This window comes from Lotus japonicus, chromosome 3 (genome assembly GCF_012489685.1).
Source record: "Lotus japonicus ecotype B-129 chromosome 3, LjGifu_v1.2".
Lineage (NCBI taxonomy): Eukaryota > Viridiplantae > Streptophyta > Magnoliopsida > Fabales > Fabaceae > Lotus > Lotus japonicus.
Genome location: NC_080043.1, coordinates 91403841 through 91475060, shown reverse-complemented (window position 1 = coordinate 91475060; position 71220 = coordinate 91403841). Strand labels below are relative to the sequence as shown.

Below are 71220 nucleotides of genomic sequence, written 5' to 3'. Positions count from 1 at the left end.
AGGCCATATCTTTTTTTTTCAAAGGATTTTGATTTCATTATATCTAAATATAGAATATGGGTGTCGTCTATGGTGTCTCCCATAAAAGAGGGTGCACCGGTGTCCCCAATAAAAAAACTTTCATAAAAGTGGGGACATTGTATGTATACAAATTTTAGACCATAGATATATTAATTAAATATTTAAACGGTTTAGATTAAAGCGGTAGATTTACTAAATTGCCCTGCCACTTATGAAAAAAAAACCATCTTCTAATCTTCTTCCTGGTTTTGAGGCCTCATCCAACAACGCTTTCCACCTGTAGCGCCGGCCACCCAACTTCTCCACCACAACACCAATCGAACATCTCCGTCTCAACATAAATTTTATTCACGGTGAGCGGAATTCGAAGCGGAAGAAGCGGCGGATGGAGGTGTTTCACCAGATAACGACGACTTTTGTGGCTCCTGGGGAAGCCACGCGGGAGAAGCCATTGAAATTGATATGCGTTCAAAACAACGAGTTAGAATTAGCGTGAAATTGCATAAAAGGAATTGAGGTTTTTGAATGCGAGGTGCGAAATTGGAAGAGGTGGTGAAATTGAAATTGGAGAGAGGGTGAGAAAGGATCTTTACCAGATAGGGGAGAAGGAAGATGGTGAAATTTGAGTTTGAGAGAGAAGAAAAGAGTGTGAGTTGCAAAGTGAAGCGACGGAAATGGAAAGATGGAGTGAGCACAGAGCAGATTTCGTTTCACCCAAATCCCAGCGCACATGAAGTGCCTCCTTCGCAGTCGGCGCTCCACTCAGACGCCATTCACCACCGACTAAAGATCCTCGACGGCCGCTGTGGTGTCCCTCAAGCGTTCCTCACTGACAGCTACTTCCACAAAGCCACTGCGTTCTGCTCCGAACTGGAATCGTCGGTGTACTACATGCACGGAGCACCGATTCTTTCCTTCCTCTTGCTCAACAATTATTCGGATCTGTTTTCTCTATGGTTAGATTTTATTTAAGTTGATTTTCATTGTTTAATGATGTCTGGTTCTAGTTCCGGGTTCTATTTTTGTCAAAACCAGGAATAAGATTAGAAGAGGGATGTGTTTTACTGACTGGATTTTATTTTCGTTGATGTTCATTGTTCAATGATGTCTGTGTTTTAGTTCAATGGCTGGATTCTTGTTCAACTCTTCTGTGTAGTTCTGTTAAATGACATTGTTGGATTTAATTTTTCACACACCGTAGGTTAGAAACCACCATAAATGGTATATGGATAAATTGGTAATCTGACTTATAAATTACGGGGGACACTAGTGCATCCCTTTTAAGGGTGACACCATATATTTCACCAATATATTAGATTTAATTTTTTTTTTAAATAAAGTGAATCTTCATGGGTTTAACCAGTATGCGTTATTTCAAAAAAAAAAAAAATCCAGTATGCGTTGATAGTGTAATTTTTTTTACGGTTATTTAATTAGAATTCATAAATTTATCATATCATACTTAAATTTTAATTTTAAAATAATAAAAATTAAAAAATGTTATTATATGCATGTGTAAAATTTTTTACATTAGTTTTTGACAGCAAAAATTCTTTACATTATTAGCATATATATATATGGGTTTGTTAACTTACTCCCACTAGATTTTATGAAGGAGTAAGTTAACAAGCAACACCTTTTAATTTGGAAAAAAAAAAACCAGACATTCTCTTCTTAAAAATAGTTTGAGTGATGAGTATTTATGTAATTTTAATTTTATGAATTTTTAAAATTTAAGTTTTTCTCTCTCCTCATTTAGAATTAATCAATGCAACCACCATAAACGAATGAATTGAAAAGGAATAAATGGATCCTTGCACAATAGCTATTGATTCATGGTGTTCTGCCGATTCAAAACAAAAAATGTTAATTTGTCCAGTAAAAACCATGGGCAATTGCACATCAAGCAAAAAGTATTCATTTGTCTAAGCAGAATGTAATAGTTACAAAGCAGCGAGTGGAGAAGAAGGGGTAGTACATACGGGAGAGGATGCAGTTTTTGAAATTCAAAAAAGAAATTTAAACCTAAATTACAATTATAACCAGAAACTTATATTATTTTTAAATTGAGTGATTTGGTTTTTTAGTCAATAAAAAAAGGTGTTGTTTGTTAACTTACTTCCTTCACAAAATCAAGTGAGTGTAAGTTAACAACCTCCATATATATTTCAAATTAAAATTAAGATATACACGACTAACATTTTTATGTGAACTACATTGTACATACAATCCACAGAATTTTGTTGTAAAAATCATGTTTGTGAGAGCATTTCACTTCTCAATATTGTGTGAAAAATAAAGAAAATTATTATTTATATTTTTAAATCAAATATATGATAGATAATGTGATAGAAAAATAAAAAAAATATACGAAATGAAAGTGGGTGAAAATGTGACTAAAACTAATTTACAATATTTACCAATGTCTGCAATTTAATTTTACAATATCTACACATATTCTTTCCATATTATTTAATCACAATAAATCAAATTAAATTGACAGACATTGGTAAATATTGTAAAATTAATAACTTTGGGGTGACCCTGAACTTTTAGTCTTTAGTTATGTAGTTCATCAATCAAAGTCACCCCAAAGTTATATGTGATATATTATTAAAACTAATATTCATCTAATAGGTTAAACCTGCCCTTGTCCTATTTCCAAGACTAAAATATACCGATTATATCTAGTAGTGAAACAATTGCATTTGTGTGTCTTTGCCCTTTAGTTAGACGATGGCTTCGGTGGATCAGTTTAAAACTGATTCACCGTGCTACACTAGAAATTTGGATTGTAGTGACAATAATATCCTTAATTTATTTATTCCTTGGACAATAATATCCTCATCTTCTTCATCGGCTCATCTTCTCCAGCTCTGAATTCTTCCCCTTCGCTGATTCAATATCCAATTTCAACGCACCAACTTGTCAATAAAAAATTCAGCATTCAATATTAACAAGACCCATGAAAGAAAACAACAAAATTAATGCAAGAAAAAGTGATGGGAACCTTGTGATTGGGGATCGGAGGGGTGGAGGAGGTGAAGAAGCCATGGGGTAAGAAGAAGGCGAAGATGCAACTGAGGAGAATGCCGATGAATACAGCGGCGGCGATCCGAGATTCGACGACGGATTGGGATTTGTCTCTGGTTAGCAACGCGTCTCGACGACCCACCATGGTGAATATCAGCACTGGATCGAATTTGAAACCCTAAACTCGGAACTCTTTGTTTATCCTTTGCCCAGATTTCTTTGTTTTCCACTTCGTCCAGTTCTTTTTCGCCTCTCTCCTTCTCTCTTCCCCAGATCTTCAAAAGAATACTAGACGGCACCGTGGTGGAGAGAAGAGCCTTGTTGCGACGTATCCGTTTCGATCTGAGTGAGGAGATATCTGATCCATGTTACCTTTTTCTTCTAGAACCGAATTTCGCAACCCCTCCGTACACAACTTGTTTGTGTTTGTGAGTTGCTTTCAACGAGTCTTGAAATTAAATGGAAATAGGTTGATTTTTGTTTCTCTTGTTTTAAATTTGGAACCAAATTGTATTGTTTTTTTACCAACAATGACAAATGTGTAGATTGTGGAACAATGTTTTCCCTTGAAATTTTGGAGAATAACCAGAGATAGTGGTTGCTGGTGCAGCCATAGAATTGCAGGTGGAAGGTGAAGGTGAAAAAGAAAAGGGTATTGATGTAAATACAACTTTAACAATATTTGAATCTACACCGTTCATTTTTTTATTAATTTATCTAATGGTATTAATTAAACTGGACCATGGTGGTTCAGTTTTTGACTGAACCACCGAAGCCAACACCCTTTAGTTAGTTGATTTGCATCCCTGTGCCTTTTTCTTTGTTGGTCGCTGTTGCTGTTCCTCAAGCATAGTATTAGCTTCTTCTTTTTGGTGAATGGTAGCAATTTCATTAGAAAATGGCTTGAGGCCCAGCCCTAAAGAGGCTTGTATCCAGCCAATAAGTTAAATGGCCCAGTATAAGGAGAATGTGCACTTGTGCAGCATGCATCTTCATTTATCAAATTCTATTTACCAACTCAGTAGTATCTGTTCAAGCAAGATCAATATTTCTGTTTTATTCTCTTTTCTTCTTTGGCATTCGCATGAAAATGACTGAATTTCTTATGAGGAAGATGACCGGAGAGAGCTCCTACAGTGCTGGACGATGGTGTTTCACGGTGGCTGCACCATATTGCTTGAATCAGTTCAGCCTGTCGAGCCACTGGTTTTTACCGGTTCCACCAGTTTTGATGAGTTTTGGTTATTTATAAGGACCAAACCGGCATATACACCAATTCTTGGTCAAACCGATCAAATCAATCGGTTCGGTTATGCAAACAATGTTTTTTTTATAAACATTTAAATGGTTAAGAAGTCGCACATAGACTAGTAATGTGATTTAATAAATATTTATAAAACGTAGAGTATAAGGTTTTGCCCAATTTTTCACGACACCAACAAGCTACTAGATTGGGATTGGAGGGTGGATATGATTAGTTTCTCCAAGGATTGCAATAGTGCGGCTGATTGAAACTAAAATATAATGTAAGTGAATTAAATTTAATATTTGAAACTATAACTAATTATTAGCGACAATGTTTTTCGTCACTAAACTCTGTATGGGGTGAAGTGTATATTTTGGATAAAGCGGGGTGTATTGTCCTTTTACCAAACTTTAAGATAATAGATAGATATTAGTTTTAGTTTCCATCTTATTAGTGAATTAACAGCTTGCAAAATGAAAAAAATAAAAATCCCCAAGAAGTACCACACTGACACCACAACCGACCAAAATCCTCTCACGTGCGTGCACCTCGGGTTCGTGTCTTAAAAATCAGTAAACCAACACACACAGACACACAAGTTGCTGTATATTAACTTTTGCAAGGTTAGCTTATATTTAGTGACACAAAAAAAGTCTCAATGTTAGCTTATAATTAGAGACGGAGGGAGTATTTTTAATTTCCAGTGTAGTTTTCCACAGATCTCATACTCTCACCTCATAATGATAATAAATAAAAGTACCTAACTTCCAAATAAATCACATTACCTATAACATTTTGGTTTCCCATATATAGTGTTGCTTTTTGCATCTTGACTCCTGAGGTAGCAAGAAACCCACAGTCAAATTCAAACCCCCATTTCAAGGTTTATTACTCATTTTTTATTTTTACATATTTGGTTTGAGTTGTTGGACAAACCCTGTTTCAGTGAGTGCTATGTCATTGTGGTAGTTGAAGCTGGTGAATCAACATTTATTTGCTTTGTTTGAACTTGCTGTTTACTTGTGTTTCTGGTTTTTGTTGATCTCCTTTGTATGTGTTAGATCTCATCTATGGTACTATAATGCATGCTCAAACTCAAAAATCTCTATGTAAAACAGTTTGCACCATAGGGCATAGAACATTTGATTTGTGTTTCTTCTCTCTGCCATTGGTGTAGTATGCAGATAAAATGTTTGTTTCTATGCAGCTGAGAATCAGTGTACAATAGTAACACAGGTTTTGAATATTGTTGCTCTTCAGCTCAGGAGGTGATCTTGCATTTGCACAAGTATTTTTCCTGGCCTGGTTTCCCTGCCCAGTAAGAGCCTTTGATCTTTCTTCCTTTCTTTCTCTGCCATTTTAGTAATATTTACCTTCAGAGTTGCTTAGCGAGTGTTTGCATTAGCATTGGCATAATTGATTTTCGATAGAATTGATTAGGGTAAAAGTGAGTTGAAAGTGAAGTAATTTATGTTTGTTTAAGTTTACGAAAAAAATGATTTCTATTGGGCAATGTTGTTAAATCCAGTCATGAAATCAATTCTAGATGTCGATTGTCAAACATTTTTATAGCCACCTAAAAGTGATTATGGTCAATGAGAATTGATTTTAACGCTCCAAACGTGGAACCAAACACACACACACACACTTATTCACCTTAAGAAATATATGATCATTGAAGAAAGAATGAGTGATTTGTTCATGATTTGCATGTTTCCTTCATGCAAAGTGATTTACTGTTTGAAAATCCAAATTGATGCAGGTTAGTTGTTTGTTAAATCGTTTAAGAGAAGAAAATGCAGAAGCCACCAAATTCCCATGAGTTTGCCTTGAAGGAGACCTCGCCCAACATTGGGGCTGGGGCAGTCACAGGGGACAAGCTATCATGCACCTATGACCTGGTTGAACAGATGCAGTATCTATATGTTCGTGTCGTCAAAGCCAAGGACTTGCCTGCAAAAGATGTCACGGGTAGTCTTGATCCTTATGTTGAAGTGAAGCTTGGAAACTACAAGGGACTCACCAAGCACTTTGAGAAGAAGTCTAATCCTGAGTGGAATCAAATCTTTGCCTTCTCCAAAGATCGGATTCAAGCTTCAGTTTTGGAGGTGGTTGTGAAGGATAAAGATGTTATTGTAGATGACTTTGTTGGGAGGGTGTGGTTTGATATGAATGAGATCCCGAAACGTGTTCCCCCAGATAGTCCTTTGGCTTCACAGTGGTATAGGCTTGAAGATCGCAAGGGCCAAAAGGTTAAAGGAGAGCTAATGCTGGCAGTTTGGATGGGAACTCAAGCAGATGAGGCATTTCCTGATTCTTGGCATTCTGATGCAGCATTGGTTGGCCCTGAAGCAGTTGCTAACATAAGATCAAAAGTTTACCTCTCCCCAAAGCTTTGGTATCTTCGAGTCAATGTAATTGAAGCTCAGGACTTGGTACCGGGTGATAAAACCCGATATCCTGAAGTTTTTGCGAAGGTTCATTTAGGGAATCAGGTTCTAAGAACTAGAACATCTCAAAGCAAGACCATAAACCCAATTTGGAATGAGGACTTGATGTTTGTTGCAGCTGAGCCGTTTGAGGAGCCTTTAGTTCTGACTGTGGAAGACAGGGTTGGACAAAACAAAGATGAAATCCTCGGAAGGTGCATGATTCCATTACAGATGCTGCAAAGGAGGTTAGACCACAAGCCTGTGAACAGCAGGTGGTTTAATCTTGAGAAGCATTTGGTTGTTGAAGGGGAAAAGAAGGACATAAAATTTGCAAGCAGGATACACTTGAGGGCATGCTTGGATGGTGGATACCATGTGTTAGATGAATCAACTCATCACAGTAGTGATCTTAGACCAACCGCGAAGCAGCTATGGAAGCCAAGCATTGGGATTCTGGAAGTGGGAATTATAAGTGCTCATGGGTTGGTGCCGATGAAGACAAGAGATGGTAGAGGAACCACTGATGCTTATTGCGTAGCAAAGTATGGACAGAAATGGATCCGCACTAGAACAATCGTAGATAGCTTTAGTCCAAAGTGGAATGAGCAGTACACATGGGAAGTGTTTGACCCAGCCACTGTTATCACATTTGGTGTCTTTGATAATGCTCATATACAAGGAGGAGATGGATCCAAAGATTCTAGGATCGGGAAGGTGAGAATTAGGCTCTCTACTCTGGAAAGTGGTAGGATTTACACACATTCATATCCTCTTATAGTGCTGCATACATCAGGTGTGAAGAAAACAGGGGAAGTGCAATTGGCTGTCAGGTTTACATGCGTATCTTTCATCAACATGTTGTGTATGTATTCACAGCCATTGTTGCCAAAGATGCACTACATCCATCCTCTGTCTGTGATGCAGTTAGACAGTTTAAGGCATCACGGCACACAGATTGTATCAATGAGGTTGAGCCGGGCTGAGCCGCCGCTGAGGAAAGAGGTTGTGGAATACATGCTTGATGTGGATTCACACATGTGGAGCATGAGAAGAAGCAAAGCTAATTTCTTCAGAATAATGAAAGTTTTAAGCAGTTTGATAGCATTTGGGAGGTGGTTTGATCAGATTTGCAATTGGAAAAACCCCATCACATCGATACTAATTCACATCCTTTTCATAATATTGGTTCTTTACCCTGAGCTGATACTCCCCACAATTTTCTTGTACCTGTTCTTGATTGGGATTTGGAACTTCAGGTGGAGGCCAAGGCACCCTCCCCACATGGACACTAGGCTCTCTCATGCTGATGCTGCTTATCCTGATGAGTTAGATGAAGAGTTTGATTCATTCCCGACTTCGCGGCCAGCGGATATTGTTCGGATGAGATATGACCGTTTGAGAAGCATTGGCGGGAGGGTGCAGTCTGTTGTAGGTGACTTGGCTACTCAAGGAGAAAGGTTCCAGAGTTTGATAAGTTGGAGAGATCCAAGAGCTACCACTCTCTTTGTGACATTCTGTTTAATTGCTGCTATAGTTCTTTATGTTACTCCCTTTCAGGTTGTGTGTCTTCTCTTTGGCTTCTACGTGCTGAGGCACCCGAGATTCCGCCAGAAACTTCCATCAGTGCCGCTCAACTTCTTTAGGAGGCTACCTGCTAGATCAGATAGCATGTTGTGATCATGGATTCTGTTCAACTTGCTACTTTCTCATCCAGATTGTTTAGATAGTATGTAAATTGTCAAAACAGTGGGAATATTCATGTTGTTGCAGTTATGTTAATTTGAGTTCTGTCATCCAGATTGAATCTTACAGATTTTTCTTTACAAGAAAAATAGGTTCGCTTTTGCTTATCTAGGTGCATAGATTATGCAATAACATGCCAGAAAAATGCTCTGTCTGACAAACTCCATGCCAAGTGCCAACTATCTATTTTCTATGTCTAAAATTATTATTTTCAGGATAATTTGACTTCACCTGCATTACTAGAATTTCTTTTGCTCATAGAATTAATTGTCCAGAATAGATCTCCAGATTATGAGATAACGGAGAAAAGGTGGCTAAAAATGAGGCAGATGCAAAATCTAGCTTTTAGTTGAAAGATACTACTAGCATGTAGTGCTTTTTGAAATTCAAGCATTTTTTTATCAAGTAGTATTTGAGCTTCTAGTTTATTTTAATTAAATTTCTCTAATACTTCTTTTGGTTACAAAATACAGTAATGTTTATATATAAATCCAAAAATTGATTTGAAATATGACTTTTTCATTCATTTTAAAGAAATATAAGTTCATTCAGTTAAATTATTATCTAGTATCTACATTAATTTATATTATTTCATCTAATAAAAAAATATAAAATCATGATAAAATTGAAAAATTAATGCAGTAATTTTCATTATGATAAATTATTTGAAATAAAATAAAATATTAAAATAAATATTTTGAAATAAAATAATATATATATAGATAATTTGCTTTATGCTTGTTTCAAACCCAGAATCTATATTGATGTTTAGAAATTTTCCAAACCAACAAACCATATGGAAATCTGGCAAAAAAATATATGGACCAGATAGGATATTTACGATGTCGAAAACTTAAGTGCGTGTGGTATGTATAATTTTCCAAACCAACATACCTATAATGCTCATTCTTATTTTTGCGGCACACATGTATGTAAATTTATAATAAATGTAAAATTACCACAATTGAGAATCATGTATGTGTTGGAGAGAGGAAAATTCATAGGTCAAGAAAATAAGATCGATACCAAGAGAACCCCGTGTTACATCTTCACCTAAAGTTCAAATTTCTTGGTGGTCTTTGGTGTGACCCATTGATGTGTGCTCTCATGCTTTGGGCTCTCACTATCGGCTCTCAACAAGTCGTATTAGAGTCGATGGTAGGTGTGGCCATGATGACGACTCCTTATATTGAAATTTTTTCTAATCATACAACATGTCCTGTTAATGCAGTGAAGCAAACGACGACGCAAGTGTGGTAGTTTTCGCTAAGGGGGATATTAGAATTTGGGGGACTTAACTCAACGGCAAAAGTTAGCTCAAGAGTGAGGGTTACTTTATCATTTATTAATGTTATATTTATCATATATTAGTCAATGTGAGACTTCTAACACACCTTCTCATATCTAGGGTTGGACATCTGAACCATGAAATTTATGAAAGTAGATGTCAGGGTGATCACTTTGTTTTTGCCCTTACATTTTTCAACTTGCTCAGTATTCAGTATTCAATCAACTTTTTAAACAATATTCATCTTTCCACCATATCAACTATTGAAATTATTTTTTCAAAGCGATCACTATATGATTCTAAAAGCATGCTCTGATCCATATAGAGTTGTGATTGGAGTTGAACTCATCTAAATAAAAAAAACATTTTTATGAGTAATGACTCAACACTCGTTTGATGTATTAAAAATGTCCGCCGCATAATTTTTCAAGGAATTAAACTTTTTAACATTAGTTTAACCGATGAATCTAAGCTTATTTATCACTTAATTAATTACTTGTTATAAAGGGAAAATGTGACGTTAAAAAAAAAGAGAAAATGTGATCACATTTCTATGTAGCTGAAAAACATATTGCTAAACATACAAATTTGACAATGGTGACATTAGGCCTCCATGCATTTTCTCTACACCGGCGGCCAAAGTATAAGAGAAAAGGCCACCGCCACAATTTTATCGAAAATTCCGCCATGAACCAGTTGTGCTCCAGAAACAATTAGCAAATTAAATATGGGCTTAAATATGTTGGAGGTCCCCCTAAAATAGGGGTCCTTTGGTTAAGGCCCCTACAAATTTTTTTGGGTGGAATAAGCCCCTAATTTGAATATAGTGATAAGTCCTTGCCGTGAGATTCTGTTTAATTTCTGATGATTCTGAAAACGGCGTTGATGTGGATTATATTTTGTGAAAATTACTCAATTAAAGAGGGTGCCACGTAAGTAAATTAAGGTTAAAAAAATAAAAAAATAAAAACCCAAAGCAAAAAACCCAAGTAAAATCCCCAAATGTACTTGGGTTTTTTACTTTGGGTTTTTATTTTATTTTTATTTTTTTCAACCCTCATTTACTTACGTGACACCCTTTTTAATTGAATAATTTTCACAAAATATAATCGTTTGCAGAATCATCAGAAATTTAACAGAACCTCACGACAGAGGCTTATCACTATATATTATTTTCACATTAGGGGCTTATTCCACCCAAAAAAATTTGTAGGGGCCTTAATCAAAGGGCCCCTATTTTAGAGGGACCACCAACATATTTAAGCCTTAAATATGCGGTGATTCGTATCTTGAAAAAGCATAATTCCCTTTTAACAACTGTTTTGTGTTTGTTTCATGTGTCAAGTGAAATGGTTGCACAATGTAATTGTCTTTGTGTCTGTTTGTGAACCCATCGTTATTACATGCTGGAGACTTAAATTTCATGGACATTTAAGTAAGCTCAAGGTGTCACCATGCAGACGGATTCTTCAAGCATGTTACTTTTATAGTATGAGAATCAATCAAGAATCTAAAGGAGAATATCTTCTACATTATCTTAGATAGAAGGTTCTGATATTGTGGTAGTCATCGAAGCCAAAGGGGAAATATCAAATATATGGGCTTGTCTCTATCCTTTGGATCATGAAAACTTGAACAATAGGATACACATACAAATCTTGTGTGGCTGTGTCCTAAATTGACTTTATGATGTCTCAATGACGTACTAATAAAATTGTGTATGTTAATTAGAAAACATAAGCTTACCCAAAAAATATTAGAAAACATTATATAGGTATAACAAATACAAACTTACATATGATTCTTATTTTAGATGAAATAATTTCATTAATAGAACAAATAAATGAGATATCATTTGAGGTAGTGACGGACCCAGGTTGGGAATTAAGGAGGTGATCGTCTCAATATAAGAGAATTATTTTTCTCAAAAAAATAGTACATAAATGTTATTTGCATCTCCTTAATTTTTTTTATAACTTTTTTCAACCGATGATTGTTAACTTTGTTTAATGTGTTAAATCTTCACCACTCCCCTTACCCATTTTTTCTAGTTCAGCCTTTGATTTGAGGACAAATGAGATATCATTTGGTGACGTAACATCTTGATCCAATGTACATTAACACAGATCAAAATGTGGTGTCATCTCTTAATTTCATGACCTATCAGTGAAATTTTATTATGTAAATTGAAAAAAAAAATGAGTGGAGCAATTATAAATTTGCATAGCAATTTTTAATTGACATTTCACTATCTTGGTTACTATCTTTGGTTAGTAAGATAAAAAAAGGACACACATTTTAGTGCAGAATATTTCAATCCATTAACACTTAACACATCATATATAATCATAGCAATGGGCTTCGAATTCAGTGTGTTGAATTGAGGCCACGTTCTCATCTTTCTCTCACACTTTTACACTTTTCTCACTCGTCATTTGGCATCCACTTGGAACAACCAAATGTTTTGCATGTTCACTCAGGTATCTTACTTGACTACCTCTTTATCTTTTCGGCTTGATTTTGTCAGCAAGTTTGACCTTTGCAATTTATACAGAAAGTTAAGTGAAATGGTTTGCGGTGGACTAGAGTGTGCTTCTGATGTTTTTGCACCCTTACATGTAGTTGTGTGCATTATTGGATTCAGTTTCATTCATGCTTTGTGTAAGTTTGTGAGTTTATGCTGACAATGGAATTGTTGCAATTTCAGCAAGTGCTACGTGCAATGTGCCAAGCCTATTGATAAGTGCTCAGCATTCTGCATACTTGTCACCTCTAAGGTATGTTAACTATACTCCTCTTTAGATATCAAACAACATCCCATTATAAAGAGCATTTTGTGTGTTTGTAAGATTTCTTACATTCTCCAGAAAACTTGGTAGTTTATCTTTGAGGCTCAGTTGAATGTTTCATCAGACAGAAGTACACAAAAATGCTCAAACTTCTCAATGCTGACTGAAAAACTATTATGTTTTGTTTTGTGACATGTATTCCGGGGATGATTAATCTTGACAACATTTTTATCTTATTCTTATCCATAATATATATCATGGTAGCCCACACTTCATGTTAAATCATTTTGAACTATTTGTTGTGTGCCAAGTTATTATATAACTACACATTTGTGTATTGGGCAAGAAAACTTATAGGCATTGATTTGAGTTATGAAATTTATCTGTGTAATTGTTGGGAGCATTTAGACTGAGTTTGTCAGTTGGTGCCAACAGGTTAATTCCAGGATTGGTGGTTTGTAAATCAGAAAAGATGGACCCAGAAAGATCAATGGAGGACCAATTCTCCAAGCTACATCCTTCCTTGCCAGAAAACACCAGAATTGGAATAGTGGGAGCTGGCCCAAGTGGCTTATCAGCTGCTTATGCACTAGCTAGACTTGGTTATAAGGATATCACAGTTTTGGAGAAACATCATACTGTAGGAGGAATGTGTGAATCAGTGGATATTGAAGGTATATCACACTCTACCTTTTTTTAACTACATATATCCACCACAGTAGAAAATCCTGTTTAAGTCGGTAGCATACACATCCTTGTGCGGCTAGATCTCCAAGCGAGAGAGTTTTTTCATACGTAAGACTATAACTCCAAACCTTATTTATGAGGAATCGAACTTGTATCACTTGAATCGACCACTCATTTGTATTTGTTGAAAAGTCTCACATTGATTAGCGATGTGGCCAAATAAGCCTTTATATAGGGGTAGTGCCAAAAAAACTAAGTTAACCTGAATACTAAGAGTATTGCACACTGTACCGGATTCTAGTGGCAATGGATTTTGACAATACTTATACTTCCATGCAGGAAAAATTTATGATCTGGGTGGGCAAGTTCTTGCTGCAAGCAGTGCTCCAGTGATCTTTCACTTGGCAAAAGAGACAGGCTCTGCACTAGAAGAATTGGACTCTCACAAGCTTGCTGTTATTGATCCTTCCTCTGGAAAATATCAAGATATTAAAGTTGCTGATGATTATGTATCTGTTATGTCACTTACATTGGAAATCCAAGTTAGTCTTTAATCTCTACTATTATTAATCTTTTATAGACACATAAAGATTACTTCATAATTCTATGACTTGAAATCTAAATGCTGTTAATTCTCATTGTGATACTGATAGGAAAAAGTGAAGAATTGTGGTCGTATAGGAGTCCATGCTGTCAGTGAAATTGCTTCAGATTTAACTCCAGAGTATCTTGAACATCATGGACTCAAATCCATTCCTAAGTCTGTGGCTTATGGCTACACTGCTTCAGGATATGGGTTTGTTCAAGACATGTCTTATGCCTACATTCATGAATTTACTAGAACATCCATGGCTGGGAAAATTCGGAGATTTAAAGGTGGATATACAAGTCTCTGGCAGAAGATTGCTGAATCACTTCCGTTAAAACTTCGGTATAACACTGAAGTATTGGCAATCAGGAGGGACTCTGATGGTGTCACCGTTAATGTCAAGAGCTCAAATGAAGTTGAAACAATGGAATTTGATAAGATTATAGTTTCTGGTTCATTTCCATTGAACTATGGAAGAATTTACAGATCGCCTTCAACTAGCATTGGTATGTAGACTTCTCACTGCACTATATGTATGTAAGGTTTTTTGTTTTTTCCTCTGGCTCAATACCTTATTAAACAAGTCTTGTGGCAGAATGCGAAAATGAAGTAATGGATACAAGTGATCTTGAAAAGGACCTGTTCAGCAAAGTTGAGACCAATGACTACTACACCACGGCCTTAAAGATCAAAGGGCTAGAACATTTGCCTGTTGGATTTTATTATTTTAATGAATATATGGAAGATCCTAGCACAATTGGAAATCCAGTTGCAATGCAGAAATTTTATGCTAACACTGATATATTCTTGTTCTGGTCCTATGGGAATGCTGTTGATATTAAGGGACCAACTGTCACAGAGCTCGCAATCAAGGCAGTAAAGTCCATGGGGGGAGATGTTGAGAATGTCATTCTTCAACGCTGCTTTAAGTATTTTCCTCATGTTGGCAGCCAAGGTATTGCATCTTTCGTAGTTCCACTTTTCGTTGCCAAGTAGGAAAACACTAATGTCTGAAGCTTTAATGCAGATATGAAAAATGGATTCTATGAGAAGTTGGAATCAAAGCTTCAAGGTTCAAAGAATACTTATTATGTAGGCGGGCTTATGGCGTTTGAGCTTACAGAGAGAAATTCATCTTATGCCATGGCTCTGATTTGCAAAAACTTTGCAAATAGCAATGATTTGCCAATATTTCCTTACACTAAGGTAATTTGTCATTTATATATGTTTTGACAAATCAAATATTAGAAATTTTGGATTTTAGATATCTATGTTTTTCAAGTAGACCTGCACTTAATAGAAGCATGTCTTGTGCAGAATTTGTTTCCCTTGCAAACTGAGTTCCAAAAGAAGATTCCTAGAGAGTTAGGTGAATTGCCAGAAGTGCAATTTCCTAATTTTCCTATTTTAAATAGCTACTTAAAGCACTGGGGAACTCATCCAATTACTCAAAACAGGACTCTTTATACTTGGATTAATGAAGAAGGGACCTCGGTATGCCGCAGGACCTATGCAGAACAACATCTTAATGCTTCTTGCATTGCTCATAAGCTCTTAACAAGCCAAAAGCCAGTTATCAAGCCTGGTGACAGGGTTCTCCTTGTCTATGTCCCCGGTTTGGATTTCGTTGATGCCTTCTTTGGATGCCTAAGAGCTAAAGTCTTACCAGTCCCCATCATTCCACCAGATCCTATGCAAAGAGGTGGACAAGCACTTATGAAAATTGAAAATATTGCCAATTCATGTGGCATAGTGGCTATTCTATCAACAGTAGCTTATCACTCAGCTGTCCGTGCCGGTTCATTGAAAAATTTGATATCATTAACTGGAAAAAAGGGGAAATCATCAGCTAGGTGGCCGAATCTTCCATGGCTGCACACTGATACTTGGGTCAAGAACTCCAAAACTATGGCTTTGGAACACCTTGATAATCAATGTGAACCAAAGCCTAGTGATGTATGTTTCTTGCAATTCACCTCAGGTTCCACTGGTGATGCTAAAGGAGTCATGATCTCTCATGGTGGGCTTATTCACAATGTGAAGTTGATGAGAAGTCGATATAAGAGCACCTCAAGGACAGTGTTAGTAAGTTGGCTTCCTCAGTATCACGACATGGGGCTGATCGGGGGACTTTTTACAGCTCTTGTTAGTGGTGGATCTGCAGTTTTATTTTCACCAATGACATTCATCAAGAAACCACTCTTGTGGCTTGAAACTATCAACAAGTTCAAAGCAACTCATAGTGCTGGCCCTAACTTTGCGTTCGAGTTATTGATTCGAAGATTGGAATCTGACAAGGATAGGCTTCAGAACTTGGACCTCTCATCCTTGGTTTTTCTTATGGTTGCTGCTGAACCAGTGAGACACAATACCCTGAAAAGATTCATTGAGCTAACCTCTCCTCTTGGCTTAAATCAAAAGGTGATGGCTCCTGGATACGGCTTAGCTGAAAATTGTGTGTTTGTCAGCTGTGCATTTGGACAAGATAAGCCTGTCATTGTTGATTGGCAGGGAAGAGTTTGTTGTGGGTATGTTCCACACCAGGATGCAGATGTTGACATTAGAATAGTTGATCCTGAGACTTGTGAAGAGCTTCAAGAAGATGGAAAGGAGGGAGAAATCTGGATTAGTAGTCCAAGTGCAGGAGTAGGATACTGGGGAAGAGAAGAGCTGAGTCAGAAAACTTTCAGGAATGAACTTCAGAATCAACCTGGGCTCAACTACACAAGAACCGGAGACTTGGGACGAGTTATAGATCAGAAGCTATTCATCACCGGAAGAATCAAGGATCTTATCATTGTTGCTGGAAGAAACATTTACTCAGCAGATGTTGAAAAGACAGTTGAAAACTCATCAGAGTTTCTTCGTCCGGGTTGTTGTGCTGTTGTTGGGGTCCCTGAGGAAATTCTATCAGCAAAGGGAATTTCCATTCCAGATGGCTCTGATCAGGTTGGATTGGTTGTGATTGCAGAAGTAAGGGATGGTAAACCAGTTACCAAAGAGGTTGTTGAGAGTATCAAGACATGTGTGGCCGAAGAACATGGAGTCAGTGTTGCTTCTATCAAGTTGGTCAAGCCTAGAACCATCAGCAAAACAACATCAGGAAAAATCAGGAGATTTGAGTGTATCAAACAATTCGCTGATGAGACGCTGAATTTGGTACCACTAAGTCCAAATACTGTTTTCACAAAGAAATATATGGTAAGGTCATTTACTACAGCAACATGCAGGGCAGAAGAAACACCACAGCCTAAGCTAAGGATCAGTAAAAATGACATTCTAGAGTTCTTGAAAGTGCTTATTTCTGAGCAGACTGGAATCCCAATCACCAAAATCTCTGTTAAAGACCAGCTTACATCCTATGGAATTGACTCAATTGGTGTGGTTAAAGCTACTCAAAAACTGTCAGATTTTCTGGGAACACCAGTTGCAGCTATTGATGTTTTCACTGCATCCTGCATTCAAGAATTGGCTAACTTCTCTGAGGATCTTATATTAAAGTCTCAGCCTAAGCTTGCAAGCAATCCATCCATTATTCCAGAAGATGACATTGATTCTGCTGAATTGGTTGTGGAGGTACCCCCAAAGTCTCACCAGTTCGGTATCCGTTTACTTCAACTCTTAGCAATTATTTACATTTCTACCGTGCTGGCCTCTCCTGCTTATCTATCCATCAATGCTTTTCTAAATTTCTTCCAAAGTGTCACTAATTCATTAGATGGAGTGGCTTGGTTAAATTACTCAATTTCCCTGAGTATTGCACCTCTTGCTTGGATTCTTTGCATTGCTTCTTCTTGCATTTGCCTTTCATTATTTGGAAGTTCTTTCTTGGGGCTAAACTATGCACTCACCTCCGAAATCTCCATCTATTCAATGGATTTTGTCAAGTGGTGGGCACTGTATAAGACCCGAGAAATATCCTCTAAAGTTCTGGCAATACACCTCAGAGGAACAGTGTTTCTGAAATACTGGTTTGAGATGTTGGGTGCAAGAATTGGATCCTCAGTTTTGCTTGATACAGTTGACATCACAGACCCATCTCTGGTGTCAATTGGAGATGAAGCTGTCATTGCAGAAGGTGTTTTGGTGCAAAGCCATGAGGTAAAAAATGGAGTTGTAAGTTTCCATCCTATTAGGATTGGCAAATGTTCTTCTATTGGGCCTTATGCTGTTCTTCAGAAAGGAAGTGTTATTGGAGAGGGTGCTGAGGTACAGGCCTTGCAAAAAGTTGGTGGAGACCAGCATGTCCTGAAACCTTCCAAGTTTAATAATGTTGACAAGGTATGTTATGTATGACTGAGACAACACATAAAAAATATACATTTGATATTTTAATCATATATGTTTAGATTATTTTATATATTTTATATAACTGGGATTTTTCTCCCTATAAATCAAAGACAGATGAGAATTGAAGCTTGAACAATTAACTAAATACCTTTCCATTTTTATTTCAGAATGCAGAGCTGCCTGTTCTTCCCAGCAAAACTCAACATGATATCATCTACCACTTTATTGGGATCTATCTTGTAGGCTTTCTCAGCTCCCTTGCTGCAGCCATTGCCTACTTCTTATATATCAGATTCTCCAAGAAATCTCCATCACTCCAGCACTTTTCATTTGTTTGCTTATGTGGAGCCTTCCACTGGATCCCCTTCACCATCATTGCTTATGCTACCATGTTCTCTGATGTCCCATCAAATCCCATCACCTTTGCCATTTCATTTACCACAGGCTACTTGCTCCATGGTCTCATACTCATCACTCTCACTAGTGCTTTTACTCGTCTATTCGCAACCAATCAAAAGCAAACTCAGTTTAAAACTTGGCTTCGAAATCAAATGACTATGTCCTGTCACCTCAGATGTGCAAAGCTTCTCTCAGGAACAGAAGCCTTCTGCATATATTTACGCCTTTTGGGCGCGGAAATTGGCAAGCATTGTTCCATCAGAGCCATCAACCCAGTTTCAAATCCAGAGTTAATGTCAATTGGTGCCGGTGTCCATCTCGGAGATTTTAGTCGGATAATTACTGGTTTTCATTCTTCCAATGGATCATATGCTTGTGGAAAAATTGAGATTCAAGATAATTCAGTCACTGGGAGTCAAAGCCTTATTCTTCCTGGTTCTCTTGTCCAAAAGAATGTCATTCTGGGTGCACTTTCAGTTGCTCCAATGAATTCTACCCTCCAAGAGGGTGGTGTGTACATTGGATCACAATCCCAAGTTGTTATCAGGAACTCAATGAACGCTTCAGATGAAATGATGGAGGAGATGAATAACGTGGAATGCAAGAAAAGAAATGGTGATTTAAAAGATGATTCACAAAGAGTAACCTTGACCAGAACATGGTATCAGACCTTCACAGCACTCTTCACTCAGCCATTTCTACAAACAGCTTTGCCTCATCTTGTGGTGGGCTTAGCAGTTTATGCTCCTTTGAACTTAATTGTCCACTTAAAGCATGCCAAGAAGCTTCCAATGTTCTGGTTGCTTCCTCTGATTTGGATTCTCTCAGGTGCTTTATCTGCATTGGCTTGTGTAGTAGCTAAATGGGTTCTTGTAGGAAAGAAGAAACAAGGTGATATTGTTCCTATATGGAGTATAAGGATCACATTGGACAGCACATGGCAGGCCATTAGAACTTTAGTTGGAGACTATTTCATGGACATGACAAGTGGGTCATTTTTGTTTGTGCTGTGGATGAAGATGATGGGTGCAGATGTTGACATGGATCATGATGTTTATGTTGACAGCATGGGAGCATTGTTGAACCCTGAGATGGTGAAGATTGAGAGAGGGGGTAGTGTGGGAAGGGAAGCTTTGCTGTTTGGACACATATATGAAGGGGAAGGAGGGATGGTGAAGTTTGGAGAGATCAAAATTGGAGAATATGGGTTTGTAGGGAGTAGAGCTATGGCTATGCCTGGTGTACAATTGGAGAATGAAGGTAGTCTTAGTGCTTTGTCACTTGCCATGAAAGAAGAAATCATTAGGTCAAGGTAAAGATGTCCATACTGTGATTTAGGGTCTAGTATGATTACATAATATGCATTGTGTAGTGAAATTCCACTTGAATTTCTCATGTATACTGGTGTTGTAAGAATATAATTGTAATGATGCTTCAGTGTTTACTCATTTGAATGGAATATAAGTGACTTTCTTTTTTGTGTGGCTCAAATTGTAACAATGCTTCTATGTGGCTTTTCGATTCCATAAAATGAACCAGAATTTTTTATCAAGAATGTTGTTTGGTACTTGGTAAACGACCTCTCCCCCCAAATCGCGCTGCACCCAGGTCCGAACCCATCCCTCTTGCGCGTGCCCTAGAGCAAGATCAAACAAAGCAGGAAACAGGCCCATAGTAACAACAAGCATAAAGATAGAGGTATATCATATACATTGGATTTAATTTGGTTATTCTGTTTTCAAACTTCCATTCATCATCCATCATCCTCTTGCTTTCTGTTGATAATTTAATGGTGTCTATTTGTTTTGTTTTGTGGTTAATTTTGCTTTTAGGTTGCAACAAGATTTGGACTTGGGAATGAAGGTGGTGCTGCTTCTGTTGATCCAACAGTAGAAGACTCAGCTAGACTAGTCCCAACGGGACCTGACCCTCTTCATCACAACAACAACCCTTTAGGCCCTTGATGAGTTATCTAATTCCTTATTGAAATTTATGTAAATAATCCCATTGTCATTGATGGTTCAAGTTTTTTTGTAATTTATGAGTCAAATAGTGGAAAGGACAACAGCAAATTGATACAATTTTCAGATTTGAGGTTTTTCTTCTTCTTCTTCCCTCTTAAGACATTTCAAGTTCAGCTGAATCTAGTACCACATTATATGATGTTGAATTTTTGTTAATTCTATATGATACAAAATAAACCAGCTGTGTTCTTTTTGAAAGAGATGTTGGCTACAACTGATCTGCAGGCATATTTTGTATCCTGTTTTTTAGATTAATTTTGGTATTAACTTAAATTTAAATTAGAGGTGAAAAGTTTAAACATATCATGTGAACATATAATATGAATAATTCTGATATTTGCTAGATGAAATTGGGCCACTTTATAATGTTAGTTGAGAAAAGTTATTAGCTGAGCTGTTTGCTATGCAGAAATGTCGTACAGAGGATTAGCAATAGGTGGTAGAGTGGCGATTAGGAAAAGAAATGTAGTATAAACCTGTTATCCAGTAAATAGAGTCCTCATTGCTTACAAAAAATAAAAATAGAGTTCTCATTCTAATTAATGAGACACTCTAATTCAAAACTCACTCTTGTAATATGTTATATCATCAAATGTCTCAATAAAAAAATTCTTTAATCTCAATAAAAAACTTGGTTTTCAAATATCTCAATAAAAAATTCTTTAATCTCAATAAAAACTTTTTAGTACACCCATCCAAAATCAGTTTAATTAATATCAATGGAAAACTATGTTTTTAAACATCTAAGATTTTGGATTGCGAGCTAAATCTGTTGAATGTCTTTCGAGTTGGAGGGTATTTACCTGACAGAGTTCACAGCCTGGTTTTTCAATATCTAAGTGAAAGTATTTCAGAGGATAGCGTCTACACTCTTGTGCTGCAACCTCGGCTCGATGTTCTTCTTTTTGAAATAGTTTTCCCTCTCATGTGCTTCAATGATAATGATCAAAAGCTTTGGGATGAAGATCCACATGGGTATGTAAGAAAAGGCTATGATATTGCCTCCATGGATTTTGTTAGTGAGTTGGTTCGAAAACGCGGGAGAGATAATCTTGACAAGTTTATGCAATTCATAGTTGAAGTTTTAGAAAGGTACAATGAAGCACCATCAGAATACAAGCCTTATAGACAGAAAGACGGTGCTCTTCTTGCTATTGGGGCACTTTGTGATAGTTTGAAGCAACATGAGCCTTATAAATCTCAACTTGAGGGCATGTTAGTGCAACATGTCTTTCCTGAGTTCAGCAGTCCAGTTGGGTTGCAGGACAATATACCGCCCTGATTCAGAACAATTTCCGGAAGGCGTTGCAGTGTGTTGTATGTGGAATGCAAGATCCTGAAGCTCCTGTCCGCGTTTAATCCGTTTTCTCTTTACGCTCTTTCGTTGAAGCTTGTGAAGATTTGGATGAAATGCGCCCTATTCTTCCTCAACTCCTTGATGAATTTCTCAAACTTATGAATGAGGTTGAGGATAAAGACCTTGTTTATACTTTAGTGACTATTGCGGACAAGTTTGGGGAAGAAATGGCACCTTATGCTTTGTTGCTGTGCCAAAGTTTGGAAGTTGCATTTGGCAGGTGTATCATGTATGGATACCGTCGAAGCCGACCAAGAACCTGATGATCCAGGAGTTCTGGCTGCAGTTGGTTGTTTGCGTGCTATTAGCGCAATACTTAAATCAGGGAGCTTTCATCCTCAACTTTTTGTTCAAATTGAGCAAACTTTGTTTCACTTAATGCGTGGAACCTTAAGAATCGATGGTCCAGATGTTTATGAACAAGTTTTAGAGATTATATCAGATATCACTTTATTCTCTCCATCAATATCATTGGACATGTGGAGTCTTTGGCCATTGATGATAAGATTGCTGGCACATTGGGAACTTGAATTCTTTCCCTATATTCTGACTCCTTTGGAAATTTATATTACAAGGGGAACATCCCATTTCCTCACTTGCAAAGAACCTAACTATCAACAGAGTATGATTTCATCTTATGGCGAACAAAAATATGAAGGACAAAGACAATGAGCCAGCTCCAATACTTATAGAAGTTGTCTTTCTAAACTGCAGAGGACAGGTGGATGGTTGAGTTGAGCCATATCTCAGGATTACAATTGAACGCTTGAATCGAACCGATGAAAAATCTCCTTTGAAATATCTTCTCATGCAAGTGATTGCAGATGCTCTATACTACAATGCAGCACTGACTCTCAGCATATTGCAAAGGTTAGGTGCAGCATCAGAAATCTTCAATCTTTGGTTTCATATGCTCAGCAAGAGTGGTGTGCTTGCTCATTTTAAGATACAACATAATAAAAAAGTTTGCTGCCTTGGTTTAACATCATTACTGGCACTTCCATGCTGCTCTCAATCTTCTGATTGCATACAAGGATCATCAAGTTGCAAAAGCTGAAAATGTGGAAGATATGGATGGCTTTCAAACCTATAATGAACAAGAATGTGAGGATGGCAATGATTACAAGGAAATGAGATCAATTGATATTGAGGATGAAGCTGACTTTAGTTATGATGATGAAGAGTGGCTGCAGTTCCCAGTTGATGAGGTGGATCCTCTTATTTTCTTTGTGGATACCATGAAACTAATGCAATCATCAGACCCACTGAGGTTCCAGAATCTCACCCATACACTTGAGTTTTCTTATCAAGCTCTTGCAAATACTGTTGCCCAGCATGCTGAGGTGAGAAGAGGAGAGATTGAAAAGGAAAAATTAGACAAGCAATTTTTTAGGCTGAAAATGAATCAGCATCAAATTTAAATTAGCAATTATCAATCTTTATCCAATTCTTGCTCTCTCAAAATTAATCCAGGATCATCAAATTTTCCAAACCTTTTACATCTCAGAAACTAATCTTATAGCATGGGGTTGAGGACTATTTTAAGTCATGTAGTGAAGCATCCAATTGACATTTTTTCTTCAACAAGTTACCTCCCATAATGCAAAACCAATCCATTTATGTGAGAGTTATATGCTACTATAACAGAATCGATCTACTACTCATATAACGAAAGCTATTTTTTATGAAAAATATTTAATTTAAATTTATAATTTTCAATTTTATGTGACGTTTTGCTTTAAAACGTGGCTTCATATGTGCCAATACGTGGAATCAAATAAGTTTCACACTTCCCTTTCAAAATAAAAATAATAAGTTTCACACTTTTTTTATTACAAAAATGGTAGAATGGTAGAAAACGTGATTACCAAGTTGGACGCTAGTGACATGTAGGGGAGGCTGACGACGCACTCATGGATAAGAGCATCAGAGGATTTTACTTGAGGAACTGGATTCGAATGCTCGACCTATGATAAAGTGAATTAAACTACTTAAAACCAATTGTGATAATTAAGTTGACTAAGTTTCACACTTCAACTTGCTTCAAAATCATAAGTATAATGTACACAAACATTTTTTCTTACCGGTATCCTCCACTCCACGGGACGTAATCATCTTCGAGCCAAGAACATATACATCACAATGAAGTTAAAGAAAATCAACTATGTATCACTAAACCAATAAAACTAAGGATATGAGGGGTACACAAATATTAATGTATATTATATATTATTACCCGTAAAGAGTTCGATTCTTAGAATCCACACTCAACAAACCTTTAACTTTTACCACATCAAATAGCAATTTAAAAAAAAAACAAAAATTATGATGTGACAATAGAGAGATGAAAAATATCTCCATTTCCATGTGCAAAGAACAAAAATATCTTTCCACCACTTATAATATGCGTATATTAATTAGTAATAAATACTACCATTAATGTTCTTGTCCTAAGATATTTCAAGAAATATCTATCTAGTGCTTCAAATATCTAAAGCACTTTTTGCACACTCAGACTTCACTTTTTAGTTGAGTCACCACCACATCTCTGAAAAAGTGCCTCGCCGCTGAACATGTCAACCACCACGGCGTCCGGCGGCGGATCTCCCTCCGACCACTTCGAAACGCCGATGCTGGACAAGGAGTCCCCTGCCCTCCTCCACACCATCTGCGAGCACGGCGGCTACGCCTACGTCAGCATGGCGGCGCTCGCGGCATCCGGCGACATTCGTGCGGCGGAGGCCGCAAGGGAGATGGCGTGGGAGCAGCTTCACTCGGGGCCGTGGCACTCGGTGCTGCCGGTGTGGCGCGACGCGTACTCGATGGCGTGTTTGCACGTGGCGAGGCACCACTACTGCAACGGCGAGTTCAAGGAGGCGCTTAGGGCTTTGGATATGGGGATCATCATGGGAGGGCCGCTCCTCAGAAAGGATTTGGACTCTGCCATTGAAAAGGTCTCGGAGAAAGCTTGGTGCGTTAGGGTTTCTGAAAGAAGCAATCAAGATTTTGGAAACTCTGAGCATCCACTCGTTGATCACGAGTTTGATGTTTCTAAGGTGAGCAATGCATTATTGTTGTTATTTTCATCCTTGATCAATCCATGTGTAGCTTGAATTTGATGAGCATCATTGTTGTTGCTGTTGTTTATTGCAGTAGTATCTATAATCTGAATGGTGAAGTTTCAGTAAATGTTGTTGTTAAATGGAAATGTCAGAATCAAACTATGTTTGTGTCTTATTTATTAGATCGCGATGCAAATCGTGAATCGCCAATTAATTTTAAGCTGTGACTTGTAAATTCTGTTGAATCATAAGATTTAGTTAGAAGTACAGTGATGCATGATATTTGATGTAATAATTTTAAAATAGAAATCATTAGCAAAACAAGTAAATGTAAGTTATTGTCACTAGTCAAAATGAAACCAGAGTAAAATATTGCCAAATAAGGTATGTAGAGGATGAGTAACTATCTGTGTGAAGTCCCTAGTGGCTGGCTGTGTGCAGACCCTATTTCAGAAGAATGAAAATAGAGCACTGAAATAATTTCAGGAGTTTTCTTTTCGTTTCTTTTCATCCAACAATTTAAGCTTATTTGACTAATAATTTCTTTGATGAGAATCAGTAAAAGAAAAGCATGAAATTTGATGACAAGTATTCATGTCAGTGAAACAAATTGCACTGGTTCATGTGATTGAAAGTCATTTGTTACATTGAATGGCTAACTTGTTGAATTGTATTGAACTGTGCTACTAAAATTATAAATTGTGTAAATCTAAAAACTACAGCTTGTGCCACCCTCATCTATGATACAAGATTGAATATTCACTGATGTTGGATTTTTAAGTTCTTTTTTTATGGTTACTCTAGTATACTTCTTTTTCCATGTTTAAGAAGTTAGGCCTGGCTAAGGTGATTCTGTTATGGCTACATTTCCGTTCTGGTCTATCTAACGTTTATGTTATAGCTTTTTAACACTAGGTGCTCCAACTTTTACCTGTTAAGTCACTTTCCTCTAAGCTTGTGGTGAAGAGGTCGTCGCTGTCATTGGAAAAGTTCTTGCAAGATCATTACCTGTCTGGCTCCCCAGTCATCATCAGTGATTGTATGTCTCACTGGCCAGCCAAGGCTAAATGGAATAATATGGATTACTTGCTTAGAGTTGCTGGTGACCGCACAGTTCCTGTTGAGGTGATTATTCTAGTCAATATATTTATAATTATATAGGATGGCGCCTCTTCTTCTTTGAATAATGAATTTAGAGAGATGAAGGTATCAAGACCAGAAGCATTTGTTTTGTTTCTTCCATTCACGGAGGAAAATATGGGTTGCTGGTTGATAATTTTTTTCTTGATGAGACTCAGATCCTTTGCACTAAACTTAATTCACCTTATCTTACTCCGGGGCCATGTATGTTCAGAAAGTTAAGTAGTTATCCAGTAATCTTCCGTAAACAACATTCTTACTTCTAGTTTGGGTAATTTATCAGGCAGTTTTAGTACAAAAAGTCAAGGTGTTAAACTGGAGAGAGAAGTATTGTGAATGTAGTAAAAAGTTTACGTTGGATATTGACGGACACAAACTTGTTACATTTAGGTTATATTGGCAATCTTCTCATTGTAACTTATATCTGGTCCCGTCTTTGTAAATTATTCCCTAAATTTAAGCAACCAAAATCATTCATCAACTAGGAAATCATTCACCTAGACATACTTTGATGCAATTAATCTATTTTTATTGCATCCTAATCCCTTCAAATATGTCAGATTTTACAGGCCTAAAAATTCTCTAAGTAGAAATCCTAAACTTTTGCCCTGGCATGCTTCGAGCAACTGAGTAAACAATTTTTTTTCTATGGTTGCTACAGTTTGTGAGTGAAGAGCCCCTCACTCCCCCATTTTATGTGATATTCCCTGATAGATTCCCACTTAGGGCTAAGTAGTTAAACTGAAATAGGAACTAGAAAATGAGATAAAACTTGGAAAAGTATATGATTCACATGATGAATTTTTCGTTGCTGTACCTCATGTCTTTTCATTATAATTTTGCATGATACCTCTAGTGCTCTTTGTATTTATGTCCCATTTACCTCATGGAAACTTTTTCTCCCAGCTCAAGGTTCTTGAAGTTGTTTAGCAGTGCAGGAAATTCAAACACAAAAAAAAGGAAAAAGCGGGGTGGAGTGGATCTTTTGTATGCGTTTTTTTCTATTTTCTTTTCAGATAAATATTGGAAAACCAGCGTAAGTGCATCATTCTTTGCAGGTTGGTAAGAACTATATATGTGCGGATTGGAAGCAAGAGCTAATTACATTTTCAGAGTTTCTTGAGCGGATAAAGTCTCACGGCTGTTCTCCTGGTGGTCCTACATATCTTGCTCAGCACCCATTATTTGATCAGGTATCTGTGATTTAGATTCAGTTACTGATACTATTGAATTGGCCGATAAATGAGCTATGTAAAGATATCCAGATTTATGATGTACTGCTTCTTTCAATTACTGATACCATTGAACTGGCAGATACATGAGCTACGGAAAGATATCCTTATTCCTGACTATTGTTTTACTGGCGGAGGTGAGCTAAGATCTCTCAATGCTTGGTTTGGTCCGGCTGGAACAGTAACCCCTTTACACCATGATCCACATCATAACATACTAGCTCAGGTAACTCAGTTGTATACATTTAATTGAACATTTGCAAAATAAAGCTATCTTTTACAATTTCCCCGCCCCTAAAAAAAACGAAAAAAGAAAAACCCTTCATTTAACTGTTGAAGTTAATTGTGGCCCTTCTCTTTTGAGCCTGTATAAATAGTTATTTTTTAAAATAAACAAGGAGGATCCATGTGTCTAACTTTTAGCAATATATTGTGGAGACAGCATTTCATGCTTCTTAGCTAGAGTACAGTTGTATTATGATCGATTTTACTCTTCTTTTTAGCTGGCAACCTGGTGTGCAATTATTAAAGCACATCCAGCCAGACAAATAATAAAGTTTAGATTCACCAATTAATATGGCTTTCAGTCTTGTTCTTTAAATTGTTTAAAGAATGTTGTATACAATATACAATTACTGGTGTAGAGAGTTGCTTCAACATATCATGCAATGGATTTCTGTGCATCATGAAATAATATATTTGACTCATTGATTGTCCTTTTCATACTTCCAGGTTGTTGGGAAAAAATACATTAGGCTTTATTCAGCATCTTTGTCTGATGAACTTTTCCCCTACTCGGAGACCATGCTTTGCAACTCCAGCCAGGTATTTAGTTTTTTTGACTGTATGATTGAATAACTTCTTGTACAGTCTACTTATGGTTTTGGATGGAAGCATACCATCCAACATGAAAAACGTTAGGGAAGAACTCATTTTCTGCGCAATCCAACTCAACTCTCAACCGAACAGAGTTTCTGCCTAGATCTTCCTAGGGAGAAGTGTTTATTTTGTTTGTATTTATTTATTAATTACTTCCGATATTTGAAATCTATCAACTTGTTGACTGTATATTTCTGTTTTTTGAAGGTTGATTTAGATGACGTAGATGAGAGCAAGTTTCCTAAGGTGCAAGACCTGGAGTTTGTAGACTGTATTTTGGAGGAAGGGGAAATGTTATACATTCCACCAAAATGGTGGCACTATGTGCGGTCTTTAACTACCAGTTTATCAGTCAGCTTTTGGTGGAGCAGCGAGGATGAAAGTTCAGCTGCATCCTAACGTCGCATCTATGTGATGTTTACATTTTCTTCTTTCATGGTGGAGAACTAAGCATGTTCTAGTAGCGTTGCTAATACCTCTGTGCCAGGTCATTTTATTTCCCAATGATTGTTGAGCACTCTTGCATGATTATCATTTTTGGCGCTTGTTGCCATCATTATAAACTAATGTAAAAGGAAAATGTGCAATTTAGAGCTGTTGAGGCAGCCATTTGCATATTTGATGCACTTAATTTCTGATCATTTAAGTTTTATGAAACCGAACAGTGAACTTATCTGATGCTCTGTTTTGTTTTTATTTATATTTATATTTGCAGCCGCTTGTAACCTTAGCAAAATCATTCATGATTTGATCATTTGACTAGGTTGTTTCTACGAGTGTGCAGTTGTCGATTTCGGTCTCAGACCCAAAATTTCAAACCGAAGTCTTATAAATGTGATTCATATTTTTTTATCATTCGCGGCAAGGGGTCAAATTGGGGTACTTGGTAGTTCGGGTGGACAGGTTCTCAAGTGGGTTGATGCGGCTTAACCCCTTTTAACCCAACATTGGGCTATGCTGAATTTTTAGACTTAGATAAAAAAAATTGGGCCAAAATAGACAAAGAAAGTAAGTAGAAGAAAAGTAAGAAATAGTTTAATCGGGCATAATAGGGGATACAATAATACTAGAATGCTATAAGAACAAACTCTAGTAGGTTGATGTTGGGAACAACGTTGAAAGAGATTGCGGGTGGATCAATGGGAGGGTGAAAGAAATGGAAGATGCAATGATGCTATTACATAAGGTGATAAATTATATGTTTAGATATACGGTGAAAAATAATAGTGAATGACTACAAAAGCTGAAGAAAGTTACTTTTGTCTACTATGATTTTTGGCTTACCATAGTATTTTAATGAGTACATTATTGGAGGATTAAGAGCTCAATTGCATGGATAGAAGCATGAATACGAGTAATTTATTTCAAGATTGGGAGGTATGATGATCCGAGGATCAGTTTTGAGCGTGTGATGAAGTTGAAACCGAGCGAAGGATGGAATTTGTGTTCTTTGGAGTTGTTTTGAACTAGATTTTTGCTTGGTATGTGTGCAACTATTCAAGATATCAGTTAATTAAGTTTCAAATCTTTGAAAAAAAATCAGTTGTAGCTTTCCTTCAAGTCTCCTCCGACCACCCCCGAAGGAGGCTTCTATCTCCAGAGGGGGGGTGGGGGGCTTCTTTCCTAGTTTTCTCCTATGAATGGGGTTTTTACTCTTACTAGTGGGTCATTCTCTCAAGGATTTTTCTTCCCCCCTCCAACCACCCTCCTCAATCAGTGTCCATCTGCCACCACTACCTCTTGCATCTCCTTCCCACAACCACTTCATCTCCTTCCCCTTTCCATGCTTTCCCCTCTGTTCTTCTGGCTTTTTCCTCGACCTCATTCCCATCATTACCTCCATCTCTTCCTTTCCACTCCACCAAGCAACTTTGGATGGTAATTATTAATCTCTTCATTTCCATTTTTAATTTATATACTAATTATAATTTTGTTTAAAAAACTGTTGTTCGTATTGTTTAAAGTTACAACGATATTTTTTTAAAAAAATGAATCACTTAACTACCACACTGCACACTAGACCCATTGAAAAACAAGTCCATGGTCCTGCAAATAAATCAATTGCATATCTACAAGTTTTGTGTGATTTTTTTCAATTGTAACGGGGGTGCTATTCTATGTGTTAAAGATGCGGCCCTCAGTTTTGTTAAAGATGCAAGTACTTAATTCTTGAACATTATTTTTTTCTTAGAAAGATAATTTGCAAATGTTTAAAAGAAAGAGTCATGCCCTCAATGTTGTTCACAAGTGTGCTCTGCCTGTGGATGAAGGCGGTTCGTGCGGTCAACAATGAGCTCTGTCAGCCGTGTGCGTTGGTGCGATATGTTAGCATGGTGGTCGTTGGTGCAGATTCGGCTTAGCAGACTCATATAGAACCGATGGTGGTTCAAACTGTGCAAAATACCAGTCTACTCCTTTAGATACTACTTAAATCGAGAAGACGATGTCCTCAAAGCAGCTGAAGTGTTTTGATGGAAGGAAATAGAATCAATCATTCTCTAACAAGACCAACTCAATCTCTTGTCTAATAGCTATAACCTCTCAATGTAATGTGGGAGAATCTATTAGCAGCACCCGTTGCTGTTTGGCAGCAACTCCCAGCATACTATTGGAGTTAAGTTTGATCGTTAGGCCGCACTATTGAACATAGCATCATTGATTCTGTCGATACCAATATCAGATATAGGATCGATGGGCTTCTCCTCTCCCTCTAGCGAGCAATCAAGACTCAGAGGATCCCTACTGAATTCATCTGAACAAATATATATCCATATCAGTAATCAAAAAACTTCAACTAACAAACAATGCACTAGATCCTGAACACATGTGCAGGAAGCATATGAAGTAATCTAGCAATCGAAATTCACCACACCACTATCACCAAAGAATTGAGTAGCAAACTCACCAAAAACTGTGTATATAGATGCAGGAGAAGGAGTTGAAATGAAGTTAAGACCAATGTAGAATCCAAGCATTAATACAATGGTGACCATGACATAAGTTGGTACTGCCAGAGCCCAATATCTGCTAGGATAGTAAGTGATGCCAATAGAATGTAGCCATGATTCTGGAACATATGCCCATATGAAGAAAATAACTGAAGCAACAATAGTGCTAATGGATCCTACAAAACCATAAACTTCAGAAGGCTTAGGGCCATGATCACCGGACAATCCGAAGCCAGAGGTTTTGTTGTCAACTGGGTCAGGAAAGGATGTATAATTTGCCCTCCGCTGTCTTGACAAACTGAGCGTTCTTCTTGGACTGTTGACAGAGTGGGGACTTTCCATGATGTCACTTGACTTCCCCTCAATTACAATCACCAGAAAAATACCTGAACCAGCAGACAAATCATGTAAACACTGTTTATTTTTTTTTGTCTTGACCAAAGTATCCCACAGCCGACAGCCGTGAGACTAATCCCTCGTCCCGCGGTCAAAACACTTTATTTTGATTATCAAAATTAACCACATGTACAGATATTAATGGAAAACGGAAAACAGTTATAATCTTGTTCCATTTTCTAGGTTTGTATCGCCTCAAAAGTAACAACAACAACAACGTTGAAATGGAGCATTAGAAGAAAATTGAAGTGAAGGGATGTTACCAAGCAAGCAAGCTCCTTGTGAATGGGAAGCCTCTGTTGCTGTCTGTTGTGGCGGTTATCGATCTTCAGCTACGAAATGGGGATGGGGAAGCTGAACCCTGAAATAGTTATTGAAAAAAATAAAAAAGAGCGAAATTATAAATGAAGAAAATAGCGAAATTAAAAATAAAAAAAAAAAAAAAAAAAAGCAAAAACGTCGCCTGAGAGATTCGAACTCTCGCGGGGAAACCCCATGTACTTAGCAGGCACACGCCTTAACCACTCGGCCAAAGCGACGATCTTGTTGATTGTTACTCTGAATAAATACATGCCCTTATCCTCTGCTCCATTTATAGCTCACCTTTGTCTGAACCAGAAATGAGAGGAACTTGGGCCAAGCCATGTTACCTCTTTGTTTTTTTAAATCCATGTTACCTCTTCAAGTTGAAGTTTCATGTTTTTTTTTTAGTTCCACTTATATTATTATATTATTATATGATGATTTCGAGAACCATGGAGCCGAGGGAAATATGTAGAATGAAATGGGGCGGTCGTGCCCAAGAGAAAAAATTTCTTAGTAAAATAATATTGAAACTAGTGTTTTTTACCCGCGCGTTGCACGGGAAATTTGTCTATTGTGTTTGATACATCGATCAATATTTTAAACTATAATAATTTTAAGATACTAAGAATGTAAGAACAATCATAATAAAGATGCAGATATTTAAAGAGCATAAATTTAGACACTCAATTCTAGTGTTTTGTAAGCATACATTGAATTAACTAATATAAAAATTTTGAAAAACACAGGAGTTAATATGCCAAAATCTTTAAGTTTTGCATATGTGAGGTATAACTGAATTTTGTTTGCGAAGATGTATACTTGACATAACATATAGGGTGTTGTTTTTGTGGTTTAGATATGTAAGTATACATAAATATATAATTATTGTTTAAATTATTAAAATTACACTTAAGTTATAGGAAAATGAAATTATATTTTTTTTAACTCGTACAAATTTTCATTTTTCATGTAAAATGTTCCTCCCCGTGACATCTCGTAACTCTAATATGTTAGCACTAATAAATTTAGGTCATAAATTTATAGTACATATGTATTTGATCTTTAAGTTCTTGTTTGAATTGTCAAGAGCCTCTCTTGGTGGTTCAAGGAGGGGACCTTCAAGACCCTTTAAAATAAAAGCAACTTCATTGGTCAATGTTGAAAAATGGCAAAGTTTCCTCTTTGGTGAAGAATCCACCAAATTCTTATTGGCCGGACCAATTTTCCCAATGCTTCAAAGATTGAGTCATACCTCCTAGAGTTTGAAATAAGGTGGTTAGTTAAGCTTAAATATCACCCAAAAGCAAACCTAGAGTTTGATATATGAAAAAACTGAAATATCACTTTTCACAGGGCATGGCCTCAAATAAACCATTTCTCAAAAGTTGTTATAAAACAAAACCTTAAATCTCAATCAAATATTCACACTCAGATCGAATACATTCAATAATTTTTTTCCACAACAACTAACTACGACAGATGATTCATACAATTGAATAAAACTATAACTCCCCATGGGTATTTTTTTTACCGAGTAATTTGAACAAAAATGAATGTAGACTATAGAGTTTATATTGATTTATGAATTTAAATTCCATTTAAAAAATTATTAAGAAATATTTATCTTTCTAGAAACTCTGTTGGTTCTTATAACCTTCTAAATTTATGCTTCATCTTATATTGGCAATCTCTGTCTAGTAAGCACCAAATATAAGCATATATTTAAAATTAACTAAATTCATTCTCAAACAAAATCCAAAATGGAAGCACCGACTATTGGATTATTGGTACAAAAGAATCTAATGGAAGCATGTATACATTACTAGTATTGTTCCTACAATTTTAAAAATCTTTGAGAGCATCCTGTGTGAAGGAAACCTCATAACATTTCCCTGCCATGTATCTCATTCACAACAACCTGTATACAACAGAACCAATAATGGTAAGCATGGAGATTCTAACATGCTGATATAGAAATAAGTTAAAAAGTTTTTTGAAATGATGCACTATTTTGATATTTCCAGTTGAATTGGTATGTTTTCGAGGACAACTAATTCTGCCTAAGGAAAAACTTTCATATGATATGTAAATAAGTAACACAAGAAAGGGGGGGTTTGAATTGTGTTCTTAAAAATTACTTGTTAAAACTTTAGTTCATGAAAAGAAGATAAGTTCTTAAGAAAATTGTTCTGGTGACTTTTCAAAAACTGTTTAGTGCAGCGGAAGTAAGTAAATGAAGCAGAACGATCAGCACACAGGAATTTATACTGGTTCACCCTAAACGATTGGGCTACGTCCAGTACTTGGCCACCACCAAGATTTTCACTAGCAAGTATCAAGGACTTCTCCAATACAAGTATTAGACAGGACTTCTCCAAGTATTATCACGGACTTCTCCAAGTATTGTACAGGACTCCTCCTAGTATTATCACGGACTTCTCCAAGTATTGTACAGGACTCCTCCCACAATCAACAAGATTGTTTGGCTCTACAAGAAATCTCTTCTCAAAAGAGTTGGTGTAGACAATTTATGGCACTGGAACTCTCAGGTGTTTTGGGTTCTGAAAGGACGTTGGAACACACAGGAGTTCAGAATCTAAGAGAGAAGTAAGAGAAGAGGTTTGACTCTTTTAAGGTTTGGTATTCTCTCTTGATTTAGCAGAGGTATGAGATCGGATTTGACTCTTAGGAAATCTGCTGTGAGCTTTTAATGCTTTGAAGAATGTTTTGATTAATTGCTCTGAGTTCTTTCTTTTCTTGCAATAAATTTTTCTCTTCTTCTTCAATCTTCAGATATGTCCTTTATATATGATCTTGCTAGTTGTGTAGCCGTTGAGACACAAAATCTGGCCGTTGTTTGTAGCCGTTGTGAGTGTCATCTAACCATTGATTCAAATCTCCGGTTGGTAGCTTCATTAAATGCATGCTGCTGTTCAAAGCTATCATTTAGCCAAAAAGGTGTACTTTGTCAGCTAGTAGGTGGCGATAGCTTTGGGCTACTTTGCAGAAGAGAGACATTTTGGAAAAGTGATGTTGACGTGTTGTCATTTTTCCTCTTCATTGGTCATCGAGACTTCTCTCTTCAAAAGTAAATCAGTTTGCACGTGACCAGATTAGTTTCCTTCTGACTAAAGCATGGGGCAAATAGTTGAGATACAATTTTGACTTTCCCGCTCAAAGGCATCTTCTGAAATTCTGAGGTATGACGTGGCATGAAACGATACAGAATAAGTGTCTTCCTTGTTTACTGGACGATGCGGTCATATCTTGCGTAGACTTCTTTTTCCTTATAAGGCTTAGACATATTTGTTGAAGCATGCGACCTTATAATATATATTTCCTGAAAAATGTCATTAACATCTGGAATTAGATTTTAGTAGAGAAAAGTATTTATAAAAATTGTTAGGATCAAAATAAGATTGAAACACGTTGTAACACGTTTGAACTTAACAATCTCCCCCTTTTTGATAATGACAATTTTTATTGAAAAGGATAATGATCAAGAGTAAAAAGAATTTATGCTCCCCCTAAATTGGGTAAGATAAATGTTAAAAACAACTTATTCAAAACATATTACTCCCCCTGAGTTGTATAAAACTTTGGTGCTAGGTTAAGGAAACAACCTTGAACTTGATCTTAACTTTTCTATAATTCCTAATTCCTATTTTCTCCCCCTTTGGCATTATTAAAAAGAAAGAGAAAAGAATGTAGTAGAGAGGTATAATATGCATAGTAAACATGGCAAACGTTAGTTATAAAACGATAAGCATGATGGAACGATAATATATGCATAATCAGTGAACAATTGTCTGAAAACATAAAAGTAAATGCGAATTGTTCAGGATAGAGAGTTGGCCATTAGCCAAAGCGTGTCAGCAACTGATCGATTTTCTGGGCAAGAGTCATGAACTGCTGGTTGATGTGGTCACGGTGGTCTTCAAAGTCTTCTCTGGTGACAAATTGAGTCGCCAAGACTTGAGCACTTGAGCTTCCACCTTCAGTCTTGAAATCAGCTTGAAGTCCCTCAAATTCATCTTCTTCTTTTCCATCAGCAGAACTGTTCAGTTGTGACTCTGTATCTTCTGCTTCTTCAAGCATCTTCTCCTTTCCTTTGTCAGCGTTGGCTTTCTTAGAATGAGAAACAACTTCAGGAATGTGAGTGGGTAGGAGTACAAACACCCAAGTTCCAAATTTCAGTGAGAGCGCGGAGGTCCGATTCATGAGAGAATATGGCAGAGTACCAACATATCCCTCAGAGACACTCAATTTCCAGAACTCTGGATCAGGAACTTTGCAAGCGTGAAGTTGGAACAAGTAGTTGTCACCCTCTTGTCGTTTCCATGTGGCGGTGAGCTGATTGCTTGAAGACTTGTCAATCTTTCTTGCCAGAAGGTTCAGGTGGCTTTTGAACGATCTCTTGGTAGTCCTCAAGGTGCGTCTGCGTTGGATAGCAGAGGACACTTGCGTCTGAAGGCGCCTCTTTCTTGCTTGAGAAAAATAGAGAACAGTACCGGATCTGCTTGCCTTCTTAGTGCTTGCTTCCGTGAACGGTTTGAGAGTAGAAGTCATATGCTCATCAGCAATCAATGACTTAGGCAAAGATTGAGCAAGTTGGAATGCAGAGGCATTCTCTTGTGCAACGACAGTTTGGTCAGTGATGAAAGCAGTGTTCATGGTAGAGTTTGGTTGAGATGTGAGTGGTTCATTTGTTGTTTCAGTCAAGGGTTCATTGAGGTTTGTGTTTGGTGGGAGTTTTGGCAATGGTTCAATGTGGTGTTGTGAATGTGTTGGAGAGGAGTGTGGTGTTTGAGTATTGTCAACAAACAGTGAATCCAGAAATTCTTTGTTGGACATTTCAGAAGGAATTTCTTGATAAGGTAAGACAGAGTTTGCTAACCTTGTGTGAAGGACAATGTCCTCATCAAAGAAGGGCTCCTCAGGTTCAGCAGAGAGAATCTTTCTTTTCTGATATGCAGGTTGTGGTTCAACAGTAACTTGAGGTTCTTCAAATTGCTTCCTCAATCTCTTTAGCTTTTTGGGTTCAGCCTTCTTGACAGGCGAAGAACCTTTTCCTGATCTGGTTCTTGAAGCGATGGGGTTGGATTGAGACTGCAATGGTTCACCACTCTTCACAATCTTGATTCAAACAGACTGTTCTTCCTCGTCCTCAGGGAACGGTGCGATGAGGAGAGATGCAGGAACAGTTCTCTTGGACGGTTCCTTCTTTGACACATCGGACAGTTCTGTCAGATTTTTCTTCCTTGTCTGGACAGTCTGTTCAGCAGATACCTTTTCTTTTCCTTTGGTGGTTTTCCTTGTTCTGGGCAAGAATTCTTCAGGAACTTCAGAGGCATCAAAGGGAATGTTCATTTTGCTCACATCTCCCAACCTGATCGGTGAAGGAAAGATCACATCTTCATTCAAGCGATCCTCTGATTCCAGAAACTCTTTGATAATACCTTTCTTTTCGAAAATGACGGTCAGCAGCGAGCCAAAAGGAAGGTATCCTTGGCTTTTCTCCAGATAGTTGATCAAGTAGTTCCACATCAAGTGTGCAGGGTTAATTTTCACTATTTTCAAGATCTTGTACAATGCGTACCTTGCATGCGCATTTACATAATTTCTTGCACCATCCTTTGGTAAGATAACCTTGCTAATCACAGCATTGTTGAACTTTACATCATCAATGAGATTGCCCACTTCCACAGTCAGTGGTTCCTCTTGGTTCTTCCAAATGCACTTCCAGTCATCAACTTTTGCAAACCAATTTGGGGAATATTTTTCACCAACTTCCAACTTCACATTCAGTGCTTCAGCCATGTCGTTGAGAGTCACTGAGATGATCTTGTCATTTACTTTGGACTTAATGACTTGTCTGTGATTTATCACAACGGCACAGTCATAAAATTCCTTTACCAAAGGCACATACACTTCGCGCTGAGCCATGGTGTACACCGTCTCCCAGTCCTGATGAAGTAAGTCTGCAAGCCCAGCCATCTTCACGAAGGCAAACACCTTCAGATCAAAGTACCTTGGGGACACAAGAGAGTTGTCACCCAGTTTCTCAGTTTTCACGGCTCCAACCTCCTTGAGTTGAACAGAGCGTTGGCGGTTGATCCTCTCTGATCTCCTCTGGATGATCTCCATTTCTTCAGCAGAGTAAGGTGTTTTACCACCTTTCTTGGATGGGGCCTTAGATTTGGAAGGGGCTTTGGAAGAGGTAGCAAGAACTCCGGCCATTTGGGAATGAGAGGAAGTTTCAGAGGAGGCTTAGGGTTTCTTTACTTGGAAGAGAGAGAGAGTAAGTGTCAAATGAAGTGAGGTGAAAGAGAGAGAAGGAAATCTTTTGGATATATTTGATTTGGAATAAGGAATGGCAGTTTTGGGTGGTGTGCAGATGGCGGTTTTCTTTTCATGAGAGAGAAACTATTAAACAATTGAGCAGTTGAGACCACGCGCGTTAAAAGTAAGAGAGATAACTGCTTCGCATTTAATGTGATGAGACCTTTCAAAGTTCACTGTTGTAGCACGTGCAGGAGTAATGATGCTTGAACTAAACAATGTCTTTGCCAGCTGTTAACCAAACGATATAGATTTCCTGAGAGCAACTTTATTGAACAGAGAGTTGTTGAACGATTTGATCTACTGGTTGAACAGTGAGGAGACAGAACAGTGCGGATGTTCTTCGAAGAACGAAACCTGCAAGATAGAAGCCTTTGTTTCCATACCTTTTATTGAGCAGAGTGCATATTTATCCTTGTTCTTAGATCTGAGAATCTGCCTTCTAAAAGAGGTTTCGTGAGTATGTCAGCAAGTTGATCTTCTGTGTGTATATGAGATATATCAATGTTTCCCTTTGCCACAAGGTCTCTAATGAAATGATGTTTGATCTCAATGTGCTTTGTTCTTGAATGCTGAACTGGGTTCTTGGCAATATTGATAGCACTTGTGTTATCACATAAAAGAGGTATCTTGTTTTCATGAATGTTGTAATCCTCAAGTTGATGCTTTATCCATAGGAGTTGTGTACAACAAGAGCTTGCTGCCACATATTCAGCTTCAGCAGTGGATAAGGAAATAGTGCTTTGACGTTTACTTGTCCAGGATACTAAGCAGTTTCCCAGAAAGTGACATCCTCCACTAGTGCTTTTCCGTTCAACTCGATCACCAGCATAATCCGCATCACAAAATCCTTTCAACCTGAAATCTTCACCTTTCTCATATAATAGACCAAGATTAGCAGTACCAATTAAATATCTAAAGATTCGCTTAACAGCACTAAGATGAGATTGCTGTGGGTTTACCTGAAACCTTGCACATAGACAAACACTAAACATTATGTCTGGTCTGCTGGACGTTAAATAAAGAAGTGAACCAATCATCCCTCTGTACGATGTTGGGTCAACTGGTGAGCTTTCATCACTTTTGTCCAGAACAGTGTTGGGATACATAGGAGTACTCATCTCATTTGACTTGTGCATGTTGTATTTCTTGAGCATATCCTTTATGTACTTGGACTGATGTATGAAGATCTTGTCTTTCTCTGTCTTGATTTGAAGTCCCAGAAAGAATTTCAGTTCTCCCATCATACTCATTTCAAATTCACTTTGCATGAGAGTAGAAAATTCTTTACACAGTTTATCGCTAGTTGCACCGAAGATGATATCATCAACATACAATTGTACAAGGATGTAGTCGTCCTTCAATTGCTTCCTGAAGAGGGTGTTGTCAATCTTTCCTCTTGAAAAACCATTCATCATGAGAAAGTTGCTTAGACGATCATACCAAGCCCTTGGGGCTTGTTTTAAACCGTACAGAGCTTTCTTCAACCTGTACACGTAGTCTGGAGTGGATGGTTCTTCAAAGCCTGGAGGTTGCTTCACATAGACTTCCTCTTCAATTACTCCGTTCAGAAAGGCGCTTTTGACATCCATTTGATATAGCTTGATGGAATGTTGACATGCAAAAGCTAGGAGTATCCTTATTGCTTCAATTCTTGCAACTGGTGCGAACGTTTCAGTGTAGTCAATTCCTTCTTGTTGGTTGTAACCTTGTGCTACTAGTCTCGCTTTGTTTCTAGTGACTTTCCCGTTTTCATCCATCTTGTTTCTGAAGACCCATTTAGTACCAATGATAGATTTTCCAGTTGGTCTTGGAACTAGGGTCCATACTTGACTTCTTTCAAATTGATTTAGTTCTTCTTGCATAGCCAGAATCCATCCTTCATCTTGTAGAGCCTCTTCAACGTTCTTTGGTTCAATCTCTGAGATGAATGCGCTGTTTGATTCTTCTCTGAATGCTGATCTTGTCTTTACTCTTTCTGATACACTTCCAATGATTTGCTCTGGTGGATGATCACTTCTGTACTTCCACTCCTTTGGAAGTGAGATTCCGCTTGAAGTCATGACTTGGTCAGACTGTTCAGGAATAGTACCAAGAGGTGACGGAGATTGATCTTCATGAACTGATTCTGATGGTTGAGCTCTTGTTGTGTCGTCATCTGCTTCATCATGATCTGATAGGTCTAGATTGAGAAAATCTCTTTCTAAACGGTCAACGGCCTTGATTGAACTATCATCGAACTTGACATTGATAGATTCTTCAACAACTTTTGTTCTTGAGTTGTAAACTCTATAGGCTTTGGAGTGAGAAGAATATCCAAGGAGAATTCCTTGATCAGACTTATTGTCAAATTTTCCGATGTTGTCCTTGGTGTTGAGAATGTAACACTTGCATCCAAATGGATGAAAGTACGATACAGTTGGCTTTCTATCTTTCCATAGTTCATATGGAGTCTTTTTCAACATGGGTCGCATAGATATTCTATTCTGAATGTAGCATGCAGTTTCAATAGCTTCAGCCCAGAAATACTTTGGTAGGGAAGTTTCACTGAGCATTGTCCTTGCCATTTCTTGAAGTGATCTGTTCTTCCGTTCAGCTACACCGTTTTGCTGTGGTGTCCTTGGAGCTGAGAACTGATGGCTGATACCTTCTTGTGCACAGAATTTTTCAAAATCTTCATTCACAAACTCTCCTCCTCTGTCACTGCGAATGGCTGTGATGCAGTAGCCCTTTTCATTTTGAACTCTTTTACTGAAGATCTTGAATGCTTGGAATGTTTCATCCTTGCTTCTTAGGAAGTAGACCCAACAGAATCTTGTGTAGTCATCGATAATGACAAAACAAAATCTTTTTCCAGAAACACTAGCTACCCTAGTGGGACCAAACAAATCCATATGTAAGAGGTCCAGAGGTTTGCTAGTACTGACAAAGTTTTTAGCACGACAGGAGGTACGATGCTGTTTGCTTTGAGTACATGCAGAACATGTAGCATCAGATTTAATAGATAGTTTTGGCAAACCACGTACTAAGTCATTACTTATGATTTTAGTAATGGTCCTTAAGGATGCATGCCCTAGCTTCCTATGCCAAAGCCATGTATTATCCTCTGATGATACTAGACAAGTTACATTTTGATTTGCTAGGTTTTCCAAGTTCGTCTTATATAGATTCCCTTGTCTCTGAGCTTCAAAGATGATTTTGTCATCGGAATCAGTAACACTACACTTCACTTTATTAAAGGAAACAGTGAATCCACTATCACATAATTGACTTATGCTAAGTAGATTATGTTTTAACCCTTCAACTAATAAGACATTATTAATTACTGGAAGAGGTTCCTTACCAACAGTACCTTCTCCAACAATGAATCCTTTTTGATTTCCACCAAAGGTTACACATCCACCATCAGATCTAACTCGAATCTTGGGGAACATAGACTTTTCTCCCGTCATATGACGCGAGCATCCACTGTCCAGGTACCATTGTTGGCGTTTCCTTCGTTCTGTTAAGTAAATCTGCAACAGGAATTATTGATTTCTTAGGTACCCAGATTTTCTTGGGTCCTATAGGGTTAGTTGCACGCTTGGGAGGAATCTTCTTCTCATAGAAGATTTTCTTTCCTTCCCTTTCTATTGAACAGTTCACAACAAATTTAGATTCACTATCAATAGAAGAAGTAAACGATATATCAGACATGGTTTCATTAGACGGTTCACTGCTGTCAAAACCCAGACCACTTTTATCATATAAGTCTCTACTGTTTCCACATAGTTTAACTAAGTTGTCATGCCCTATTGTGAAGGTAGATAAATCATCAATCAAAACTTTGATTCTTTTCTTTAAAGCAGATACTTCCATTGTGGAGTCTTGTTTCTTTAAAAACTCATTTTCAAGAATAATGGAATATTTTTCTTTTAAAACTTTCTCATGTTCTTTTTGCAACTTGGAAAACTGTTTCTTCAGGTTCTTGTATTTTTCAGATAAAGTGTAAGAATGTTCAAGCAGTTCATTAAACTCTTCTTCAAGGTTTTCAGATCTTACCTCATCATCTTCATCATCATCTGATCCATCTACTGAAGCCATGAGAGCGAATAGAGATTCTTCATCTTCTTCTTCCTCGTCATCTTCAGAGTTGTTCTCAGAATCATCCCAGCCAGTTACTAGAGCTTTCTTCTTCTTGTAGAATGGTTTCCTGACAGGCTTTTTAGCTAGTCTAGGACAGTCTGGTTTGATGTGACCTGGCTTTTTGCATTCGAAACATGTAATGTTGCTTTTGTCTGCAGTTGAGGTGCTTTCACCTTTGTGTGGAAAGGATTTCTTTTTCTGACTTGATTCTCTTTTGTTGTCCTTCTTCAGGCCTTTTCCTCTTTGTTGTTTGATCCACATCTTTTTGAACTTTCTGTTGAACCGTGCTTGCTCATCATCGGACAGTTCTTCTGAGGAATCTTCTTCATCAGACATTTCTTTCGTCTGACTGTTTTTGGAGATGTTAGCTTTGAAGGCGATGCTTTTCTGCTTCTTTAGGCTTTCATCTTGAGAAAGTTCAATCTCATGAACCTTCAGAGATCCCAGGAGATCTTCAAGTTTTAGTGTGCTAAGATCTCTTGCTTCTTGGATAGCAGTAACTTTGGGTCTCCATCTTTTAGGAAGGCACCTCAGTATTTTTGTGATTTGATCAATGTGTGCGTATGTGCGATCGAGATTTCGAAGACCATTGATAATGGTTTGAAATCTTGCGAACATTTCATCAATGGTTTCATTTTCCTTCATTTTGAAGGTTTCATATTCAGCCACTAGTAAACTTACTTTGGCTTGACGTACATTTGCTGTACCTTCATAGGCAAGCCCTAGAGCTTCCCATACTTCTTTGGCAGTTGCGAGTCCATCAACTTTGTCCAACTGAGCTTTGCTTAAGGCACATAAGAGAAATAGTTTTGCCTTTGAATTGAGTTGATAGTCTTTGCGTTGAGCTTCTGTCAGCTGATCTTTCTTGATGGGTTCACCAGCGTCATCTTTATAGACGATGTTGCCATTTTCAATGATATCCCACAACTTGTAGCTTGAGGATTCTATGAAAAGTTGCATGTGCGTCTTCCAGTAGGGATATTCGGTTCCATCAAAGAAAGGAGGCTTGTTGGTGGATGAGCCCGTAGCGATAGCTTGATCTTCTGCCATGGATCTTTACTCTACACCTGTTAAGATGTTAGTTCTAGAGCCTAAGCTCTGATGCCAATTGATATGTAAATAAGTAACACAAGAAAGGGGGGGTTTGAATTGTGTTCTTAAAAATTACTTGTTAAAACTTTAGTTCATGAAAAGAAGATAAGTTCTTAAGAAAATTGTTCTGGTGACTTTTCAAAAACTGTTTAGTGCAGCGGAAGTAAGTAAATGAAGCAGAACGATCAGCACACAGGAATTTATACTGGTTCACCCTAAACGATTGGGCTACGTCCAGTACTTGGCCACCACCAAGATTTTCACTAGCAAGTATCAAGGACTTCTCCAATACAAGTATTAGACAGGACTTCTCCAAGTATTATCACGGACTTCTCCAAGTATTGTACAGGACTCCTCCTAGTATTATCACGGACTTCTCCAAGTATTGTACAGGACTCCTCCCACAATCAACAAGATTGTTTGGCTCTACAAGAAATCTCTTCTCAAAAGAGTTGGTGTAGACAATTTATGGCACTGGAACTCTCAGGTGTTTTGGGTTCTGAAAGGACGTTGGAACACACAGGAGTTCAGAATCTAAGAGAGAAGTAAGAGAAGAGGTTTGACTCTTTTAAGGTTTGGTATTCTCTCTTGATTTAGCAGAGGTATGAGATCGGATTTGACTCTTAGGAAATCTGCTGTGAGCTTTTAATGCTTTGAAGAATGTTTTGATTAATTGCTCTGAGTTCTTTCTTTTCTTGCAATAAATTTTTCTTTTCTTCTTCAATCTTCAGATATGTCCTTTATATATGATCTTGCTAGTTGTGTAGCCGTTGAGACACAAAATCTGGCCGTTGTTTGTAGCCGTTGTGAGTGTCATCTAACCATTGATTCAAATCTCCGGTTGGTAGCTTCATTAAATGCATGCTGCTGTTCAAAGCTATCCTTTAGCCAAAAAGGTGTACTTTGTCAGCTAGTAGGTGGCGATAGCTTTGGGCTACTTTGCAGAAGAGAGACATTTTGGAAAAGTGATGTTGACGTGTTGTCCTTTTTCCTCTTCATTGGTCATCGAGACTTCTCTCTTCAAAAGTAAATCAGTTTGCACGTGACCAGATTAGTTTCCTTCTGACTAAAGCATGGGGCAAATAGTTGAGATACAATTTTGACTTTCCCGCTCAAAGGCATCTTCTGAAATTCTGAGGTATGACGTGGCATGAAACGATACAGAATAAGTGTCTTCCTTGTTTACTGGACGATGCGGTCATATCTTGCGTAGACTTCTTTTTCCTTATAAGGCTTAGACATATTTGTTGAAGCATGCGACCTTATAATATATATTTCCTGAAAAATGTCATTAACATTTGGAATTAGATTTTAGTAGAGAAAAGTATTTATAAAAATTGTTAGGATCAAAATAAGATTGAAACACGTTGTAACACGTTTGAACTTAACATCATAATTGCCATGAAAATTTAAAGGTACCTATCATAATGAGATCCTACTTGTGGTTAGTTGGTTTTTAGATCGATTAAAGCTATGTCAACCAAGTTAATGTGGTAGATTACTATCAATGATAGTTGAAGTTAAATTTTTTTGATAGATTGCTAACAATATAAATGAAAATTTTCACAAACTTCAAAACTTTTGGACTGCAACTTCCAACTGTGCTTCTTGGGACAGATTCAAATATTCTCTTAGCAGCAGTTAGAGCATAGGGGGACTTACTTTGTTTGGAGATGCATCAGCCACATGAAAATCTTCATTCAGCTAAAAAATCGATACTTCAAGGCTCAAGTGTGTGGCTATCACCATCATGAGCAAAGTTCATTAGCAGATTCAAAAAAACTGGGTGACCAAATGTAACACCATCATAACGAACACTTGTCACACAATGTCACAAAGAATGTCCATATTTTTTTCCTGTAGAAAAGAGATAAGAAATCAATGCTCTGCAATCAGGAGAGAGACAAATCACCATTCAATCAGAAATGTGAAGAAAGTCAAGTTGTGACAGATCCACCAAGTAACATTTGTAGGGAACCGGGGTAACATGTAGTGCATAATCTGAAACTGATATTACATCATTACTAACAATGATAATTCATCCTCAAATATTTCCAGGTTGGCATGGAAAATTGGTATCTTTACATACAAATAAAGAATCAAAACATTTGCTTTAATTCATAAGTATAAAGACTTACCTTGCCTGCATACTCACAAACTGTAATTGAAGCTCTCAGAATAGAATATTGTTGCGAGAATAGTTCATGGGAAGTACAGATTAAGGCAGTTGCAACAATAGTATCATGGACATGGCTAAAAATACCTGATCTCAAGATGTAAGATGAATCCAATTAATTGGGGTCCAACTCAAAAAAAAATACATGATGAAAAATTCACTGAAGTAATTCAAACCTAATAAGAAAATAAACTACAAAATCACTTATAGATGAGGAAGTTTTCTTATCCCTCATCAAATCCAAAAATCTCAATAACAGGCAACTCAAGTGAGAAACATAGAGTACATAAATCAAATAAAAATTTAAATTTCACATAAAATTAAATAAAGTAGATTCACAGAAAAGAGACTCATATGATTAAAACAATATCTCCAGCTTCAAAAGTCGACCCTCTTCAAAAATCCATCAAATACTACTCATCATGGGTACGATTTAGCTTAGTTGTTGAATCGGACATTCAAATAGTATAAGCTTTATTAGGGCTTGAAATATTAATCAAATGAAAATTTCAATACATAAATTATTGACTCAACATTTAATAGAAACATAAAATTAACAAAAAAAAAGGAACCATAATTTGTGCTATCACGTTCAAATAGTATAACCATAATTCATCATAGAAGCATGGAGAACCTTGGGCGACTTGAGACCTACAAAAGAGAAAACAAAAGAGCATATAAGAAACAGATTTAGAGAATAAAATAGACTTGGATGATGAAAATCATTCTAACAAATATATCAAAAGAGGATGAGGAAAATAATCTAATTACTCAACAACATTTATGTCAAACACTTACACAATTATCAACTTATACAATTATCAACACTGTTGGGTCCAGGTGGGCCAGCATCCTGCCTGCAGGTAGCATTCGAAACGGGGCGCTGTCTGCTACGCTATAAGAAATAACGTTGCGCCCTCACTAACACCAATTGGTTTTGGCGTAGTGGTAAGCTCGTGATCCTACAAGTGGTATCAGAGCCAGGTCCCGTGTTCGAATCCCACGGAAGGCATGCTGTGCAGCTAGTTTGGCTGGCAGGTGCTGGGGGGGATTGTTGGGTCCAGGTGGGCCAGCATCCTGCCTGCAGGTAGCATTCGAAACGGGGCGCTGTCTGCTACGCTATAAGAAATAACGTTGCGCCCTCACTAACACCAATTGGTTTTGGCGTAGTGGTAAGCGCGTGATCCTACAAACACCACATGAAGCAAGTTGCATACTTGAGTAATCTTCCTCATTTTTCCTCCATGCCAACCGGTTCACAGTAGAGACATATAGGGGAGGAGATGACTGATGCAGTATTAGTATGGAGTAATCTAGGTAAATCTTAGATAATTAAGACAAATCTTTTAAAATTTTAATATTTTATGAAAACATTTCTCAGATTTAAAATTACCTTTGAAAAATCGGTTTCAAGATGTGTTATGAAAATAAATTTTAGGTGTAGAAAAAATTTATTTTTAGAGTATTAATTAAATTAAATTTTATGTTATTTTTATTGAATTTTCGGATTTTTATTTAATTAAGGATTTTATAAGTTTTTATTGTGATTTGGTAGTTTTTATTAATTATTTTTTATAGTATTTTTATTGAATTTTTAGTTTTTTATTTAAAAATTAATTAATACTCTAAAAATAAATAATAAGATAAATTAAGATAAAATCATGAAATAAACAACCTAAATCCCAATCAAATCTAAAATGTAAAAATGTACTAAATAAATATAGATAAAAACTATCAAAATCTAGCAAATATCAATAAAAGTTCATAAAATCCTGAATTAATTAAAAATCCGAAAATTCAATAAAAATACCATAAAAATTAATTAATACTCTAAAATTAAATTAAGATAAAATCAAGAAATAAACAACCTAAATTCTAATCAAATCTAAAATTTAAAAATTTATTTTTTTATGAGAATTAACCTGAGAATGACACGTGGAATTTTATTTATGAGAATTAACGTGAGAACAACACGTCACTAACTTGACCTGTGAGAGCGACACGTCATGCTAGAAGTTGTTCTTTTCTAATATATATTGATATTGATATTGATATTGATATTGATATTGATATTGATATTGATATTGATATTGATATTGATATTGATATTGATATTGATTGATTGATATTGATATTGATATTGATATTGATATTGATATTGATATTGATTGATATTATATTTACCTCCTAAAATTATGTGTTGCGAGCTCAATTAATTATAATTGATTTAATTTTTTGTATTTTATTTTCACCCCTTAACCAAATTTTTTTATTTCGTCATTGGAGCTACTTAACCTCATTTTATATGAAGAATAATGTTAAAGAGGAATGAATTTTGAGTGATATCAAAAGTCATATGAAAACATTTAACTGATTTAAGAATTAATATTTTGTGCAACAAAGAAGAATGATATTATGTTTTAGATTAAAGAGGGTAGTGGGAAACTCCTAATCATTTGAATAGAATCTATCAATTAAGAATCAAATAATTTGAATATGGTTCGTGATAAAACTTCATTGTATCGCAAACCCGCTCATAGGAAAGAAAAAAATAAACTATATAAAATTACAGCTAATCAAAATCAACCGACAGTACACATCAATTAAACTCCTTAAACCAATTTGAATATCAATTAGGACACGAGTTTTGGATACAATATATAAAATTACAGTTAGCCAAAATCAACTATACATAGAAACAACTTCACTTAGTTCTTGTGGTTGAGGATTTTGGTTTCACCGTGATTTTCTACGGTGAATTTGTACCTGCAAAGAACTTTACACCTCAACACCCTACCCTGAACATAAAATCCCGGCATCACCATGATCTTAACTCTCTTCGGACCTTGTGATCTAGGACACATATCTTCCATGTAGTGACTCTCAAAGGTTGCATTCTCTTCAACCCTTAAAACCCCCAATGGAGGGTTGAATGAAAATGCAAGCAAATGCAGCAGCCACATGCATTTCGCCGCCACAAAGAAAGCTTGAAGAAGCTGTTCTGGCCAAGGCCTAGTCCAATTCAGACTAGTGTTCACACAACTCATTTTCTGGTCACAGAACTTGCTGAACCCTTCACTGTAATACTTTGTTCCCTTTCTCAGCACCTCGTTCCAGCTCAACTTCCGAAGCGCAACGAATGAAGAGAACTGTGATTCGCGATAAACACGTGGGTCTAGGAGTTTTGCACAACCATTCTTTTGGAACACACAGTTCTCAAAGTCTTGGAAGAAACACTGGTTTATGAAAGCTTCAAAATGGTACAGCACTGCCTTTGAATTTTTGGAATTTAGAGAGAGCTTATATGGTTGGAGAAGCAAGTTTAGAGAATGATCAGTTTCTTCAATGTTGTTTATAAGAATCTTGCAGAATTGCTTCACTGATAATCTTGACTCTGATACTATCTGTAAGAATCCCTCTACCATAGCTTCCTCACTCACCGGCATTGAATTTTTTCCATTCCCATCAAATGGTTTAGGAATGTTATTAAGTTGTTCATAAAGTTGAGTATCTTTTGGCTCCATGGCTTGCCTCAAAGCTTTCTTCAGATCTTCACAGTAACTCTCTAAATACTCCAGCTTCTGTTGAAGCTCCCCCAATGAAGATCTCATCTCAGAAACTTCCATTAAGGCCAAATCTCTATTCTCATTTGCTTCATTGAGCTCTTTCTTCAATGTATCAATTGACATGATTCCAAAGTCTTTGAGAGCCTGAGAAACATCCTCAGATTCTGCTGTGTTTGGGAAATTCTCATTCTTTTGCTTCTTCTTCTTCAGCCGAGGCAACAACCATGAAATCAGCCCTTTGGTTTTCTGTTGGGATTGTGAAGATGAGTGAGAATCAGTGACTGGGAGAACAACAGTGTTGGAGCTCTTGCTGTTCCTCGCGCTCTCGAATTCGGTAGTGATTATGGCAGGGTTACAATTATTGCAGGAGGATATGGACTTGAAATCCTCCAAACTGTTTCTTCTACTAGATTTGTAGTAGTCATTACAAGGTGATGTTTGAAGAACAGTGATGTGATTTGCACAAGACCCTGTTACTGATTTGCTGTCATCAGCTGGACATGAGTGAGATACTAGGTTGGCAAAAGCTGAAGTTAGTCCCTTTCTTGAACTTGATTTCTGCTTGTAATCTTGCACTATGCTTTCTATGCTGTTTCCTCCTTCTAGCGCACTCTCTTCCCAGCTTTCTGATATTGTTTGGCTCATGAGATTTTGACTGTACCCCAAAATTGAGTCATCTTCATAGCTCTGTCAACAACTCTCAGAATTAGAATATCATTATCCAACAAACTTGAAATTTAAAGCCAAAAATATTGATAGAAATCTGAAAATCATGACATAGTAGGGGTAATATAAATAAATGAAAACAGTCTTCCAATGACAAGAGTCAGATAATAAACATCACTGTACATATTTGGAAATATTTCTACAATTGATTCTGATGTCAGAATCAATTTTGGAAAGAAACTTTGCGAGTAGCTTCTGGTCCACATAATTGATTCTGATAACAAAGAAGTTGATCCAAAAATGCTTATAGTTGTGGAATTTGACTCAGGATTAAGTTGAATGGATTTACTTATGCTTAAAAATTTCTCTGACAGGGAAATTTAAGCAATAATGCTAAGTCCCAACTACTTCAAAAGTCAAAACTTCGATTTACAATTGGTGTTTGTTTCATTGAGGTTGGACAAGAAAAAGAAAGGGAAGCATCAAATTTAAGGATATAACCTCAACAACAATGACATCTACCTACCAAGCTATAAAGGAGAAAGCAGTTTCATCATATAAATGTTGAAAGAAAGCCATGAATTATTACATATTCAATCAATTCAAGCATCTTTAATTTGGTCCCTATCTTGATGAACATGAAAAATTCATTTCATGCACAATTTAGCAACAGTGCTCAGTTACTTTTAACAAAATAGCTGTGTTGATACTAATTTACAACCCAAAATTCAAAAGAATTATACACTTACAGGTGTGAAAACAGGGTAATCTTGGGCAGAGAACTGAGAAACAGGGCAAGATGCAGGGGAAGGAGATGGGAATTTAGCACTGGCTGGGCTATTTCCTCGCATTAAAGCAGCATGAAGAGCTCTTAATTCCACTGCTTTAGCTATGGCGGTTTGAATTTCATTCCTTGTAATTTCAGGGTTGCCATTGTTGGTGCTGCAACCATCATTGTTGTAGTCTTTGAAAACCTGTGAAGGAGTAGCAGTTGCAGCCATGAAGCAGAACAGAACAGAGCATGTGAATTTCGAGAAGATAATATGTAACAATTGTTCTATGGGTGAGAAGAACAAAGCAAGGGGTACAAGTGGTATTCAACGGTTGGAATTGGATTCTAATTGAATGCTATATCTAAATCAGAACCTTGGAGAACCAGAAAAAAAGGAATTAGAGGTAGAGAGAAGTACTCCAAATTCAACGATTTTTGTTTTTATTCTCATAGGAGAAACTAGTGGAAAGAGGGCATGTGATGATTGTGAAGTCTAAAGAGAATAGAAAGCATACCAATGTTGTATTGACACCCGAATTTGATATTTATATGAAAAGAGAAATAAATGATAAAAAAGAGAAAGATGGTGAAATAAATTTGAGATGTATGTAAAGTGTCCATGATGAAAGAAAATAAAGTAAAAGAGTGAGTATGCGTAAATCTTACAAGACCGAAAAGGTTGATAAATCGTTTTATAGTATAAACTATCTGCGACACTTATATTTATAATGGTTTTAAAAACGGCTACAAAAGTGAGGTGATTGCAAAGTGATCGATAGATATTTACGTATCAATACTAGTACATGACAATATTAAGTTGAAACATTGTGTTTTTTTCCTCATATATATTAAGTAAGAGAAATCTTTTAATTAATTATTATAATAGATATTAATACAAAATTTCATATTTCATATCACAATAGTCCTTATATGTGGACTCCAAAATCCACAACAATGATCAATATATGTGTTTAGTGACATAGACACAAACATGTCTAAGAATCATTATTGATATCATAATCTCATGAAAGAATCTATTAAGTTGGTTTTAGATTTCTAGTACTATTTTTCCTTCACTAGGTTTTCCCAATGGGGTTTTTTCTGATAAGGTTTTAATGAGGCCTGATCTCTATAACCTTTCTTCTAGGAGGGGGTGGGTGGTGGGTTCATCTCTCAGTGGGGATCATTACTTTACTTTGTTGATGTAATTTGCTACATTGTACTATTCTTTCTCTTCTTTCTTCTTGTATTGGGTTGAAGTACCCCTTGTACTTCTCTTCAATATATTTCACTTGCTTATAAAAAAGAAAAGTAGGATGAGAGAAGGAATTTGGGCATTTTACCTCTGTCCACATTAGGAGTGTACTTTTGGTTTTTAGCCAGTGTTTCCACCCTTTGTGTGAGGACAAAGACTAGTCCTGCTCATTTAACAATGTTTTTTTTTCTTCTGGATTATGAACTTTTTTATTTATACTTATGGGGATCCAACTTACCTAGTATACCTACCATCAAACCCACACTTTCTTGATCATCATCGGTGGATAGCCAATTTACTAATATGCCCACATATTCAAAAAATTACCAGAACTGAGAATTAGGTGGTGGTACCACTGTTTCACATGAACTAAAGTTCCATGCCACTGTCTTCCACCACCATACCTGTGGTCAACTAATTCAGCTGTCTATATGGGAATATTGTCAATCAGAAGTTGCTTTAGTGCTCAATGAATCATCACAGTTTGTCACACGAGTATGTTTCCATTTGGAACTTCGTTCATAAATAAAGGCATCAATTAAGCTTGTGAATTGTGGCTTTTCCTTTTCATAGTGAAAACATATTCTTATGTTAAGTGGCGAGATTAATATTTTTAGACCCAACAATGATATATAGTACACACCTTATTTTTTAATCACTTTATTTCCACTTTTTTTTATTTCTTTCTCTTTCCTCTTATCATCTATTAAATCTCATACTTTTTCTCTCTTACTTTTTCTTTTCTTTTTATCTCTCTCCTCATTCCACCTCTTCCACCTCAAATGAGAGGTGTGTAAGTAACATTATTGTTTTAGACCCCATCATGCTGCTTCTTTCTAACTAAATTTTAATCTTTCTGGTACATTACATTTAATATTTTTGTACAAAAATATTAATATTATTCACAGCGTGAAAGTCACATCTTTTTTTGGGCAAAAGGAAAAAGAATAATAACAACCAAAATCTTGACACCTCAAGGAAAGGACAGAAATCATAACGTAATGGATTGGACAGAGTGTCACAGTAGGGATCAAGGGGATTTGGGTTTGGTACCCCCAACTATTGGGTTTGACACCCCACTTTATTCAATACGGGAATTAAATTTCCGTTTTCAAAACGGAATATAAAATTCTGATTTTTTTTTATATGCAATGAATGGTTGAAAATGTGCCACATATGCTAAAACACATAACGGTTTTTTAATTTCCGTTTTTTTCGTATTAAATTCGGAATTTTAATTCCCGTTTTTAATAAAGTGGGGTGCGAAACCCAATAGATGGGGTGTCAAATCTAATTCCCGGGATCAAGTGATCAATGGGCACCACCTTTCAAATTACAAAATGCCCGTCACATGCCACATATGAATATTTAGTTCACAAAGGGTATTTTAGTAAACGGAGAATATTCATTATTCAGTGTGGTATCTTTATACTTTACACCGTAATTCCACGTAAGAGTTAAGACAGTGGAATCGTTGTGAGGATTCTGATCCTTTAAACATTTATGTTAGATGTTAAATTTTTCTTTTTTTTTTTGATAATTAGATGTTAAATTTTTCACCCCATAACCTAATTTCACACTCTATCCAAACATGGTAAACCTCAAAATACTTCTCTTACCTTTTTCTCTTTCCCTTTACTCTCTCTTCACTTGAAATATATCTATGTTTTTGCACTCAGGGTTCTGAATATTAGAATGTAAAAAACATTTCAGGGCATTAGTTTTAATGACTCTCTCACTTAATTTTTTTTTACATCGAAAAGATAAATTGTACTCGCCAGGAATCGATTCTTGGACCTCTCCCTACTCAATCCATATGTCCCCAACTTCTACCACTTGAGCTATCCTACGAGACATTTTGGTGTCATCTTTGTTTTTCCATAATGCCCACTTTTATAAAAAAAAACAGAAAAAAACTAATCCTATCGCAACCTTGCACATTCACACACTCACTCACTCATCACACCACCCACTCATCACAACCTTCTCCTCTCTCTGAGCTTTGTCTATTCTGCGATCCGTACGGTGCTTCGCTGCTTTCCACCCTTGCATCCGCCTTTGCGATCCCCACGGTGCTCCGCTGCTTTCCACCACGTCTTTTCACACTTAAGAATGCGATATAGATTTCATTTTCACACTCAAGAGTGCGAATCCACCAACTATGGTGAATTTAAATTTTTATTGTTTAAAGTCATTTTAATCTTTTGTCAATTCTGCACTCAATAGTGCGAAACAGGCTTCATTTTCACACTCGAGTGCGAATCTACCAACTATTATGAATTTGAATTTTTTATTTTTAAATTCACTTTAATTTTTTGTCAATTTCGCACTCAAGAGTGTGAAACATACTTCATTTTCATACAAGAGTGTGAATCCACTAACTTTTGTGAATTTATTTTTTTATTTTTAAATTCATTTTAATCTTTTATAAAATTTGCACTCAAGAGTCTAGTTTCACACTTATTAAGTGCGAGAAGTTTCACACTTAATTACTAAGTGTGAATTAACACAACTCACCTTCGTTTTGCACTTACAAAATGGGAAAAACTTCATACTTTTTAAGTGTGAAACGCTTAAACGGAGAAAATATGAGGATGAAGAGAGACTGAAGGATGGTGAGAGATAGAAAGAGTATGGTGGTGGAGAGGTTGTTCAAAGGTAGGAGAATGGATAAGTTAGAGATGAAAATAAATTTTAAACATTAAAAAAGGATGGTACCAAAACAATTGGGGAGACATTAAAACTAATGCCCACCATTTCACGAGTTTTCAAGTTTTCGGAAAGTTTTGCGAATTGTATTCCGAGAAATAGAAACTCATAGCTCATTTCACAAATTTAGGGCTTGTTTAGTTTGAGAACATTTTCTGTTTCCATTTTCTGATTTCATTTTCTGAAAATGATTTTCATTTTCAAATTTTTAATATTTAGAAAACACGTTTGGTTCAACTTCCCATTTTCCATTTTCTGAAAATGAAAACATTAAAAATATGTTTGATTCAACTATTTTCAAACTAAATAAGAAATAATTTTTATAATCATTAATGAATAATTTACATGTTTACATTATATATATATATATATATATTTAATAAACAGATAAAAATGTTTGTATATATATTTTATTATATTTTTCTATTAGAGATTCATGTATATTGTTGATCTATTTGTTTTTCTAATTTTGATGTATGTCGTCACTCATTCGAGAACGATTAATACAATCTTTTTTTGGTTACAGGAGGAAGATTAAAGACAAAACAAAACTAACTAGATGTATCTAAATAAATTGAAGCATAAACATTAGATGGAGAGTTACTTCAAACACATCGCTGCGAGCCCTCACTAGCCGCTTCCCTTGCCATGATTAATACAATCTAATAATATATATCTTTTTCTTTCAAAAAAAATACATATTTAATATATTTACCAAAAAGATTAATACAATCCTCTTGACATGCATCTAATCATTAATTTTATCAATGTGAGCACCTGAAAAGAAAAAAAACAGCACCAGTTTTTTTATTTTTTTTATTGATGCAATGCAAGAGTCAAGATTGCAAACCAAAACCATTCCCCATCAAAGTAACGAAGGAACAACAATGCAAAAAAAAAAAAAACGAAGGAACAGACATTTCAAAAAAAAAGTAACGGGGGAACTATTGCAAAAGTCTAGGTTCGAACTCGCTACTTGGAAGAAGAAAGAATCTGTTTTAAATAAGGTTCCCTCTATTCACAAAATTGCCACCGTGTTTCACCATTTTCATTTTCTCAGTGTTTCACAGAAAACGTTGGAAACGATATTTTTTTGTTTTCAAATTTAGACCTGTTTTCAGAAATATTTTCAATGGAAACATTTTCTAGAATGTAAACAAACACATTTTCAGCTCTATTTTCAATTTTCAGTGGAAATGGAAATAGAAAACAAGTAAACCAAACAGGCCCTTAACATTTGGGTTTTAAATCTTGAAATACATTTATATTTTTACATTATGGGTTATAAATTTTGGAATGTCAAAAACCATATTTCACAAACTTAACTTTCCAGGTTTCAAATCTTACAATACATTTATATTTTTATATTTCGGATTTTAAATCTTTAAATGTTAAAAAAATCATTTCACAAATTTATCTTCAGGTTTTAAATCTTATAAATGCATCTATGTTTTTGTATTCCAGATTTTAAATCTCAGAATGTTAATAATAAATGAAGAGGGATAAAATGCACTTTAAAAAATAAAATGAAAAAATAAATAATACTTTTTATGAGAATTAATAAATGTGTTTGTTTCTTATTATGAAAGTTTGAATTCAAGAAATGTTGATTAGCGGGTATTTTTTCATCACCATACAAAAACCCTTCCCCCAATTTGCGATGAAAATGTGATTCATCATCCCCAAATTGAACAAGTCCCATCTTACACCACAAAACCCACCATTGTTGAATCAAATCCAAACCACCCAGAAAATAGGATAAATCAGCAACAATTTTCTCCCTGCTTCAAATTAACAACAACTAGCATCAATTTTCTACCATTGGATTGATCATGTTAACTGTCATTTGACCAAGGAAACAACCACTTTGAAATTTATAGTGTGAAAAATTGTGATGAATCTGGAATTCTGGATGGTAAATTTCAAAGTAATTCGAATGGTTAACTGTATATGTTTTGTGATCAAGTTAGTCACCAATGTATCCATGGTTTCAATAATTACACCCTTTGGTTTATGTAATAGATAGAATTTACATAGATCATAAGTTACATCGGTTTTGATGAATTGTAATGTGGATTTTGAAAATTAGCTAAGACACATTTTTAATTTCATCAAGTGTTTGTCTTGATCTTTTAATTTAAATCACAGAAATTAATCTACATGCACGTAGGAGGAATTTACTAATGTATATATAGTCTGCGAGAGTGTCTAAAACTCTAAATGACCCCAAATACGTTACACCGATTCACGTAGGATACTGTTATTCAACATTTGGGTTATCTCTTTTTAAAATCAAAACTTATTTTTAATTTAAAAATCATTGGATCAAAATTTTGTGAAAAATTGTTTTAGTATTTAACAATCAAGCTGAAATTTTAGCCTAATTTGACCGTTAGTATATCATATGGGCTTTAGAAAATATATGGTTTTGTCTTAGCATACATGGTCATCTACTCACCTAGGTTTATTACCATGATATGGCGTGTCAATATTTAAAATTTGTACATGTGACTTTAGCTAAGCATTGACATAAAATAAAAATATCACAACCCAAGATAATATCTAGCCGAAGCTTTCATAGCAAAAATATTCAAACCGCAATTAAGATCCAAAAGACTAAATGCAAACAGTAGTAAGAAAATGCAACATAAGTGGTAAATGCAGAGTACAAAAGCAAATGCAACATAAGTGGTAAATGCAAACGGTAGCAAGAAAATGCAACATAAGTGGTCATATGAAGTAACAAGATCGATATCATGGCTGCAAGTAGAGGAAGTTCTTCACAATCCTAACGAGGGAGGTGAAGAAGTGCTGAATTGGGCGCTCACCCACAATCCATGGACGGTTGTCATGAAGTATTCCAACCCCAACTCCAGCCATGAAGAAGAGAATGGGTAGATGGACCTGACTAACACCATCCTCCTCCTCTTCAATGATCGCCAAATCTCTAGCCCCATTCTCCTCAGCCCTTTCAGATTCAGCTTCAGTGTCCTCTGCAGCAAAAAGATTCTCCTCCGTATCAACATCAATGTCCCCCGTACATGACCTCAGAGTCACTCATGTTGTACTGCAGCAGGAAATGAAAACAGAGTATTATTCGAAAGATTCACAAGACATAAGCAGTTAATGAAGTGCAGGAAAAACGTAAAATCAGAATCCAAGACATAGAATGAAACTTAAAGATGAGAAGATGAGATTCAGGTAACATACGAAACGAAAAGTCAGAATTAAGAAAGAAAACAAAATGCACAATTCACATAATCAACAGACAGTGTGTTGATGAGAAAAAAACAGAGCATCCAAAACGAAAGTTAATAGGAAAATCAAGATGAGAGAAAGACCAGTGTGTGTTGCTGATAGAAGAAGAAGAAGAGAGTGAGAATGTGTTTTCGGTTTTTTTAGAAGAGTGTGTGAAAGAAGCACAAAAGATGACACTATATATAGAAGCGAAACCAGCGTAAGAAGCATGTTGTGTAGGGATGAGTGTTGTTTGTTTCAAGTTTATTTTAAGAGCTCAAATGTTAATCATAAGAGAAAAGGAACCAACTTTTCATTTCTCCCCCAAACTGAGCTAGAGGTCGTTGCAGTAGTGTGCGTTCTTGCGAAGGGGAGGTAGTGTTTGTAGGTCTGCGCGGTTTATTGCATTGCACCAATTATTTCTTGATGTGTGTCATACAATCATTTACCTTATTCTAGCCTAGGCCTAGGTAGTATCACACGAAGAAGGGTGAAATAACATGACATTGCCGCTTAGATAAATGGGAAGATTTACTATGCACAAGGAAAATCTTGTGCATAGTTACACATTAGGCTTTTGTCCCACTGTAGAAGGTTTAAAAAAAAAATATAAATGCAAAGTGTAGCAAGGAAATGAACAAAATATCTAAGTGGTAAATGTAAAGCTAGAAAATGCAATGAATGGTAACAAGAGTGGTAAATGCAATGAGTGGCAACAAAAGTGGTAAATGCAATATAAGCTAAGAAATGCAATGGTAACAATATCATGGCCCATGGTACATGAACCTCTTCACGATCCTAACAAAGGAGGTAAAAACGAAAACAATAATGGTAACAATATCATGACTCAGTATCAACAGAAATATCCTTGTACTTAACTTTAGAGTCGCTCATGGTGTTCTGCAGTAGAAATTCAAAAACGAAAACAGAATATTGTTAGATTTGAAGCTTAGAAACAACAATTAACAAAAAAATAAAAAAACGAAAAAATGAGAATGACAAATTGACATTACAAAAGCAGTTAAAATGAAATTCAGGAAAAACGAAAAATCATAATGACAAATAGAATCAACAGTTCTTTGAAAAAACACAGAGATTAAGAAATCATAGTCAAGAAAATGAAATAGATCAATAAAATCAAATATTCTACTTAAGATGAAATTCATGTAAACAATCAAGAAAGAAAATGAGAAAGACATTAACAATCAGAATCAACAATCAACCATGCGTGATGTCAAAACACACAATATTTAAAAATAAGAACAAGAAAATGAAAGAATTCAGAGAACGAACTTAAAGATGAGATTCAGGTAACATACGAAACGAAAAGTCAGAATTAAGAAAGAAAATGAAATGCATTAACAATTCACATAATCAACAGACAGTGTGTTGGTGAGAAAAAAACAGAGCATCCAAAATGAAAGTTAATAAGCAAATCAAGATGAGAGAAAGACTAGTGTGTGTTGCTGATAGAAGAAGAAGAAGAGAGTGAGAATGTATTCGGTTTTCAGAAGAGCATTGTGTGAAAGAAGCAGAGAATATGTCATTATATATAGAAGCGGAACCAGCGTAAGAAGCGTGTTGTGTAGGGATGAGTGTTGTTTGTTTCAAGTTTATTTTAAGAGCTCAAATGTTAATCATCAGAGAAGAGGAAGCAGATTTTCATTTCTCCCCCAAATTGAGCTAGAGGCTGTTGCACTAGTGGGCGTTCTTGCGAAGGGGAGGTAGTGTTTGTAGGTCTGCGCGGTTTATTGCATTGCACCAATTATTTCTTGATGTGTGTCCTACAATCATTTACCTTATTCTAGCCTAGGCCTCGGTAGTATCACACGAAGAATGGTGAAATAACATGACATTGCCGCTTACCTTGTGCATAGTTACACATTAGGCTTTTGACCCACTATAGAAGGTTTTAAAAAAATATATATTTTTTCTTAATTAAACATTAACTTTAATTAATTTCAAAAAAAAAACCGTAATCTGTTTGTCTTCTCTCTCCCTTCTTCACCTCTTCTCTCTTCAAATGCAAAAAATTCATCAGAGAAACCCAGGCCTCTACTTTCGATCCCCTTACCACCACCTTGACCACTCTCTCATCCCTTCTAACCCAGAAGATCATGAGATCCTCAAATCCTTTCCATCTTCCTCCCCTACTCAACACACAAATTCACGCAAATGACAACAAAATTTGTTTAACAGCAAAAAATGAAAACAAAATTCAACCGGACAATTATCCTAAAAAATAACCCCTTCTTTCTTCTTCATCTTCTGTTGACTATGGCCCCGATGCTTCCGACGCACTAGCAGTGAGGCAAAAAGTTCTCTATTTCTAGCATAAGCACTATTTCCATCTCTTCTCTTCTTCTATAATGCTTTCTCCCCCGCTTCATCTCCTCCCCTCCCCACCATTTTTTTTTTCTCACCCTAAACCCAACAACCTGCAACCTAGATCTAGAATGAATTAACCCATAGCGTGGTGGTGATTTTTATCCACCTTGAATATGGAAGATCTATATATCATGGTGAGGTCATAATAGCGGTCGAAGGTTATGGAAGGAACGATGGTGACTATGGGTTACGAAGATCTGTTACGGCGGAGCTCGCGGCGAGGAGGGATTAGGGAGGTGACACAGCCTTTTGGGTCAGTGGTGTTGGTGGTTCATTGTGAGGGTTTGGTTGTAGGGGACTTGCATGCTCTAGCTTTCTCATCTGATTTGGGTTTGATTTGTGAGCCAGATGGTCAGATCTGAAGAAGAAGAAGACATAAACTTGGTGGTGGTTGGTGGTGGTGCTTCCGTGTGGGCTTGGGTTGGAATTTTTTTTTCAATGTTCTAGGTTTTAAAAATCTAGGTTGGGTTATGAAATCTAGGAATTCAGAAAATGAATGATGAAGAATGAGGAGGAAGTGGCGGCACGACCATGAATGAAGGGCGGCAACGGCGGCGGCTAGGGCCGGTTTTTGGTTTTGGATTCAATGATACCAATTAGATGAATTGAAGTGAAAGATGAGTGGGAGGTGGTGGGTGATGGGTTGGTGCTGGAAAATTCAAGTTTAATAGAACCTATTAACTTAATTAAAATTATCACAAGTTAGTTATTGTAATTAATATATATGTATTTTTTTTAAACCAGGGAAACCTGCCACTGCAGGCAAAAGTGCTTGGTGTAACTATGCACAAGTTTTTCCTTGTGCAATAGTAAATTTCTCCTAGATAAATACACTACATATTAAAAAAGTCATAAAAAAAATTCTAAAGACATATTTGGATTTTATGTTAGGAACCTATAAAATAGAGGAAAAATATTATTTTTATTAAATTTTGTGGAAAGTTTTTTTTTAAGTGAAAATATATATTAATAAATCAAGGTCTGAGAGCATGCCTCTCGAAAAGGAAAGTCAAACGCGGCTGATCTGCTTCAAAAAAAGAGCAAATCATCAAAAAGACCAAGACAAAAAGACCCCAACAGACTAAAGAAAACGACCCTAACAGCCTCGGCAAAAACTACCCTACAACAACAAAGCCTAAAAAGAAATATAAAACCTAGGCCAAAAACCCCCCGAACCCAAGAACCCAAAGACAACATCAAAATCACTAAGAACCTCCATATAACCTCGGATGGTTAGCTACTAGATGAACAACGTAGCTCTGAAGGACTTCATCATCAGTCACATTAAAAACATCTCCAACTTGCTTGGCAATTATCAAATCCCTTCTAGCTCTCGTCATCACGCCAACTAACTCCGACACCTCAGGAAAGATGAGCGACGACTCCAAAGCAAGAACATTTGGCACTGGGGTCCTCGAGTCCAAATTAGTAAGAGCACCACCAACCTTCTTCTGCTTTCCTCTTGAGAGGAGTTTCTTTGGTCGGCCTCTCCCAGGCACACCACCCCCTTAGTAAGAAAAAAAGTGAAATTTATTACAAAAAGATGGTCTTGCTTTAAATATAGATTATAGAGAATATACAAACCATGACGCTATTAAGATATTCCCGAATGATAGCTCAAGTTGTAAAGAGTCAGGGAACATATAATTCTGTTATACAATTGCAGTAACATTATACACCTCAAATACAAATATATATAGTGCTAACAAGAACATGATCATTTTCTGATATTTTTCAGAGTATTATTCTGTTATTATTTATTGTCCGAATTTCTTACCTCAGTTTTCTTTAACGTTTATCAGGCGAAGGATCTCATGAAAGTTCCATATTCCAAACCAGGCCCTGCAATTAGATTATAGAAAACGTTAAACAATGGGTAAATAGCCAAGTTGGTCCCTGAATGTGTCAGCCGCCTTCACATTAGTCCCTAAATTTCTAAAAAAATGCCTCTCGTGGTCCCTGAATGTGGCAAAACGCCTTCACAGTAGTCCTTGAGTTAAAAAATGTTGACGGACGTTAACGGAATGCGGACGTGTAATTTTTTTTTTGTCAGTGGTGAAGCTTATGTGACATTTGAACCTAGAAAATAATGAAAAATAGTTAAATAAATAAAAAACCTGTGTATTAAATCATAATAAATGAAGGCAAATTGGTTCAAATCACTCCCAAGATATAAACCTCCTTAATCAACAAATTAAAAAAGGTTGAAAATAGCAAACTTGAATCCAGTTGTGGGAACAAAATTCATGGGAAGAAATACCCAATTAACCATACAAGAAGGCCAATTCCTATTCTTTGCAACTCTGAGAAATACCCAAAGAAATTCGTTGCCTGTTATTACATCAAAACTTGAGAAAGAAGCTGGAGGAATATTGAAGGAACCAAAACTTCTGTTCATCATCGTTCCTTGTTCCACCAACAATGTTGACAGCAGGGCATAAACAGCAGAAAAAACAATTTCAGTAGCCCAAATTGGTAACACACAGATCAAGATTTTCAATTCCTCTACCTTTGTCACGGTGAAAAGCCTCCATGGATTAGCATAGTCACCACTTCTGCTCTCGGAATCAGACACTAAATCAATATTTTCCTCCAGATTTTAGAACCCCAAAAACCCAGACCACACTGCACCACCACCACCAACCCCAACCCAAACCGCACCACCACCAGCCGCAACCCACACCGCACCACCACTACCGACCACCACCACCAACCCCAACCCACACCGCACCACCACCACCAAGTTTATGTATCTCTTCGGATCTGACCCTTGTTCAACATTGAAGCTCAAACATGAGAAAAAAAAGGTGAAAGCTTCAAGCTTTTCAACTTAGATCAGATGAGAAAGCTTCAGATCTGGCCTCAGCACCATGTAAACTAGCACCCACAACGATTATCTTCTCTTCGCCCTCATCACGCGCCATTATTTTCTGATTCAAGCTTTGTGCTTTTCCATTCTTTTTTGTTGTCTGATTGAAGCTTCTTCGTCTGCTTCTGGCTTCTTCGTTTTTGCTTGCGTGATTCCAGAAGATGGTAGGCTGATTCATGTTGGTTCTGGTGTTGGGTTGATGTGATGATGAAGACGGTGAGATGATGAAGAGTAATTTAGGATTAGTTTTTTTTATTTATTGGTTTATTTATTTATTTAACTATTTTATTTTATTATTATTTTGGGTTAAAATGCCATGTAAGCTTCCCATTGACAAAAAATAATTCCACGTCCGCATTCCGTTAACGTCCGTCAACATTTTTTAACCCAAGGACTACCGTGAAGGCGTTTTGCCACATTCAGGGACCACGAGAGGCATTTTAGAAATTTAGGGACTAATGTGAAGGCGGCTGACACATTCAGGGACCAACTTGGCTATTTACCCGTTAAACAATAGTCTAGTGCTATTTTTTTGTTACGCATGACTCATCATGTGACAAAGATTTGGAGCAGACGTACATTGGCGGTACATTGATTGAGCACCTCTATTTGGTACCAAAAAGAGAGAGGAGAGATACAAGTTTGTGGATTTGGAGAGAACTAGAGTGGGTTCTGATTTTTATTAAGGTAAAAAAACATATTGCAAATGAAATTAAAGCTCCTTATTGCTATGATTTCAAGAATTAATGCTTATCATAAAAACAGTCAACCAGCAAGGAGATTCATATATATAGAGATATATGCACAAGCCTATGAGGCTGAGAAAATCTAAAAAAAAAACAGTTAAAATATTTTGATTCTCTGGAGAATATAAAATGGACACAAATATAATTATGGAGCATGTTTCATGACTAGTCGTTCACCGCTTAGTGCGAGCACCCGCTGCAAGGGAATTAGTCATTGCTGTCGGTAGTGGATACTCTCTCAACTCTCAACCGAATCCAAATTAAAATGCTATTTTTAGTATCCTCCATGGCGCAAGCCCGGTTACTGTTTTCTATTCATGGATTTCTTGCCAACATCAAGCCTCTGCTTTGATACCTTCTCATTCTCCCCCCACTGGTAATCCAAAGCAGAATATACCACTTATAACTGATTTTAAGATAATCTGAGACCGATGAATTAAATCCGGAACGACGCGCTCTGCGAACAGCGACACTTATGACAGAACGTTAAATGGGTTTTGGAAAGAGAAAAGGGAAGGGTAAGTAAAATTACCAAGTGACCCAGACTTTTACTGCTTTTAAAAATAAAAAGGACAGGATATTTTTGTCAAAATGGAAAAAGTGTTTGGGTGCTAAAATATCATAGCATTCCCCTATATGTGTGTGTCTCTCTTTTTGTGTATTTTTTAATTCAACTTATTCGACCGCTTGTTTCATCAAATATTTTTGTGCAATGAGCTAGCTTTTCAGTTTTTAATTTTTTACTATATATATTAGTTGAGTTATTAGCTTTTCAATTTTAACTTGCTTATTCGCAGACGTGCTAAACATAGCACTAGTTATCTTTTTTTGGCTTAATTGCAACTTTAGTCCCTGACGTTTATCAATACCACGATTTTGGTCCCCCACCTAATTTAATTACATGGATGATCCCCGACGTTGTAGGCCGTGTGCAACGTTAGTCCTACCGTTTATTTTTTAATGGAGGAGGCTTACGTGGACGTCCAATTGGAGAAAAAAAATGAGGTATAAGAAGAGAGGGAAGCACGTGAGTATCACGTGACCCTTATCTGAACCCATTATACCCAAACCCCTGACCTCCCTAGAACGAAGAAGGTAACACGATTTAGATTCCTAGGGTTTCAGATTGGGTATAATGGGTTTATATAAGGTTCACGTGATACTCACGTGCTTCCCTCTCTCCTCAGATCTCCTTTTTCTCTCCAACTAGATGTCCACGTAAGCCTCCTTCATTAAGAAATAAACGGTAGGACTAACGTTGCACACGGCCTACAACGTTGGGGACCATCCATGTAATTAAATTAGGTGGGGGACCAAAATCGTGACATTGGTAAACGTCGGGGACCAAAGTTGCAATTAAGCCATCTTTTTTCTTTTGAAAGGAGCATTAGTTATCTTAACAGTAAATCATCTTTTTTTGAAAGGATGTAAATCATCTCTAGTCAATAGAAAAATGTATAAGGTGATATTGTATGTGCTCTTCAAAACAAGATTTTATTTATTTATATTTGTGTGATTTTGAATTTTGCATTTTTTTTCTCTTTAGTCAGATTCAAATTTTAAATTAGAATCGAGATAAGATATTTGATACTAACAAAAAAGATCAAATTTAATTTAGAATAAAGATAGATTGTTTTTTAGGTGTTTACCCTACCCTCCCTTTAATTTGTATACTCGGACTTTTCCAGATTCTAACTCTGGCCTCCTTGAATTCATTACGAGAACAGTCCATAGTCCATATATACCATGAATTTCGCCCAATGCTCAATAGAAACCACAACCGTCTCCACCTCCGCCTGCAGCCGCCAAGCTACGGAGGATTCTGATCACCACCCAGTGATGCTGCCGGAGGAGCTATCAAAAAATGTGATCGTCCTGACGTGCGAGTCTTCTGCCGAGGGTGGCGTTTGTGACGTTTACTTGCTGGGCACCCAACATTTCTCCAAGGTATTTACATTATGTTTTCCAATTCTATTCCTTGTGAGAGTCTAAATTGGGTTTTGAAAAAAATAGAAAACAATACATTATCCCAAATATAAAATCATTCATATGTCATTCGGTAAATAACTAAAACTTTTGAGACAATTAATTGTTTGTCCGATGCTCTAAACAAGTGGTTTAAAGTTGATCATTGTCCGTTTGTCACCCCTAATAATTCTAAGTTGGGGTTTGTACATTGTCAACGCCTAAAGGTCAAATGCTCTCTTGCGCGAGTGGCATTAAAAACAATAATATAACTATTGATGTTGTCTTTACCAAATCGAATTGTATAACCAAGTGGTATATAGTTTGATCATTATCACCCTTGATTATTCTAAGTGTCGCTTATTTTTCTCTTATTTTTCTCTTATATTTATATCTCTCGTGCGACCGGAATGAATTGGGTGTGGATAGTAGTTTATTATTTATGATTCCCTACAATTTGTCACTGTCAGCCACGAGAATAAAAATTTGTTATCAATTTTTTTTCCTAATCTGATTTTTCAACATTGTTTTCAAATGCAATCGTTCTTTTATCATCCATTGGCAGAGAGCGGATGATATTGTCTTCTCTTCAATATATTAATTGATTCTTAGTGTGAATTGATGGCAGAATTAGAACATAACACTTATGCTGAAATTGACTATATTGCAGAAATCACGGGAAGAAGCTAAAACTATAGTCAGTTTACTAAAACCAGAGGTGGTGTTTCTCTTTTGATTTCATATTTGTCCCCTTCTTCACCTCCCTTGTAAAAAAATTATTGATGAACATGGATGGCCTTCAATTGCTACAGGTTGTCTTCTTAGAGCTTTGTCCGGATCGCAGGGTATTGCTTACCTGTGAAAATTTGGAGGTTTTTATCTACTCTTTAACTTTGTACTTTCATGATTATTATATGACTTTTGGGGGATCTTCAACTTTCCTCGCTTTTGAATAAATAACACTTTGTTGATAAACCAAATGCATCCTCATCTATGTAAGATATTTAGGAGAAAAGAAAAAATGAGTAGTATGATATATGATGTAATAAAAAATAAAAAGAGATCAAAAAATTGTGAAAATAAGATGAAAAAGAAAGTGAAGCGTGGATGAATCATACTCCTTTTAAATTGCTTTGGTGTAAAAAAATTCCAATAATTTTATTCATTCTAACTAATGGGGAGAGTCACGGCGCCGATGAGAGACAACAAGGAGAATCTTGGACACCACATCTAAATCTAAAATCTTAAGGCATTAGGTTTATAGGTTTATCTCCATATAAACTCTCCCTCTTGCCCTGACTTCTCTAATGTGAGACTTCACTAACACTTGATTCCAAAAATTTCCCCCTAAAGTGTGACTCCCTCAATCACATCATCCATGGTCCTCCCCGTCTGCGGAAGCTATCCACCCTTGTACCGCAGTTCACACCAACGAAACCCGCCGCCTAACCACACTGCTAGGAAGAGGACCCATAGATCAAGGCCGTGGGGAGACACCAAGGAGATCCCGAACACTATATCTTAACCAAAAACCTTAAGACATTAGGTTTAAGGGTTCATCTCCTTATAAACTCTCCCTCTTACCCTGTCTTCTCTAATGTGGGACTTGACTCTAACACTTTATTCCAACACTAACGTCATTGGAATACAAGAAAATTATAATATGATAATCATAAATATTCTACCTATATGAACAACAAATTAAAATATTAAACCACTCATAAATTTTGTAACATGTGACTAACACCCATAATTCATATAATTAAGTTTTTAATAATAAAAATTCTGATAAACTAGTATAATACTAAATACTCATGTTTGAGAAAATTTCAGATGACTTTTCTTAACTACACATAGTCACAATTTTGGTAAAGATTGCTGACAAAACAACAGAATAAGGGCCTGTTTGATTGTGTTTTCAATTTTCTTGTTTTCAAAACTGTTTTGTAAAATGATTTTTAAGAACTGTTTTTTAGAACAATATATAAAAAAAACTTGTTTGGTAATTAGATTTTAAAAATTGTTTTGGACATGAAAAAACAAAAATACTTGTTTGATAAATTTGTTCTAAAAACATGTTTTCGAAACAAAAAAATAGAAAACTCGTTTGAATGCATCTTTAGGGAAAAAAAGTTATTAACATAAATTTATTGAATCAAATTAATTTTCTTCATAAGGATTTTTTTTTTATTTTCTTCATATATTTTTATTAAATTGGTATTCTAAAATTAATTTTAGCTTTCCATTGAGATGTGCTCTACTTCTTGAATGTCATCATTACATTTACATGAACCCCAATGTCATCGAGGTATTAATCTTCAAGCTCATTTTCTTCATCAGTATTTGGTGGGTCTTGAGTGGAGGAATGATTACTCGTGGTGCAGTATTTCTATTGAATATGATACCCAATAACTTATAATGTCTTTTCTTCTGAAATTGAGCAGCATGTTTATGTGTCTAAAATAATAAGTTATTAGTCAATTAATTATTGCTTTCAAAGTGGATAAAAAAACGAGAAAGTGCAGCTTTTGCTTCCAGTAACTTATCACAACTAGCATCACCATTCTTTGCTTTTGATGCCCAACAAAGAAACAAACAGAGGAATAGGTTTGAGTGTTCGACGCCCTTGAAGCACAAAACAAAACAACAGGGGAAGCAATTGCAAAGAAAGTGAGAAAATTAAGTAATATACATGTACAAATGGTTTTTTTTGGAAAGGCCAAATTATATATATATAAAATAGTAGCAATTGGGATGCTATAAACCCATGTACAAGTATAAGAGAAAGCAAGAAAACATGAACCAGTTAGCAATCTGGTTACCCTACAGCGGCACAAGCCAAAGGAAAAAAAAACACTATGTAACAGTATCAAAGATAAACCAGTCACAATCCCAGCAAAAAGACCAAAACCCTACGACCTTCAATTTCAATTCAGCAAAGAAAAACTACCAGCGCTTGCAGGAAGGAAAATAGCACAGCCAGGAGACCAACTCAGTGAAAAATGATCACAGCAGCAACTCAAAGCCTCCAGAATTAATGATTAAAAAAGAAGAAGAAGAGCATAACACGTTTGATTTTGTTGAAGGAGCAATTGCAGAACCACACAAACAGAGAGAGAGGAAAAACGAAATAGAAGAACCACAACTTACTTCACTGAATCATTGAGATCACGTGAAATAAGAGAAGATGAGGAGAAAATCCTTATGGCAAGAGAAATAGAAGAAGAGGAGGAGCAAATTTACCTGAGAAAGAGAGGAAGAGGGCTGGCGGCCACTCACAGTGAGAGCGAGAGAACGAGCTTGCTAACTGAGAACGAAAACCCCTATTTTCTAATTTCCAATAATTATCATTACTGCCATTAATGAGAGAACAGAAAACAACATGTTCTCCGTGTTTTCTCAAATCTAAAACAAAAATTAAAAAATAGAGAACAAAAACAACTTTTTTTTGTTCTGAGTTTTTTGTTTTAAAAACAATAAAATAGGAAACAGTTTTTAAATTAATTTTTTAAAAACAACTTAACCAAACAGGATTTTTTGTTTTTTAATTCTATAAAACAGAAAACTATTTTTAAAAACAGTAATCAAACAAGCCCTAAGACTTTGCATTTTAGTTTTGTTGTTTTCTTTCATTATAATTTGATTAAGCATTGGATTTTTTCGTAACACACTAACCTCATAGTCCTTCTCAACATAATTTGATTAAGCAGTGGATTTTTTCGTAACACACTAACTTCCATTTTGATTGCCCATGAGTGATAATTCTCATCCTAAAAAATGGCGGTGATATGAATGAGTATTCTACTTTTCTTATTTCGCTATGGTATCTCGATGTATGTATTTAGGTGTTTGGCAGAGTTCTCAACTTTATCAGGTCCCTCAAGAAAATTAGCTCTATTACTAATTGTTGGTAATATAGAAGGGTGAATGAAAAGTCACTCAATTTAATTCATACTAACAACCTTTAAATATAAAAAAACTATAACATAAAAATGATTAATAACTACCTATTATCATGAAAATAAAATCAGAAATTAAACCACTCCATACCACTAACACCCACAATTCATATAATTAAAACTTATAACAATAACAATTCTAATAAACTATACTGTAATAAACACTATTAAACTCTAATAATATAGATATCGATTCATATTCTCAACAATTCTCATTTAAAAGTCACATAAGTATGATGGGTTGTTTAAATGATTCCATACAAAGTTTGAGTTAAATCATCATAGTTATAGGTAGAAAATGATATTTTAAGATAAGTGAATTGGAAATTTAATACTTTATTCATTCATTTAATTATTTAAAAATAATCCAATTGTAGGTGAGGTTCAAATATGATAAATATGGGAAAGTGAAGTTAATATACAATTTGGCCCTTCAACATTGCAGCTGGGGTTACCCGGAAGATATTTTAGGAAATTATTACATTAAAGGGTGATGAGAAATTGAGTGAACTTCTATCATTTCTTTGGTTCTTATGGAGTTATCTGCTGCTTGTCTGCATGCATGTTATTTAATTTTTGCTTCTTTTTCTTCTAGGTACCCACCGGAAAAGCACCGATTGCAGCGTTGACGAAAAAAAAGACCATGTTTGAAGTACTTTATGGCTGGGATAATGCCAAGGCATGCATGTTTCTATTTTTGCAAAATTAATATGTTACATTTTCAATCTTCTTATTGAAATATGCTGCCTGTATTTCTCATACACCATGCTTTAAATTCTGACAGATTAGTAATAGGACTGGCTTATTTCCTGGGCTTGAGATGCGAGCGGCATATGAAGAAGCAGAAAAGTATGGTGGCAGAGTGGTGCTTGGTGATTGCCCTATACAGGTTGGACAAGATTTTTATTTTTAGAGTTAATTGAATACTAGGACGATCGTTTGATTTCATCTTAAAGAAAATTGTTTCTTTTACCCAATGGTGCAGGCCGTAGTGATTAAAATTGTCGACTTTAATTAATTAGGTTTTTGAAGCAAATTTAAACCAAATCTTAACTCACTCTAATTTACCTAATTTTTATTTTCAATGGTTGATATTTTATCAAAAGTGCTTTCCACTTGGTTTGCATTTTGTATTTATGCTTTAACTGTATTACATGGGTTTTATTTTGATTAATGAGACAGATTACATATAGGAGAATAGGGAGTAAGTTGCCATTTTGGCATGTGACAAAAATGTTTTTCTATTGCCTTTTCCCACCCTTGCAAATACTCAGAAACAACTTTGGTGATCTTCGTGAAATCATTAAAAAGGTAAACTTCACTACCTTCATGCTCTAGTGATAAGTCTATGTGCTATATATGTTATAGTCTAATGTTAATATTATAACTTGATTTTGCTTTCTTCATGCTGAGAATGTGCATCATTAGCTACTAATTACTAATTGGACTTATTAATTACAATTGTTAGTTTTCGATAGTTATGGGTTGTTAC

The 71220-nt window shown here is 36.3% G+C and overlaps 6 protein-coding genes, 1 non-coding gene and 1 pseudogene across 13 annotated transcripts in view; 5 read left to right on the top strand and 3 right to left on the bottom strand.

Annotated features, from left to right (window-relative positions):
• Positions 1-5069: 5069 nt before the first annotated feature.
• On the top strand, positions 5070-8582 carry LOC130747343 (multiple C2 domain and transmembrane region protein 5). 4 transcript variants are annotated; one of them, XM_057600247.1, is made up of 3 exons: positions 5070-5183; positions 5508-5618; positions 6063-8582. In XM_057600247.1, exon 3 carries the CDS (start codon positions 6097-6099, stop codon positions 8407-8409), a length of 2313 nt encoding a protein of 770 aa, XP_057456230.1. In that variant the 5' UTR covers positions 5070-5183; positions 5508-5618; positions 6063-6096; the 3' UTR covers positions 8410-8582. The 4 variants fall into 4 exon arrangements, with proteins under 4 accessions (XP_057456230.1, XP_057456231.1, XP_057456229.1 ...); XM_057600248.1 differs by having other exon boundaries at positions 5090-5183; positions 5561-5618; XM_057600249.1 differs by lacking the exon at positions 5070-5183 and adding an exon at positions 5260-5278 and having other exon boundaries at positions 5561-5618.
• Positions 8583-13024: 4442 nt separating this feature from the next.
• On the top strand, positions 13025-20040 carry LOC130745010 (uncharacterized). The gene is made up of 7 exons (XM_057597162.1): positions 13025-13226; positions 13579-13781; positions 13893-14334; positions 14424-14783; positions 14856-15034; positions 15146-18109; positions 18286-20040. The coding sequence occupies exons 1-7, from the start codon at positions 13025-13027 to the stop codon at positions 19831-19833; spliced, it is 5898 nt and encodes a 1965-aa protein (XP_057453145.1). The 3' UTR covers positions 19834-20040.
• On the top strand, positions 19912-23319 carry LOC130745009 (importin beta-like SAD2; annotated as a pseudogene).
• A 1046-nt stretch (positions 23320-24365) lies between these two features.
• Positions 24366-28889, top strand: LOC130747342 (lysine-specific demethylase JMJ30). The gene is made up of 6 exons (XM_057600245.1): positions 24366-24954; positions 25876-26085; positions 27159-27293; positions 27415-27558; positions 28065-28157; positions 28419-28889. Exons 1-6 carry the CDS (start codon positions 24472-24474, stop codon positions 28608-28610), a joined length of 1257 nt encoding a protein of 418 aa, XP_057456228.1. The 5' UTR covers positions 24366-24471; the 3' UTR covers positions 28611-28889.
• A 1343-nt stretch (positions 28890-30232) lies between these two features.
• Positions 30233-32140, bottom strand: LOC130743019 (phosphatidylinositol N-acetylglucosaminyltransferase subunit P-like). Its single transcript, XM_057595129.1, has 3 exons — positions 31819-32140; positions 31117-31545; positions 30233-30963 (listed from the first exon to the last, which is right to left on the bottom strand). The coding sequence occupies exons 2-3, from the start codon at positions 31499-31501 to the stop codon at positions 30839-30841; spliced, it is 510 nt and encodes a 169-aa protein (XP_057451112.1). The 5' UTR covers positions 31502-31545; positions 31819-32140; the 3' UTR covers positions 30233-30838.
• On the bottom strand, positions 32013-32094 carry TRNAS-GCU (transfer RNA serine (anticodon GCU)). The gene has a single exon. It is a non-coding gene; the product is annotated as a tRNA-Ser (tRNA).
• Positions 32141-48189: 16049 nt separating the features above from the next.
• LOC130747341 (IRK-interacting protein-like) lies at positions 48190-51116 on the bottom strand. Its single transcript, XM_057600244.1, has 2 exons — positions 50578-51116; positions 48190-49849 (listed from the first exon to the last, which is right to left on the bottom strand). The coding sequence occupies exons 1-2, from the start codon at positions 50827-50829 to the stop codon at positions 48305-48307; spliced, it is 1797 nt and encodes a 598-aa protein (XP_057456227.1). The 5' UTR covers positions 50830-51116; the 3' UTR covers positions 48190-48304.
• Positions 51117-70166: 19050 nt separating this feature from the next.
• LOC130743016 (uncharacterized) overlaps positions 70167-71220 on the top strand; it is a 2460-nt gene continuing 1406 nt past the window's right edge. For 2 of the 4 annotated variants that reach the window (XM_057595127.1, XM_057595124.1), the window contains exons 1-3: positions 70245-70407; positions 70513-70617; positions 70911-71039. In XM_057595127.1, the coding sequence (XP_057451110.1) occupies positions 70372-70407; positions 70513-70617; positions 70911-71039 (270 nt within the window). In that variant the 5' untranslated portion in view covers positions 70245-70371. Of the gene's footprint in view, positions 70219-70244; positions 70408-70512; positions 70618-70910; positions 71040-71220 lie in introns of those variants that run through there. The other 2 variants (XM_057595125.1, XM_057595126.1) reach the window with 2 other exon arrangements.

What these genes read in the sequence shown, in the direction of transcription:
- LOC130747343 (XM_057600247.1), top strand. Translation starts at nt 6,097, where the DNA reads ATGCAGAAGCCACCAAATTCCCATGAGTTTGCCTTGAAGGAGACCTCG.
- LOC130743019 (XM_057595129.1), bottom strand. Translation starts at nt 31,501, where the DNA reads ATGGAAAGTCCCCACTCTGTCAACAGTCCAAGAAGAACGCTCAGTTTG. An exon ending in ATCTATATACACAGTTTTTG is followed by an intron (nt 30,964 to 31,116) that starts GTGAGTTTGCTA and finishes ATATTTGTTCAG; the next exon opens with ATGAATTCAGTAGGGATCCT.
- LOC130745010 (XM_057597162.1), top strand. Translation starts at nt 13,025, where the DNA reads ATGGACCCAGAAAGATCAATGGAGGACCAATTCTCCAAGCTACATCCT. An exon ending in ATCGCCTTCAACTAGCATTG is followed by an intron (nt 14,335 to 14,423) that starts GTATGTAGACTT and finishes GTCTTGTGGCAG; the next exon opens with AATGCGAAAATGAAGTAATG. An exon ending in TCCTCATGTTGGCAGCCAAG is followed by an intron (nt 14,784 to 14,855) that starts GTATTGCATCTT and finishes GCTTTAATGCAG; the next exon opens with ATATGAAAAATGGATTCTAT.
- LOC130747342 (XM_057600245.1), top strand. Translation starts at nt 24,472, where the DNA reads ATGTCAACCACCACGGCGTCCGGCGGCGGATCTCCCTCCGACCACTTC. An exon ending in ACGAGTTTGATGTTTCTAAG is followed by an intron (nt 24,955 to 25,875) that starts GTGAGCAATGCA and finishes TTTTAACACTAG; the next exon opens with GTGCTCCAACTTTTACCTGT. An exon ending in ATCATAACATACTAGCTCAG is followed by an intron (nt 27,559 to 28,064) that starts GTAACTCAGTTG and finishes TCATACTTCCAG; the next exon opens with GTTGTTGGGAAAAAATACAT.
- LOC130747341 (XM_057600244.1), bottom strand. Translation starts at nt 50,829, where the DNA reads ATGGCTGCAACTGCTACTCCTTCACAGGTTTTCAAAGACTACAACAAT. An exon ending in ATTACCCTGTTTTCACACCT is followed by an intron (nt 49,850 to 50,577) that starts GTAAGTGTATAA and finishes AGTTGTTGACAG; the next exon opens with AGCTATGAAGATGACTCAAT.